This window comes from Ptychodera flava, chromosome 5 (genome assembly GCF_041260155.1).
Source record: "Ptychodera flava strain L36383 chromosome 5, AS_Pfla_20210202, whole genome shotgun sequence".
In the NCBI taxonomy this organism is placed as follows: Eukaryota; Metazoa; Hemichordata; class Enteropneusta; family Ptychoderidae; genus Ptychodera; species Ptychodera flava.
In genome coordinates, this window is record NC_091932.1 from 29,786,518 (window position 1) to 29,858,606 (window position 72,089).

At 38.8% G+C, this 72,089-nt stretch overlaps 8 protein-coding genes across 8 annotated transcripts in view; 3 read left to right on the forward strand and 5 right to left on the reverse strand.

Moving 5' to 3' along the window:
• LOC139133634 (cytochrome P450 1A1-like) overlaps positions 1–2,884 on the forward strand; it is a 122,002-nt gene extending 119,118 nt beyond the window's left edge. Inside the window, exons 10-11 of the mRNA XM_070700383.1 lie at positions 1,992–2,090; positions 2,586–2,884. Coding sequence (XP_070556484.1) covers positions 1,992–2,090; positions 2,586–2,884 — 398 coding nt within the window. The remainder of the gene's footprint in view (positions 1–1,991; positions 2,091–2,585) is intronic.
• Positions 2,885–6,932: 4,048 nt separating this feature from the next.
• LOC139133635 (uncharacterized protein F54H12.2-like) lies at positions 6,933–8,216 on the reverse strand. Its single transcript, XM_070700384.1, has one exon. The coding sequence runs from the start codon at positions 8,214–8,216 to the stop codon at positions 6,933–6,935; it is 1,284 nt and encodes a 427-aa protein (XP_070556485.1).
• Positions 8,217–9,438: 1,222 nt separating this feature from the next.
• LOC139133636 (uncharacterized) lies at positions 9,439–9,948 on the reverse strand. The gene has a single exon (XM_070700385.1). It carries the CDS (start codon positions 9,946–9,948, stop codon positions 9,439–9,441), a length of 510 nt encoding a protein of 169 aa, XP_070556486.1.
• An 8,081-nt stretch (positions 9,949–18,029) lies between these two features.
• Positions 18,030–19,028, reverse strand: LOC139133637 (uncharacterized). Its single transcript, XM_070700386.1, has one exon. The coding sequence runs from the start codon at positions 19,026–19,028 to the stop codon at positions 18,030–18,032; it is 999 nt and encodes a 332-aa protein (XP_070556487.1).
• Positions 19,029–19,035: 7 nt separating this feature from the next.
• Positions 19,036–20,412, reverse strand: LOC139133638 (uncharacterized). The gene has a single exon (XM_070700387.1). It carries the CDS (start codon positions 20,410–20,412, stop codon positions 19,036–19,038), a length of 1,377 nt encoding a protein of 458 aa, XP_070556488.1.
• Positions 20,412–25,703, reverse strand: LOC139133639 (uncharacterized). Its single transcript, XM_070700389.1, has 6 exons — positions 25,323–25,703; positions 25,135–25,212; positions 24,432–24,530; positions 23,826–23,903; positions 22,572–22,642; positions 20,412–22,303 (listed from the first exon to the last, which is right to left on the reverse strand). The coding sequence occupies exons 1-6, from the start codon at positions 25,701–25,703 to the stop codon at positions 20,509–20,511; spliced, it is 2,502 nt and encodes an 833-aa protein (XP_070556490.1). The 3' UTR covers positions 20,412–20,508.
• Positions 25,704–34,764: 9,061 nt separating this feature from the next.
• Positions 34,765–58,378, forward strand: LOC139133465 (cytochrome P450 2U1-like). Its single transcript, XM_070700074.1, has 10 exons — positions 34,765–34,889; positions 38,475–38,661; positions 39,542–39,715; positions 40,280–40,373; positions 40,820–40,981; positions 45,887–46,095; positions 46,627–46,746; positions 54,214–54,453; positions 56,517–56,615; positions 57,112–58,378. The coding sequence occupies exons 2-10, from the start codon at positions 38,496–38,498 to the stop codon at positions 57,384–57,386; spliced, it is 1,539 nt and encodes a 512-aa protein (XP_070556175.1). The 5' UTR covers positions 34,765–34,889; positions 38,475–38,495; the 3' UTR covers positions 57,387–58,378.
• A 6,785-nt stretch (positions 58,379–65,163) lies between these two features.
• LOC139133466 (cytochrome P450 1A1-like) overlaps positions 65,164–72,089 on the forward strand; it is a 7,989-nt gene continuing 1,063 nt past the window's right edge. Inside the window, exons 1-5 of the mRNA XM_070700075.1 lie at positions 65,164–65,505; positions 66,338–66,511; positions 67,136–67,229; positions 69,992–70,152; positions 71,932–72,089. The exon at positions 71,932–72,089 is cut by the window's right edge and continues 51 nt beyond it. Coding sequence (XP_070556176.1) covers positions 65,340–65,505; positions 66,338–66,511; positions 67,136–67,229; positions 69,992–70,106 — 549 coding nt within the window. The 5' untranslated portion in view covers positions 65,164–65,339 and the 3' untranslated portion in view covers positions 70,107–70,152; positions 71,932–72,089. The remainder of the gene's footprint in view (positions 65,506–66,337; positions 66,512–67,135; positions 67,230–69,991; positions 70,153–71,931) is intronic.

Below are 72,089 nucleotides of genomic sequence, written 5' to 3' on the forward strand. Positions count from 1 at the left end.
ACCATGATAGCAACATTCCAAATTTTTTCCCACACAGAGACTGAACAGGATGGACCAGTCACACCTCTCTTAATCCTACTGTTCTTAATGTTTATTTCCTCGATATATCTATCGCACGCTCTTAGCACCTTTTCCCAGATTCTAGAAACCTAATCGGACAAAATTGGTTGTTTCGGCCATCTTGATCACCCCTTTACAACTCTTTAATGGTTGGGTAGGTGACTTGGAAAGCAACATTGTAATTGAAAGTCTCATTAGCGAAACACAGGAAAACATGACACATGCAAGTAAAATAAGGGAATACAGCTGCACATATCGACGATTTAAATTATGTTTTGAGTCGTGTAGTTTAACGTTTTGTGCCATGGTCTGATGTGTGTAACTGTTCAGTGACTATTTAAGTGTAGTATATTTATGCTGTGCGCTTGTTGTGTGTCGGCTTTTGGTGTTAGAATTTAGCTCTTGATCACTTTTCATGCAGACAGTTAAGTTGCAAAATAGTGTGGACCTTTGAATTGTGATATCTGCACTGGTGCTTCCTTGCTTGGTTTGAACTTTAATTTGAACTATTTTTGTAAGGAATTGTCTGCTTAAATCAAAATGCCGTGAAAGATGGCTGTAACATGTGTGGTTATATAAGAAGTGATAGTGCTCACGGAGACCATAGCAGTGAGCAAGAATTTCCTAAATAATGCCACTGGGACGCTATTTTCATACTGACTGAAAATTTCTGTTGCCTTGCTCACACTAAACATTTATCAGTAGTCAACCAGAGATTGACCGAACACTTGCCGAAAGGCTTCGTGCTGCTTAATGTTTTAAAATGAGAAAAAATCAGCTCAATGCATTTGATACTATATTGGCTTACAGCAAATTGGTAAATGGTCCTGTGCCAAATTATTTAAATTGTGATATTTGAAACTTAGTAAACATTTCTAGCATCCTTTATCGATAACTTATTTTGTTATTCATGCTAAAAAGTATGAATTCATGGAATATATTCACTGCTTTGATAAAGTTTGTGTGCAATTTGTAATAGTAAGTGTACGAGCGTAAGTGCTAACTCTACAGCATGTGGAGGGGTCACAGTCCAAATCAAATTGTAATAACTTGGCTCGGTTATTGAACTCTCCGTTTCGAGAGTGGGGATTTGGTCGAGAGGTTCTATCTGTGGATTCTCCGCTAGGTGACTGGCTGTGGTTTATTGTGAGTTCGAATCTGATCGAAAACTCACCGTAATTTACCATTAGTAATGAACTGGGAAAGGCAGTTTTATTTTATATTACTGTTAATGATAAACAGAGAAACAATGTGAACTTGAACTGTGTGCAGTCTACTAACAAATAAAAATGTGTGTGCAACAGTTTTAGATTGTTGCCTGTCGTTGTCTGTACTCAGACATTTCAATATTATACTCTCATACCAGCCGGGATCGATACAACAACTCAAACCTTGAATTGGTGTGTGGCGTACTTGGTAAACTATCCCGATGTTCAGGCGAAAGTACACAAAGAAATAGATGATGTCATCGGAAAAGATCGGTTACCATTGTTGTCCGACAAGACTAAATTACCGTACTGCGAAGCTGTCATCCACGAAGTAATGAGAATCAGAACTATTGCACCGCTCAACCTACCACGTGAAACTACGGAGAACACTTTTATTGGTAGGTCTTTCACCTTCTTGTAAACAATCGAAGCAAGTACGTATATTGTATGCTAATTTTGAAGAGTAAATAGAAGGGTTTCTATTGACGTTTCGCCTATCGGGGGTTGTACATACTAATGAACTCTTGCTTTTCGTTTAGCAGGAGTGATTTCCTAAACTTTGGAAAGTGCAGTCATTTTCGTTTTTTACAAAAATTACCATTATTTCAGGCATATAGTATTTGATGAGAGGGGATAAAAATTAATTGAACAATTTGTCTGCATAGTTTCCCAGGACTATTTGATTTTCTAGATGCCTGAATACTGCCATATCCAATCCCATAGGTGGCTATAACATACCGAAAGGGACCCAAATATGGACAAACCTATGGAGTCTACACATGGATGAGAAATACTGGAAGGAGCCTGAGAAATTTTGCCCAGGTGTGTTGAATCGAAAATGTTTATTAAAATAGCAGTGTTTTTGACAAGGCCATTGTGAAGCAAATATGGATTGATAATAAGTACATTCTCCTGCCTACCAAATAAAAGATAGCAACATAAAAACAAGCTAATGTAGCACTTAAATGAACGTTTCTACCTTTAAGAAATATACACTGTTTTATAAAGTTTGACTGGATATGATACAAAATTACTGATGACAGCGACAGAAGGAGATGTTGCGATCAAACATAAGTTGAAGGTCAAAGTATACCGTATCTGAGGTCATAACCATTTGCATATACTAATTTGGTTAGGACAACATTCACTTATAACTTGTTCACTTGATAATAATATTAAATGGCATAACAATCATATGGTACCTTTAGTTCATTCTGTTCAGGGCAGACTATACCTTGACACACAAAATCATGAAAAACCACTGATATTAGTAAAGTGCGTAAAGAAGGTACACACATTTTTATGTTTTTCCTATAGAACGATTCTTAGACGACGAAGGCAATGTTCAGAAAAGACAAGAGAGCTACCTACCTTTTTCCGCTGGACGTCGTATGTGCCTAGGAGAGATTTTGGCAAGGAATAATTTGTTTCTGATACTCACCTGTTTGTTTCAGCAGTTTACTTTATCGCCGGTCAAAGGAAAAGGGAAGCCACGCCTGGACCCGACCTTTAAAAATCTTGCCACTAGATGTATCCCCTTTGAAGTTGTCGCCAATGAACGCATTCTGGGCAAGCGGATTCAAAGGCTTGAATTAGCTGGTTCTGAAACAACTTGATTCAGTAGATGATGGTCAACAAAATTATCCATCGCCGAACGAAATCGGAAATGATGAATGCGTGCATTCTGAATCAGTTGATTTCACACATGAAAAAAGCACGTAATGTCATTATTATTTTATTTGCAAATACATGTAAAACTGTAATCCTCCCTAGTGTATTTAATGTGGGGTAGCAGATATTAGTAGCCTTACAGACCAATCTGAATTTTTTCTCGTAAATCGCTATTTCTCCCATATTCTTTTCAAACTATGTTTCTAGTAGTCAATATCCTATGATAAAGCAGGCGATAACAGTTTATGCCAGCAAAATCAGATGCTGATTGAACATAGAAAGTAAAACTGAAGAGTAATTCCCTTTTCGCGGATTCGGACTCGTTTCTCTCACTCGCAATCGTAACACTGGGTCCACTACGTATCTGGAATGTCAATATTATGTCATGTGTATCATTAACAATTCTGATACATGCATTCATCTTCAAAAGTCAGCTGGATCAAATAGAGAGGCGATTCTATGCCAACACGAAAAGGAAACACTTGCGGCAGAGTGAAACCCCAAATCATCTGACTGACTTTGAATGACCAGTAGCTTAAAGAAATATTCATTACCGCGGAAAAATGACAAAACAGCTAGTGTCTAGCGACAACACGCGTAATAACTCTGCTAAAGCGTGGTCCTGCTTTCCAATAATGAAATGAGAGAGAGGATGGCCATTGTTCCAAATAATGAAATCAGAGAGAGGATGCCATTTTGTAGCAGGGTGATTGTGTACCTTGATTAGAAGTCTCGTAATTGCTCTGCTGCTAATAATTGCCACATTATGGGTTTTGCCGCCAATTTGTTTGTTTTTGTTTCTTTACTTGCATACTCGTTGGTCGTCTTATTGTCTCTTCCGACGTCTCTTTCGTCCGTATGTCGTTTGTCCCTTCGTTTATCTTTTTGTCTTTGTGTTCCTTGTTAACACATCCTCGGTTAGGGAGACTTTACCATGCCTACAACAGTGTTCGAAATTCGTGGAAAATATCAACCAGTCAACAGGACTGGTAACTTTAAAAAGTTGCCTGTCCTGCCAAAAACTTGCCAGTCCTGATATTATGCCTTGCAATGAAACGTAATCAAATACAATTAAGAGTTACCTATACTGTAATAGGCTATTACCTTGTCTGTAAAAGATGGTATGGAATCATCTTCCTCTGTCAATAACCTTTACTTGTAAACAAACCATAAATTGCAAGGTACATATACGCACAATACGTGAGTACTTTACTTTGTATTCACAATGCGTACTGTCATTTTCCATGTATAACAGAATACAATCATATATTTAAAGTCATGAGTCTGGGAGGAAACAGGTGCACAATGTACACAGTTTTGCATTAGCATGAGCGTTTCTGAACAGTTTTATAGACAGCTTATCAAATGTTGCAGTGTTCATTGATTGCAGTATCTTTTCCACTACCGAGTCACGTGGAGCAGCATTTTTTTTGCATCGAGGTATTGTTTGGCATATTTATGCCCCGCTGAAGTTTCATGTGTTTTAGGGCCCCGTGTTTGAGATTTGTAGAGACTCTACCGAATGAACTATTCGAGTATTTTTTGTACTTGTCAGCAAGTTTTAGGCAATGGGCGCCTACACAGTTCTGCATAATTTGCAGTACAACTTCTGCTCGCGAGCACTATCGTCGATAACTAACAGTAGTAATGGCTGTGGTATAGTCCACACATCTCGCGAGATTTGTGTCCTCTCGTGTAGCGCGAGAGTTGAGAACTGTCATGCTTCTAGTGAGTTATATGGAGGTCATGACCTTAGAAAAGACCCCCTATTATGCAAATGAAATTAGCTAGTCCCTCTCATTGGTCCGTTCAAATACCGCAAAGGATATTGGGATGGCCGTACCCTTTTCTGATTGGTTAACTGGTTAATATATGCAAAACAAGAGTATATAAGTAGCAAGAGGGCCAGCTGAGGGCCAATTCAGCTCAGGCGTTCATCCAAACAACAACAACAGCTCAACTATTCAAGCTATGGCTACTCCTATACTATCACCAAGACTACTGGAAGAGGGATGGCGCAAGTGTTATTCAGTGAAGGCTGAACGTCCGTATTACTTTAATGTAAAGACCAACACCAGCGTCTGGACAATGCCAACCCTCTCTGACCAAGATGAGAGGTTTGCTGATGTTCCTGGAAGGAAGAGCCCCGACTTGCCAGAGCCTACTCAGGAAGTGCCCATGCCTGATCAGACTCAGTCCAGTCAGTCATCAGTTGCTGCTTTGGTCCCTCAACCTTCCAAGCCTGGCGCAACTAGTCATGCAGGTGAGAGACAATTCAGATTTCTTCTGCGTGACACAGAGACGTCAGCTCGGATTGTGAGTGTGCAGATGTACAAGGGAAATGTGTACGTTGGAATACGTGAATTCTTCAAGAAACCCGACACTGGAGAACTGATACCAACAAAGAAGGGAATCAATTTGAATTTGATCAGTGGAATCGCTGAAATGTATCATGCAGAGTATTGATGATGCTGCTAAGACACTGACATGCAATTGACTTGGAACTCACAGACCCGTCTTTCGTCCTTTTTTCAGAGCCTTCTTCAGCGATATGCCAAATGACTTGGACAGGCAAGTGGCAAGGAGAGTGGCCAAATATGTCTACGCCAAGCTCATTCTGGACGAAGTCAATGCCATCATCAATCAAAACTGTGAGGGATGCAAGGAAGATTACCCATCTCAGAGAGACCATGAGTGCCTGTACTATGGCAATGCCCCTGCAGGTCAACGGGAAGCGATCATCAAATACTTTACTGATGCTGCCAAACGAGTCAACATGTTGGCTGTGCAGAAGTCTGTTCTCGCCATGGCTGAACTGTGTTACATCACCCTGGATCATAATGTTCCACTCGGATTACTTGATCTTGATGATCTCTTGGAGTTACTGTACTATCGCTGGAGTGAAGACCCTGAAGGATGTTATCAAGCTTTATCGGACAGTCTGTCTGTTTACGGAATGGTTTTATGCAATGACATGATTACCGCAGTTTGTTCAAAATTTGGTTCTGCAAGCAATTAATCTCTTCGATTTCCTTCACGTTCTAAATGATTTTTTTTCGGACATTTCAAGTTTGCCTAGGACACTGAGAGACACTTGCAATAAAAAAAAAGGTGTTGTGTTTCATGTTTTTTGGCCTTGTTAAATTTTGTTAACTTTGAGAAAATAAAATTTACTGTTATTGTTTAAAATGAAAATCTATAACTTGTCTGTCTATACTCTTTGTATGATTGTTTTGATGAATGAGTATGTTTAATTGCCCCCCCCCTCCCCCTTCCCCCCTTTATGGCCCCTCATCTCTGAGAAAAAAAAATCAGACGCAGATGCTTGGTATTTTCAATTGAACAAGTTTGAAAATTTATTGAACACCAACAGGAAAGCCAACACAAGAACTAGTAACAATGTAATGAATATGACTTCTAAGTCAAACGAGTCTGTAAAAAGTTAACATCATAAATGTCAAAATCAACACCAGTCAATTTTTCAATGAAATCATTCACGAGAAAGTCATTAAAAGTCAAGTCCTCAGTAAACTGCTTCACAATGTTCGACATGGACCATCCCCGGCAACGATGTAGCAGATAGTAAAGGACGTATTGTCCACACACTGAAGAAAGAGGTCCCTGGAGCCTTTGTCTGTTATAGATCCAGTCGAGGGAGTTCCTGTTGAGGAATGCCTTGAAAGGTGTCCTGTTGGGTGGACGTCCGTACGAATCGAAATATTCACCACGGTTGCTATCGGCAAAGTAGAAAGCCACCCAGTGTTTCCCTGGTTGGGTACTTGGGTCCACATTGGCCACAAAGGCAGCAGGATAGGACTTTAGTCTGGTCTTAGGCAGTCGGTCTGATGGTTTCACCCCGGCAAAAGATGATGCAGTGTATCGATCTGTACTCAAGATCTCTTTCAACTTTAACGTGTCCATCTTTCACTGGAGTCGATGAATCAACTTCAGTAATCAAAGAGGATGTTGCGGTCTCTGTCGATTTCAATGATGTTATCCAGTTCGCCATACACGAGTAAATTCACAGTATTTGGCAGGGCTTGTCTGAACTGCAGTTCGATGCCCAGGTTGCCTTCTTTGACCAGGTTCAAATGTCCTCCGTCGGCAGACAAGTCGGTGTGAGATCAAATGCAAACAGTGTGTATCCATTGTCGTTTCATAGCGATTGATGTTGATTCCTTCATCCCTGCCTATTTTATTCGTCCCGGTAAACAGGGAATAGTAGGCCATGATGAATGATTGACCACCTGCTTTGGTGAAGTCCAGTTTCAGGGGTTTGCTCGGAACTTGCTTTCCACTGACATTAAGGACCAGCGACGTCATGTCGTAATGTTTGAAGTTGAAAGGATTCTTCTTGTATGAACCGTTGAAGGCATCGTTGTCCACCAGACCCAAGACCACACGTTTAGGTAGCTGTCCCAGAAAGATGTGGTCTTTGTTGAAGGACATGGTGCCTCCAGGAATAGACAGAACCTTCATCACACAACGATGTATGGGATACTTGGACGGTCCCTGCTTTAAAGCTTCTGCATGGCCCAGCTGTACCGATGGACTGAGTTTTATTTTCCTGATCAGAAGTGTGGCTTCGGTGACTACAGCTTTGAAGCCTGGATTTTCTGCAGAGCTCACAAGGGAGAAGGCATTCTTGCTTCTATTGAGTTTGAGACGTAATTCGACACCATTCATTAGGTACTTGGGCTGAAAGAAGAGATCCGAATGGATGGGTCCTACCATATCAACAACTTGACTGCCAGACGTGAAGGCATATCGGTTTTTCAGTCCCTTGTTCACTTCTCCACCTTCTTTAGTGGGGTCCACTTCATCCATTTTCAAGTGATAGTCCTTGAAGAATAGGGCTGAACCGATATGGGTGTCTTTGGCCTCCTTACCATAATTCAACAAGGTCTCCAACATCGCTCGGTAGGGGTAAGTAGGGGAAGGGTTGGATATCATTTTGCCATTGAGGTGTACATCCACCTGGCTGAACAGTGAATGGAGCCACAAGTTGACGGGACCCACTGCTGCATCTGCACCAAGGTTAGTACCATCAACTTTTGTAATCTTGGCCTTGATCAGAAGGAGTGTTGAGGACAGATCGATGTAGTCTTCCCCTGAACCCGAAATCACAAATTCGATGGGTCCCGATTCCACAATGTGGGTCAGGGGATGCACTTCTTCCCATTGTCCCTCTTCCACACTGGTCTGCGTTGGAGGAACTGTGAACAAGTCAAGTTCACTCTTGGTACACTCGCAGGAGTGTTCGTGAAGAAATGCCATGTTAGTCAAAAATGTCAGGAGATCTTCTCTTTCGCTTGGCTTTGGAGGAAATGACTCTTCGTTTCGGAGCTTTACGTTTTATACCGCCGCCTTGGGGAACTGAGTATCTGGAACCCCTGCCTGTCATCAACTGTTTCCGGCTTCCACCAACCGTCGTTTTGCCGAGTGCTTGATGTTACGTCCACTGAGTGCATCACCTGCAATGTTGAGTCCCGTTTTCAGCATCTGTCTCCCTAGGACTTTCGCACCTTGTTTGAGCAGTGGTGTGGCTGCACGGAAGAGGCCTCCCAAAATACCGCCCAAGCCATATCCTCTCTGCATGGCTGCCCCCTGGAAAGATGCTCCATTTCCCACCTGATCCAAATAAAACTTCTTGTATGTGGCCGGGTTGCTTTCATAGATTTTACGTCTATATGGCATGGTTCAGGCTACAATAGTGTAGGGCGTCGTTTTCTGAAGGCTAGTGTCACGATCACTTTCCCACCTTGAAATGGCACTTTCTGACCCATGTCGTCTCTTATGTAGACTTCTACCGTATCAAATTCACGGTTTCTCAGGGGAAGAAAGTATGGCGTGTGGAAGGTGCGGTTGATCATCTGTCCATGGATCCCTTCCACATTTTCTATTCTCAACAGGGGTGCAAAGGTATCCCACCAACTGGTCGTCCACTAGGTCGCAATACACATACAGAGAAGAGAGGTTTCGAAGACTGAACATGAAAGGTGCATTGTTCTTCTGCCTCAAGATGGTATTGGGATGAAATCCCATGATTTCAGCCAGACCTGGTAGAAAGTAGAGGCTGGTACCGTCACTCACATCAGCGGTTACTTTTCTTGACACCGGGTCGAAAGTCAGCTGGACGTTGTCCGTAAACCTTGCTCTCTCAGAGTGGCCAGTATACTTCCAAAATCATCGTAATAACCTGCAGGTATTTTGACAAGTGTTTTTCTATGATCTTGAATTTCGTACGCCAATAAGTTTCTGCCCTCGACCACATTGTACCAAGAGAAAGGGTAGTGTATGTCCATCAAGGCCACTTCCCAGTTGCCCCGCAGAGAAATGTGTTTGGGTAATTTCACAGTGTAGCCTGTCACTGCATTGTCTGGGAAAACATCCATCGATGCATTGCTCGGTAGCGTCATGAAAAACGGATGTTCAGCCATGATGAAAGTGGGGGTCAGACTGTGACTGTCCAGACAGAGTCACCCCTCTTATAGTTTTGTCAGATCCCTGACCCAACTATTGAATTTGGATGGCCAACCATACCACTTGACCAGATATTCAGTCTTGCCCTTTCTCTTTCTTGTTTCGAGTATTTTTTCCACTCTGAAGACATCGTCCTCTTCTTGACAACTTTTTGTAGTTCTTGTTCATAGAAAGTACCTTCTAATTCCTCCTCATCAAAATCTTTCAGCTTGTAAAGAGGTGGTCGACTGGAGATCCTTCTCGACACAGTGAAGATTTCTTCTGTCCAATTTGGCAGATAACCTTTCTTGAACATACGTTTAGTTTTGCTGATTCTCACTTGTTCTCCCACACTGAATTTGAATTTCATCTTTGTCTGTTCAGTGTCACTGTACAGAGTATCCAACACCTCGTTTTCATTGGTCTTGTTGACAGACGCTGGTTTTCTCTTGATGCTGCGATGCCAAGTGTTGTTGTAAGATTGCATTAGCTGAGGAAGCACCGATAGGTAGCTTAGGGTGTTGTTTCTGGTAAAGTACTTCCACATTTTAGTTTTCAGCGTACGATTGAAACGCTCAACCACAGAAGCTTTCGTTTCATTTCCGGTGGTGAAAAATTTCCAGAAATTTCTGAAATAGATGGATCAGGAATTCTTTGCCTTGATCCATTTGCAGTTTTTCTGGTTTCGTCCAGTCTTCAAAATCTGTTCAAACGCTGCCACCAAAGTGGCCCCTCGTTTGTCTTTCAAGGGAATGGCCCAGGCATACTTGGACAAAATGTCAATGCAGGTGAGGATGTATCGGAACCCTGAATTGTATTTTGCTAGTGAACTGACATCAGCAAGATCGGCTTGCCACTGTTGATCCATTCCACCAACAATACTCTAGCCCTTGGAAACTTCCAGCTCACTGGTTTGTGTAATGTGTAAGTGTCCTGATGTTGCATCCATTCTCTCACTTTCTGACGGGTGGTCTTTATTCCCTTCTCTTTTGCAGCACGGTAAACAGCATCGATTCCTCCAAAACTTGCGGAATGACTTGGATCGTAATACACCTGGCTGAGGTGCTGATCCAAGTCCGTCAATTTGGTCACAGGTTTCATGTTTGATGACTATAGATCCAGAACAGCAAGCACAGAGGCACCTCACCCGTTTGAGGACATCGCCAAGGGATAGAGAAGGTGGACAACACTCCATGACAAATGTCTCCTTTGGAATGACTATCATCGAATTGTAGAGTGATGTTTTAAAAGTTGAGCCAATTCCCTGTCATGGATGATCGATGTCGTGGTCTTGCAGCGGTTGAAGTGACAGGACGTATCTCCCTCCTTATCTTTTTCTTTTTAGCGGGTGATTGTCCAGCAAACACTCCATGGTCACCTTCTTCATCATCACCTCTTGGCTGAAACAATCCTTTTGATTTTCGCTGAGACTGAATCCAGTTCCATCTTTCCTTGTTGCCAATCAGATCTTGTGGTACATTCATGTCAGACAGCACTCGGGCAAATTGTTGCCACCCTCTAGGAGTGAATGTTTTCCTCCGACGTAAAGTGTCGTTGATGAGGTCTACCATATGAGTTCCAGGTAAGGGATTACCATCATACGTTAATTCCCCTTTCTCATTCCAATCCACGGAATCATGCTGTCTCACTTTCTGAAGGAGCAAGTGTGCTTTTCGTCGGAGGGATTTTGGCACACTTTCCATCACATCTTGCTCCACACTATCCGAGGGCTTTGGCTTGTCTATGCCTTCCTCTTCTGTGTTCTTATCTAAGGGAGACCCTGAAGACGACACAGCGGTAGTGGTACCTGTTGAAGTTTCAGAGGGGAGGATGCTGATTTTAACAGGTTCCTTCCTTTTATCAATGTAGGCCCGGTACTGCTGAAGAGTCTGTTGGTACAGTTTTGCCTTTTCATCATCAGTGATGTCTGTTCTTTCCAAGATTTGTTGCATCTCCCTATCCAGAGAGGACAGCATCTTCGTCACGGGGTTTGTTGTTTGATTCTGCTGTAGTTGTATGGTATCTAGTAATTCCTGTGGCACAAGTGCCATCTTCTTGGCATGTTCCATGGGCATGGTGACAATTCACTTAAAGAGGAGACTTCCCAACACAGACAGCACAGGCCCCAGGACGGCTGAGAGAAATCCACCCTTTTGCACAAGTATCTTCTTCTTCTTTGATGTAGAAACCTTTTTATTTGACAGTGTGCGAAGATGATGTTTGTATTTGCTCAATTTCTTCTTTTGAGCAGATGACAAGTGGAACACTCCCCCGAAGAATGTTCAGGCAACATTCACAGAGGCAATGGATTAAATCGTTACTGGCTCCCTCGATGATCCCCCTCTGTTGCTTTGGATTGCCCCTGGCTAACACAGAGAGAAAATGAGCATGTTTTCTCATTCGCTGAGACATGATGAAATGATGGCATTTCATCTCATCATGTCTATTTTATGTTTTCCTGACGTACACAAAGGCAGTCTCTCCCGGAAAGATGTTCGTGCGCAGGCGAAGGACTTCCGGTGTGTTGGGTTTCAGGTCAATGAGGAGATAACCATAGGGTTCACGGGAGGCATCGGTGAAAGCTTCTTGGATGAAACGGGTGTGTCCTGGGTACATCTGTTTGGCTAAGTGAGTGATCTGTGATCCGTCTCTTGGATTTTTAAACAAGACCAGATAATGTGAATTCAGACTCATGGTTCGAGTCTCTCTGCCTTGATGAAACAGATTTTGTAAGATAAGCATGACAGAGAGATTACGATGATGAGAACCTTTGGTGAACAGATTGGTAATTCTCTTGTCATTTCCAGTTTCTGACATCAGATCATCAATAATCAATAAGTTGGATTGGTGAGGGGAAAATGTACTGTCCAACTCTTCAGGAATGCCTTCAACAAAATGAATGCCAGGGATAAGGGCAGCCAGTTCCGTATAGGCAGGTTGGTATTCTCCATAGCACCAGACAATACGCTCGGGAGATGGAAAAATCATAGTTTCCCGTTCCTTCAGCAATCGTTTGACAAATTCGGTTTTGCCAGATTGTGTGGGTCCACATATGAGAGCAGTGAACGGATGTTGTAGTCTTGCATCCATGATTGACTTGATTGATGTTGTTCAGACAGTAGACGAACAATTCGTATCAACTGGCACATCAGTTGATGAGTGTCAGATTGTCTGGCCAGTTTTAAAAATCTGTGTCTTTCAACTTTATCTTCAATATTATGCACTTGTGTGAGATGATTTGCCAGTCTTACGAGATGTTTTGCATGACAACCAGGGTAAGGACAGTTCTTTCGCATTCGTGGCATGGTATACCAAGTTGACCAACTTGATCTTCACTGTGATGGGACTTTTTGGTTGATTTCCTTTCAGTCAATCTCTCCACTCAGATCAATGCTTTCATAACATGAGACTGGCTTCCTTTTGAAAAGTTTATCATAGATGATGTATGGCAGCACACACAAATACAGGAAGAACATAGGATTGGAGAAATCTCGATTATTGATGATCAGCTTCAAGAGTGTTTGCAGAATGAGACCCATCACGCCAAATGAGTGTTAGGCTGAACAGTACAAACTTATACAGGAAAGCTTAAGGATGTTCTCATTTCTTGACAGAGGGAGGGCAATGCTTTCATAACATGAGACTGGCTTCCTTTTGAAAAGTTTATCATAGATGATGTATGGCAGCACACACAAATACAGGAAGAACATAGGATTGGAGAAATCTCGATTATTGATGATCAGCTTCAAGAGTGTTTGCAGAATGAGACCCATCACGCCAAATGAGTGTTAGGCTGAAACAGTACAAACTTATACAGGAAAGCTTAAGGATGTTCTCATTTCTTGACAGAGGGAGGGCAAAAAAAAAAGGCCCGAGGGGCAAGAGGGCCTCAAAGTGTTTGTAGGGGGGTGTTATACCCAAATGAAGTGTGATGTAACTCATTGACCAAGAGCAATCTTCTTCGCTGGCCCTCGGGGCAGTCGGGCCTACTTTTTGGCCTTTGGGTGAAGTCTTGTGAAGAGACGACACACACACATACAAACATACATACATGTTTACGCATTCAGCTAATGTTTATACACAAACATCAACAAATGAATTCAAACCAGCCTCTGAATTTTTTTTAAATTAACAAAGTTGATTTGCGTTTATTACATTCCTTGACAAAAAAAAAAAAGGTTTAACCATAATCGTTTTGTTTTTGTTTGTTGACATACAACATACAAAAAGACCTTCGAAAGATGAAAGTTGAAATCTACAGATAATTCTGTTAAAGGAAAAATTGAACAAACTGTTGGTCTGTCGTCTTCAATATTTAAAATTTAAAGGGGGGAAATAAAATTTAACTTCTTGTCTCTTTTCTTGCATTTACAAATTCTCCAAATATCAAATACATACATTCCAAGACTTTGAAAGTGAAAGTGAATGAATTATACAACTCTAACAGATAGAATAATCAGAATACCATTGCCACAAAACTGATCAGGAAGATTTCAATTTTGTTTTTTGCAATTTATCCAATTAAATTGTGAAAACAGCTTCACCAAAATTATTAACATACAACTTGATAACTTGAATTTGTTTTTTCTTTGAATGATATTATCAACAAAGCCTATTGAATTACAATTATAATTACCATGCCTTTTTTTTTTTATTTCTTACAAAGTATTGGAAACTGCTTGATTGGGTGGGAGAGGAAAATATGAAGAAAAGCATTTGCCAAACATTTGTTGGCATCCCTCAATTGATGTTTCTCATTTTTTTTTTTTTTTTTTTGGTGGGGGGAGGAGTGTTTCATGGACAAAGTACAGTTTTAATATCCATAGGGAAGGGTTTTGTAATTTTCAATTAATGCTCTCTTATCATAAACTAGGGCATATTTTTTACTTTCACTTTTTGTGACAACATCACATCCAACACGTCGGATTTTGGCGGGGTCATTCACTGTGATGGTTGATGATGGACAAGTGGTGACCAGACGAGTGATGGCATCAAAGTTGATGTTTAAACTGTTGCGGTAGTTTAAGGTGATCCCTCTGACTTTACAAAGAGTGCGGTTTCCCTTCCTGTCGGGTTGTGCTAGACAGAAGGCATAGTTTTTGGCTCCACCGGACACAAACTTCCCTTATGAAAATTTTAGCCTTCCCGACAAGATTTTCGGGAGCTCTCCAGAAAAGGTCCCGCAGTGGTCCAGGAGCTCTCCAGGACCATCTTTCCAGGAGAGCGTGGCATTGCTATTCAAATTAGGTTTGCTGGATCCCTCCCGGAAAGATTAATGTCTCTCTGCAGGACAGGTTAGCTGTCGCTCTGCTGGACGGTTATAGCTGCCGCTCTGCCGGGCTGGTTAGGTGTCGCTCTGCCGGGCGGGTTAGCTGTCGCTCTGCCGGGCAGGTTAGCTGCCGCTCTGCTGGGCAGATTAGCTGCTGCTCTGCCAGGCAGGCTAGCTACTGCTCTGCCAGGCAGGCTAGCTGCTGCTCTGCCATACAAAAATCAACCTACCTTCTGCAATCTGACTAACATTTACTCCAACAACCTGAAACTTATCACTGCTGCTGAAAATCAGCCATTACCAAGCCATCATCTCACAACCTACACCACTCTGCTGCCCCCCCCCCCAAAAAAAAAAAGAATGCAAGGGCTAAAAATGTGGTAGGAATAAAATTTAATCCACCATATTTTTAAAGCCAATCAACATGACCGATATAAAAAATGTTCAAGTGTCCGTAAAGTCTTAACTTCATATTGTCACTACGACGGATTATTCTGAAAGACTTGTACTTGTCTGTTACAGCTTTGGTTATTGCTTGACTTGTCATCTTGAAGTTGTCCTATGTGTAAGCTGGAAAAAATATAAAAAAGTTCAAGTCAGATATAAAGTTTATCAAACTTATGACAAAATTATGTATGCAAGTTAGAATCCTCGTTGGAGTTGAAAATTTTGACTCGTTCAACAGCCATCAAACATTGAAGACTGTGAAATTTGCATGTATTCATAAAATAAAGAAAATGTTCCCTCAACTTGGGAATGACAAAATGTGATTTATAGCACTAGTATAGTATCAATCTGTTCAACTTGCAATTTGCTTCAAACTAGGAAAGTAGTAGAATCATTGGCATAAAACAAAATTTAATTTGCAGATGATTTATCCCCTGCAGTAATTCCGTTCAAATTGTAGACTTCACCATGCAAAACTCGCTTGGTTTGAGTACGCTTCATTGCATACCTACATGAACTTTCTAAAGCCAAATTGAAACATAGTTAGAAAAAAGGTAGGTCTTTGTACTGAGCTTATATCTAAGTTGCTTATCAAAAGGTTGCAGCATTAAATGCAATAGAATATTGTATGCATATTTTGTGATGTACATGTAAGAGTTCATGTAGAACTTCAATGAATATTGTTATGAAATATTGTAAATTAATTACTGATTCCCCTTACAATATGCCAGCAAAATATCTACAGGTTACATATAAACAAATGTCAAAATACGTTAATAAAAATTTTAAAATAAACTTCAATTTTAAGGACACACGTTCAGAATGATCTTATAAGCAGACAGATGTATATTGATGTCATAGAGAAGTACGTTTTGGAATACATGTAGCAGGTACCAGACTCGGTCAAGAGTTTGAGAACTTAATTCGTATCCAACAATTCCTACATGTATTGTTCTTTCTTTGTTTATATCTGTCCTTTTATATCGTACATGAGGGAAATTTGTATACATGAGCAAAAGTTTTACCTTTGCCAATGCAAGAGAGAAGTATATTATTGTAGGTAATAGTATCGGCATGTACTCCATTTTTTGGTACACTGTACCACGGTCCCTCTATCGTTGTACACTCTACGTTCAACCTCACGAGTTATACCAATTTATTAGAATTCATACAATTGAACAGTATTACTCGAGAATTGCGCTGAACAAAAACAGTAAAAAACTACGTCTTCACGTCGCAGAGAAGGCAAATCGAAAATTTACTTACCGAAGTTTAAATGATCGCCTAGATTCACGGGGATGTTATGGTGATCATTGTTCAAATCGACGAGCCGATCGATCTCCACAAGCTGATCATGACGACGATGACTTTTTTACGCGTCGTAAACATTGCCTATAGGTTTTGCATACATAGTTAGCGTGTATGAAGTCGTCACGACGATGTCAAACAGCAAATTTACGCGAAATTTTGTCAAACTTATAGGGAAAAATCAGCGACAATTTACTCAGTAATTCAAAGGTCGTAACTGTCCAAAAATTGCCGCTGAGATTTGACCTTTGATTGTTTTACCAATCTGACCAATCATAACGAAGTCTTCACATGATCTATGATGTCATCATGCGTGATACTATTACTTCCGGTACAAAGTCCTCGCGATCGCTGCAGTGTAACTAGCATGAAGTACAGCGGACTTCAAAAGCGTTTAAAAAGTACACTGACGGAAAGTTCATTGAAAAAACCTAGAGCGTTCGATCGACTATCCAAGCAACAGTACATTGAGAGCTCCTGTGGCCGTGACTAAGTCAAGACACGATGTCAGAACAGAGCAGGAATATAGTGGCGAAACCCTACGTATAGCATTCCCATATGCCGCCGTGCTACAAGTTACAACTGTGTATCGTACAAAGGTACTACTACCGTAAATCTATAGTGTGCCTTTCGGTTTTACGGGACCCAAGTTTCAATGAAAATTGTATTCTTTGCGACAGAGTGAGATACGAAAACCAACGCATCAGTTCAACTGTGTAAACTTGTGTTCGCGTGTGTTTCTCTGGAGAGTTGGTTGAGGTTACACGTATTACGTGCACGGACATGCATCCATGGGTTGAGAACACATTACACAATAACAATAATGAAAATGGATTTACAAGATTTATTCCCTTGTCTTAAAAACTTCAAAAGTCGGCGATTTAGTAACTGCACTGATCAAAGTAAAAATGATGTTTTTGGAAATAATTGTCGATGAGATAATTTGTAAGGTCAAATATTGTCACAGACGTGATGTAAATCCTATAATAAAAGCAAGCAATGAAATGTTATTGTTATCAATTATTATTTCCTTCGTGGACTACGGCCGATTTTCTAGAGATTTTCGTTGCTGCCATGAATTTAATTTTGAATTTTCTTACGGATTAATTTATCATTGGCTCAAAAAGTAACCTGATGGGCAAAGAAAACATTTTCATAGGAATCTTTTGTGGCTGCCTATAGTGTACTCATGAAACAGCATTGTTAATCATCAGAATACGCAGTTTGTAGCTCGATCGCCTCAATCACATCATAGCAGCTGTTACTGTCTATTAATTATCACACTGTGAATGAACTATTAGCACTGCAAGCCCACGCTCACGTTCATACATCGCTTGGGCTTATGTCTACCATCTGCAAACTTCATATAATTTTATTTTTTTATATTTGTGATAGACAATACCGCAGCAAATATTAAGCTTTAATACTGATCGCCTCTGTGCAACTATGAACACATGTAAGTCGATCTGTCCTCTGCTACCTCCATGGTCTGATAGTCAAAATACATTAAGTGCAGAGATGCTGCTCCACTCCTATCATTTTCTGTCGCTCTACGGGACAGATTTGTTGTTAGATATATCTGATCAGCCACAATTATTAGGCCACTAATGTTCCTGCAGAGATGCTGCACCATTCAAGTAATTTGCTGCCGCTCTGCCGGACAGATTTGTAACAAAGTGATCTGCCCAGCTAGCGGGGCAGATTCTGCGGGCCAGAAATCTGCCCTGGAACTCTGCAGCTTTAGTCCCAGAACAGTCCTGTCGCTCTCCTGCAGCTTTCCTGCCGCTCTCCTGCCAGGACCTCATTTTTGTAAGGTTGGTAATGTAATTGCCTGGAGGTTCAAGTTCGCTGGTGAGATCACCTAAGTAGTCACCCAGAGGTGGTTCATACATGTCTGACTTGCTGACAAAGATGACAGAATCGGTATCAAAGTACAAGACACGCTCACCAATGGCTTCAAGAAGATCATACAACTTCAGGCGGGCATAGGCTGTGGTGAATGCTGCGATGACAACATTTGTATTAACGGCACCTTCGACAAATTCATCCCGAAGTGAATGTTGTACAGCGACCATGTTATCGTTGACAAAAGACAAGTTGTTGACGGTGTGTTGCTCACTTGTGAGTAACCGGAAGAGTTCTGCAGGTTCTTGGATGTACTGAAGCTGTGGAAAGTTGTTACGTTGAGCAAACTTGCCCCACATGGAATTCAGCATCAGTTTTGCCAATGCTCGCTGACCTGGATTTCGATGAATCTTAGTCTTGTCAAGTAGGATACCTTCTCTCTCATGGTACTCACGGATGTATCGGTCTTGGTCATCTTCCGTCTGACACCATGAAGGCCAACCACTGCTCTCTTGTTTCAACTTTAAGAAGGTATTGATGTAATCGGTGAACAGCCCACCTGTTTGAGACTCTCTGTTGTACTCTTCACTTTCTCGGTAGTGCCACACCTCAAACACTTTGACGACTTTGTACCCCTTCTCCACAGCTTTTGCTAACTCTGGCGTTGTCCAAGTTCCCACAAAGGATCGTTGGTCATCGCTATGTTCACACGGTGCCTGCTGTTTGGTATCCGCACAGCTTCTGCATAGGGGAAACATCAGTTTCTTATCCACTCTGAGGGGGCAGAACAGGAAAGTAAAGTTGCCGTGGTGGCAACACTCGACATCTGGCAACACCAAAGTACCACTGAACAGGCAGTATGATGTTCTTGGTGCGGACTTCCGGATGCTTGATGGGGTACTTACAGTACTTGTTGACATAAGGGTAGAGGCTTGTGAAATCGACATAGTGAATCTCTTCGTTACCCTCACACTCATGGTAAAGTCTCGTTGCATTGGTTCTACCACCATAGAAGGCATCCCGTGGATAAAGAGGCTCCTGTAGATCAAGTGACTTGATGAATTCTTGCAGGTCTTGGTTTTCGTGAATATCTCTCTTAAAGTCACATTCCCACATTTCGATCACATTGAAGCCATTGGTGCGTAGAAATCGCATCTTGTCGAGGGTACATTGGTAGAGATCACCCATGGTCTTCTCTAGTTTGGTGTTGACGATATCATCGTCTTCGTAACATCGCGGACAACCATGGTAGTAGCAACCGTGCATCTCATAAGCAGTGTTGTTTGCTTCATCATACCCATCTAGCCAATATCGATCAATTTTCTTCTCACCCCCGTGTATACATGTTGAATGTGTGACATTCTTCTTATATGCATGCCACTCCAACCACTGCAGTGCAATGACAGATTGATTTCGTCTGTAGATGTAGCCGTGATCTGGAATGATCCCGATGGTATCTTTCTCGAGAAAATTCCTGCGTAGAACAACATTGCAGGCTGATGCGATGGTCACACAATCCCTGAATGGATCCACACCATTCTGTTGTTTGAACATATCTTGAAATTTCAAACAACTCCTCCTTAAGATGTCTACATCGCTTCTACAGTAGTTCTCAAGTTCTTGTTTCAGGTTGAAAGGATGGTTTTTCGATCGCTCTTCTTCGTACCATCTCAGGAATTTTTCTCTCTGATGTTGTTTCATACCATCAGGACCGTAGTATTGTGCATCTGGGAGAGGTCCGATGTATTCTTGATTCTCCGCTGTGTTGAAGAAATGGGGAAAGTAACCTTTGTGCAGTTCAGCCAGTTCAAACATGTCGGGAAGTTGAGCCAACGCCACTGGGAGGAAATTGTAGGAGTCGATGAATTTGATATTTAAACTGGGGATGAAAATGCGGATGATTTTGGTTCCATTGATAATGACTTCAGGTTGAACATTATTCTCATGGCAGTACTGCAAAATGAACTGACCATCATATCCTTGAAGATTGTGTGCTATGAAAGTGCCGGGGGAGTTTTCTTCAGAAAGTGCCCAATCACAGAATTCTTGTTTAGTGTTAGGACCATGGAAAACTTGCTCTGAGCAAGACTCAGACTGGACGATGCAAAAATTCGGGACATGGACTCCACCATCTTGGTACATTCAAAGTCGAAGAAATAATACTTCATTTCTTCTTCACTATCTTCTTCATCATCTTCTTGGACTTCGAAGTCGAACACATCACCCTGATCATCACTGTTATCTACTGTGCCGGTCCTCTTCTTCTTTTTCTTGCCAATAGCTGGATAAAACACAAGTGGTCACTGTCTTCGTATTGTTTGCAGACTCTGCAGTATTTCTCACCACAACGATGTTTCTTCTTTTTACTTCTCTTTTCCCATTGATGGTTACACCACACAACTTGCAACGACGGATGACCTGACATACAGTGTTTACAGCATGACCACTTGTTGCATTGTGATTGTTGAAACACTGCTGACCAAGAAAGTAACGATGACAGTCTTTACAGTAGATTTTATCATCAGCAGGCGGACAGATGGAGGGAGTACGGCAATATTTGCAGAAAACTTCACAAACATGTTCATGCTTGTGTTCGTATGCTGTGTTGCAGTTGTGACAATAGTGGGCTTTCTTCAAAAATCCAGGCATCGAAGTCACTACATCATAGTGGTTGTCATGATGGTACAAGTATATGTTGTGTTCTGCAGTGTCACGTCCCTGATAAATAAGTGTACCAGATTTCTCATCAGAAATGACATGGATCCTGTATAATGGTACGGCAGCTTGCAACTTGTCCAGTTCTTCATTTCCACATGGCCCTGGTGGAATACCTGCCTGAGTGATGAGTTCAGCTGCACGTCTTGTCTGTGCCTGCCGTCCCCTTCGTACTGAGTCCCATTCAGGATCACTGTTGCGATTGATGTGAGCAATTGCCGTCACTATTGCCCTTGCACAGCACAGTTCATCGTTGTTAGCGATGCGGATGACACTCCTCATCAATCGGAGTCGACGGGCAATGTCGACAGGTCTCCTTCTCCAATCCTTTCTTGCCCCTCGAGGCATGTGTACATGAATGAAGTTGATGTAGATGTTTTCATCAAGAGTGAACTCTTCGTATGATTGCAGCACCCGTTCAATTTCACCCAATACCCTGTCGACTGTAAGCTCTTGCACAGGTGAGAAAGGTAACCAAATTTGATAGGGAAGTGATGGACTTTCCAGAGTAATTCGCACACGGTCTCTTTCAGGGATACCATTAGTCAGCCTGTCGAGGATGCTTCGAAAGACGTCTTGTAGTACTGACATGACTTGTATGAAACCACGAACTGGTTTAATATCATTGAATTTGATTTCATAATCATGCGCTAAAGCATTGAATTTTTGTACTTGACGTTCTCGGACGCGAGTGATTTGATAGTACTCAGCCCCGACGTCTTCATCTGCTGACGAGTCATCTGGTGGCATGTCATCTATTGACCCCTGACCAATTTGACTTATTGGATGTGATGGAGATGATGATGATGATGATGTAGTGGTGGTGGAACTTTGAGAGGAAGGAGGGCAACGGCTATTTGCAATAAGAATCTGCCATTTTGCATTGAATTCTTGGGTATTCATGGGGATGGGAGAATCCTTTGAATTTACACTATCATCAGTATTTAAGGGGGAATGGGGAGTATATTGATTGATTAGAGTTTTTAATTTGTCATTGAAACTTTGAGTGCCTAAATAATTACTGTCATAACTACTACAGCTACTACTACTACTACTACTACTATCGTGTGAAGAATCTGAGTTCAAATTGCTACAGCTGTTTTCTTCACTACTACTACTACTACTACTACTACTACTACTACTACTACTACTACTACTACTACTACTACCGCGTGACGGATCTGAGTTCACATTGCTGTGGCTGTTTTCTTCACTATCCCCAATTTCTTCACCCCAAGGAAAATCCCATGTACTCTTCACCATCATTACATTTTTTCTCAGCCTGATATATTGCTTCTTTGGTTGCTGTGCTCTTTGCCTAAAATGAAGGGACAAAAAAAAAAATGCTTCATTTACTCCCACAGAAATACCATAATGAAAATAATACTAATCATAACCTAGAAAAAAATAAATGTCATCATGATAAATCAAAATATATGTGTGTGCTTGCTTTTACTTTTTTGTGTCAAAGACAAATACATGTTGACCTCTTATCATATATGAAGTTAACTGAGTATTTGCTATGTATTACCTAAAAATAAAAAAAAAAAAATAAAAATAAAAATGTGGAAATATTGTACACTTACATAATTAATTCATTATGATGATCTTTTTCCCTTCCTTCATCATCATGATCACTCTCAGAGGCAGTGTTGTCCTGATAAGAATAAAATCAACAAATAAATATTTAAACAGTAAAACAACCCATATTCTTATTTTTAACACAGAGAAAAGTTTGGGAAAATATAAAAAAAAAATATTCCATTCAAAGGGGCGGGAGGGGGGTTGTGTTGTGTTTCATAAAACACTAAATATACAAGCTGAGTTCAATACAAAATACTGGCCAGAACTGTTGGCACTATACACTCTTGTATACTGTTCACTGCCTATATAAATCTGTATTATATATCTTCATATTCAGCACAGTAGCTCACAGACTGAAGAATTGTACATCTGTGTTTGTCAATTTTGCAAAGTCCTGCATCGATGCATCATTTACTTTACTGATTCAGAAGTGAATGCAAATTCATTAAAATTTTATAGTGGTAGAGGCTATACTTTGATTGCACAAATCAACAAAAAAAAATAATGTCACAAAGCTATAAACCTCCTCAGTACAATATGGCCGGATATCACGATTGCATTACATGACCCCTTCAAAGCACAAAATAAATCGCCAAATAATACACACTGTGTTTTTTTTTTCTTTCTTTAAAATGCATTCAGTTTGTCGATTAAACCTCCCTTTCTCCACAGCGCATAAAGCAATCATTTTCCCCTTCCGTAAATTGCTGGTTTATATCTCACGCCAATCTTTTCATTTAGTTTGATTGTTTGTTTACATGCGAGGGGGTTTCCCTAGATTTGTCAGCTCTCAGGTCAGACTCAAGCCGACGAACCAGCAGACAGCTTGCTTGTGCAGTTGGCAGTAGAACAATAGGTGGAATTTTCCTTTTCACGCACACGACCTCTGACCCTGACTGTCAATCAAATCAAAAATGCTACAATGTTCCTTTACCTTTCGATTACGGGTGCACGACTGAAGAACATGACCCAATTACTGCAAAAGGTTGTGGCGAGTAGAAAGGAAAGATCGTTGACCTTATTCAGTCGACTGCATTGATCACGCACACGGCCAGAAAGTGCATGCACCTTGCAAGTCACCTATTGTTTACATGTTCTGAGCAAGGCAATGGCTGTGGCCTCAGCGATTTTTAAATTTCATTCTTTCTCTCTTTAGTGAACAACTAATTTTTTTTTTCTTTTTGAACGGGGGAAATCTCAGCCAAATAGTACATCATAAGTCTCATGACAAATAGTACATCGTAAATATTACTCACATCACAGTTCCCGTACGGCCGATGAGACATGGGTTGCCGATTTTGAGTTGCTCTGTGGAGCTGTGAAGTCAGCCCATCCTGCAGAGAAAAGAACACAAAATATGTATTACACACTTATCGGGGGGGGGGGTGATCATTGATTTAGGTCATGTTTTCAATTACAGGTTTCAAAGTTCACTTTGACCTTTTTATCATTTATTTGTTTACATCCGTTTTTTTTTTCTTTGCTGCTCGGTACGGTTAGGGTGGCGGAGAGCAGTTAGCAGACTATACAACAAAGGGCGCGCAAACATTTTCACCCAGCACAAGCTCTGACTGTCAATCAAAAAAAAAAATTGTTACATTGTCCGTCGATTGCATTGATCACGCACCAAGCTAATGACACAAACTAGCACCGGCAGAAAGTTCATGCACCTTGCAGACATGTCACGTATTGTTTACATGTTTCGAAATTAGTTACTGCGGAGAAATTCCAACATCGGTAATGTTGACTTTGATTCCTGTTTTCCCTCTCCAATGAACAATATAATTTTTTTTTTTTTTCAAGTGGAAAAAAAAAATATCACAGAGCCAATGACAAATATTAAATCATAACTTATTACTTACAGGATCAGGATCACAATTTCGCGGCGATCCCGGTACCGGTTGTGTCTGTTCGCATTGAACGGGAGTTGTTTCTCGGGGGAGCTGCAAAGTCGACTCATTCTGCAGAGAAAGGGAAATAAAAAACACATAAAGACGTACATTCCCCGAGAAGTGATGATTTTATTTTTTACAACTGCCTACGGCTTTCAAACTCACTGTGAGTGTTTTATTGTTGTTGTTGTTTTGTTTTGTTTTGTTTTTTTCCCATACATTCTACTGCCCTGCGGCCGGCCGGTCGCCGGTTATTTATAGCAAAAGGTAAAAAAAATTCCATTTGACTCACACAGCAATCTGAGACTGTCAATCAAAAATTTGCTACACTGTTTCAACATCTTTTGATCACGACCCAAGTACATGACCTAATTACTCCAATAGGTCAGACCTGCCTGACACTACGCATAGGAAATCTTTGACTGTTGTGATCACGTAGCAAGTAACACAAACAGGTCATCGGCGTGAACTGTGACAGACAGGCACAGTCATGCACCACTGAGACATGTCATGAGCTGTGTACGTGCTATCCAACCTCTGAGCAACTGAGAATGTCATTTTTTCCCCTCTCGGGTGACTATCGCTAACTTGTTTTTGAAACGGATGGGGTACGGGGCGGCGGCGGGGGGGGGGGGGGCACGTACTTGCTTCAAATCAATATAAAGGTACTCACATTAAGATCGTCATTCTGTGGAGCATACAGGGGTTGACCATTGGCTGTACCATAGCATGGCTGCAAAGTTGACGCATTCTGTAGAGGTAAAAAAAAAAACAACACTCAGAAACGATATGAGATATACATACATATGATGGACGGTAAGAAAATTTAGAAAAAATTTTTAAAAAAAATGTATCACTTACGGTATAACCATAGTACTGGTCAGCCCATCCAAACACCTCATCCAACTCAGAATTGGTCAAACACAAATCATCCCACTCCTTATCATCCATGGTAAGGTTGATGGAGGAGCCCCACCAACGGAGAATGGATCCAACAGTGATCAGTGCTGCATCACCGAGGCTGACACACAGAAATGCGACAGTGGCCCTGGCATTGCCCTGCTTCTTATAGTCTTGCCTCATTTGCATAAACCAATCAGAGTGGGGTACGTTGACGTTGTATATTCTCACTGAGCCAGGGGGTCCTTGGGGTTCAGGAGGTTCCTCGGGGGGCCCATCTATGCATGGACCAACTCCCAAATTTATAGTCCACAGGTCTCGCGAGACTTTGAACTCTCGCATTTTGCGAGATGTGTGGACTATCCAACGGCCATAACTACTACTAACCAATATTTAAATATAATTTTCCATGACTGAACAATTGTTCTCCTACGTTTCGTGGCATCATACTCCCTGTTTGTCCGTAAGGTTTTCTCCGGTGTTCTTCGTTTAGTCGAGAGAGTTGGTAGGCCTAGATAAGAGCGGATCATAATTCCTCAAAACGTACTTCCGCGCAATTACGTGTTATTGTCGATTGCTACAGTACTTTGAAACTCATGCAAAATCTACTTTGATTGGTTAATTTTCAAGGTCATGCGCCATTTTGTACAATCGGCTTGTTTCTTACTTGCAATACATGAACTGAGGAAGGGGACAAAGATACCGTTGGTGGCGCTATCCAGGACGGCCAGTATCACATAACGGTCTATGAAGTATAATCGGCCAAAGTTAATTGTCGACCCCACGCTGAATTCAACCTGTCCGACGGACTGGTAACTTTTTTATTTTACCAGTCCGGTGGAAAAATAGCCAGTCTCGGACTGCCGGACAGGCGTTATTTCGAACACTGTTTACAAGCGTAATTTAGCCTTGTAGATCGAACGATCAGAAATTATTACCATTTACATGCTTGATATTCTGAAACCAGGCCGAGTGCAACCAATTTGTGTAGCTCAATGCAGTATTTTAACCGTAAGTGCATCGTAAAGTTACGACAAAACACCATTTATAAGAATTTAATAATGTGTCAATACAGAAACACATAATCAAGCTAACTAATAAAAATCATCAAATACAAAATATACGATAAGAGACAGGTCAAGAAGTTGTGAAGAACTTGAGAAAAGGTAACTTTCTGTATTGAGTTTTCACCGGATGTATTATTACTGAAACTTACTAATTAAAATATGCAAATCGTGAATATCTGACGTAAATCACCTATTCTTGTTTCACGCTAGACGTTTTACATTATTCTTGGATTCCACCATTAGATATTAGACGCGAGTTGGTCGAAAGGAAAACTATTCTCCAAATCACCAATTGCTTGGAAATATTTCAACAACACCACCACTTTAAAACTGCATTCGTATAAAGTTGGCCAAGAAGTATAGAACTTATGGGGAAAGTATATATATCTTGCATACAAAATAAAATAATTTTGGAACCTAAAAGTTTAAAAATGCTAGTCGGCATTCTGACCGATGCACTCCTTAAATCAAATAGTCCAGCCCTGAAGCGATATTGAAACCAAAGTGATCAGATATTAAAAGAGTAAATACTGTGCTGGGCCTTCTGCCAGTTATCATTTATTTGTTATGGCTACACGCAGCCAATGTTTGCAGCGTTTGTCCCTTTGACATCTTTTGACGTGAATTAAAAGTATGAAAAAGCGGTAGAAACATAATCTGCAAACAAGTGTCTTCAAGGTGTTAAATTCATATGAAAATTTGAAATATTTTAAAATTTTGTCGGCTGTAACGGTTTTCTGTTTTAATTTACTTTCAAACAAATGTGCCGCAATGTGTCATGTTCAACGTGTCATCACAGCCTGACCTTGTGTCATGATAAATGTAATTGTTGACAACTGATCTTTATTATGAACTAGAATTCATATTTCAACACCATTAATTCAAAATGCAAGTAATATGTTTTGTTCTTCAACATATGAGCCTGCTTTCCAGAGTAAATATAATGAAAAACAAAAAACAGCTATTTCCTATAATCGACATATATACAGATAACAGAGAGTTTGCTCAATTTAAGATACCATTGCAACAATAAATCTGTACATTTGAATACAATAGATTGGGCGTCATTGCAACTGTACTGATCTCATGTTCGAAATTTACAAAGTTTGACCTCATCAATTTTCTGAATGGAATTCTGAAAAATAAATAGCAGTAAAAAGAATTTTGTAATCTATTGAAGATTACAAGAATGTATACAAGTAAAACTGTCCTTTAAACCGGAGTGATTAAAAAATGATTATCTTTCTGCCTAATCTATAATAATCTCATATTATTATCAATAGAATTTCTTCCTTATGTCAGTTATGTACTCAGTTTTGCAATCATTATAATGTGTTTCCAGCTTTTTAATCTGTAAAATAAATGTTCTTGCCCTTCTACTTAATCAGTGTGAAATTTTGTCGGCACAGTTTGTTATGTCTGTTACGATTGTTCTTCACAACATGAGTTACGTTTTTGTCAACGATACAGTATAGCTAAAGGAAGTTGAATCAAATGACTTTTGTGACTGTAGTGTGATCTGTACTTTGATATGTCTGGTTGTTACAAAGGCCATTCATATTCCCGTGAACTCTGCTTTTATTACGTAATTCCTACACTTGTTACCTTTCGCCTAGTGACCAATAAGTCAATAAATAATCAACAAGACCATAAAATGATCATGATATTGGCGTAGCAGCATAAGAACGTGTAATCACGCGTTGTAACCACATTGACAGACGAAATGTACTTGTTTCAACAGAGAAAAAAAAACGTAAGAGTTGTAATTTTATTCTATTTTTTATAATACATTATTTGTTTGATCGTTGATGATGATTCCGTTTAATGATATAGGCACGACGTAATGTTTACTTTCTTGCAGGAATACAAACATGAAATAGTTATTCAATAAATTACTTGTTTGACCAAACAGAATTCAGCTGAAATAGATGTATAACGACCACACTGTAAAAATAGTGGACGCCAGACGCGTCTTTACGTGTTCAAAATGTACAAATAGTGTCGGTGTTCAAAAATGAACGGCTAGCGTTCATATTGTTTACACTAGTGTTCAGATTATTAATAATGATGTTCTAAAGCTGAACACGAAGTGTTAAGAATCATCTCCTTCAAGTGTTCAAAATCTCAGCATCACAGAAATTTTGCAATACTGTGAAACAATTAACAATCTTTTGTGTTTTTTACTTTACAATGGCTATATTAAATTTACTACTGCCTCGCTGTCCTTCAAACGTACACGGATCTTGGTGTAACGAATTTCACACTATGTGGAAAATATTTCCGGTCTACAATTGGTGAAAGTATGTTTTTTTTAAAAAAAAAGGAAGTATACACAATAATTTATTACGGGTTTTAATTTTGAAAATTTGAATAGAAAATCAGAAAACCAACATGAACGTTTTAATTTTAACATCGGCGTGCAAGAGGCGTTCTACTTCTAAACACTTGGTGTTCAAGTTTGGTGCCTTTTCCTATCCCATGATGCATCAAAACGGAAGTTGCGACATTTTTCTTGAAAGCGCACCCTGAAGTTGTGATCGTGCGGAAGCAAGACCAGAAAGGGTAAGTTTTCTCTCCAAAATAGTAAAAGGTATTAGATTTTGAAACATCTGTATTATTATCCTTTAAAACTTATTGTATTGTACTTTGAGATAGCTTAACTACGTGAAGAAACCTTTTTTCTTACTGTGGATGGTATACCAACAACTAGCTGTGAATACGCAGTGGTACTTTTGGCCATGGCCTATCGATCGATCTCACTCGGGTCAAGGGTCATCGCAACACAACTGTAGCGATAACCCTTGACCTGTGCGCGATCGATACGCCTTGCATAGTACCGCTGCGTTATCACAGCTAACTCATGTCTTTTAGTAGGCACAATCGCATATAAAACATCAATTAAACATCGTAGAGTATACAATGTATTGTTTCAGCATATGAGAGTTTGGCTTTTTTATTTTATTCAGTTGATGACAAGAAGAAGCAAATATTTTGTAACAGTATTGAAAAGAGGCACTGTATATGAAAGTCTCCCCTTTTCCTTAACCTAATCAGCCCCTTGTCTTTCATTTAAAGTCTCATCTCGCCATATTACCTATTGTTGCATTATTTTCAGGATGTAAAAAGTTGGATTTAACTGAAAATCGAAGAGTTGTTACAGAAGCTGGTGGTACAGATAATGAAAAAGACGGGTGTACAGGTAGCTGTTTGGAAACAAGCTTGAGAACCTCAGTTCATCTCTAATGTAGATTTAAACTTCCAAGGGTCAGTAACTGAATTTTGATAAGTTTCTGTATTTTTGTTCTGAATTAATCTAAGCTTTGGTAGCATGCTATGATCAACTAAATGTTGCCGGAGAATAAGCTTTCAGAGACGTGTAACACCCTTATCAGATGCAAGGGTGGAATGAAAGCGACAGAAAATTCAGAGTATAAATGTCCACTCTGAATTACTGAATTTTCTGAAATTTTCACTCAGAATTTTCTGCTTCAATTTTTCATTCCCCCTTGCATCTGATGAAGGAGACTTCGTGTCTTTCAAAGCTTATACCCCAGTAACATTTAGTTGACCATAGCCTGCTACTAAACCTTAGATTATTTTGTATTGTAGCTCAACACGTCTATTGTTCTTAGCAACTGGTTTATAGCTTTGCTGTTAGCTAAATAGGTGGATGTGTAGCATTGTCCTCAAATTTGTACATCCCAAGGTTTTTCTTCAAAACAGCCTGTACGAATCCACTAATATTTGGATTACAGGTCCCAAGGGATTACCCTAATTAGATATGTTCAAATTATGATGAAATATGGAAATTTATATTTTTGAGGCTAATTTTGCTTTGAGGGGGGGGCAACAATCTTCTCTTTTACTGACGTCTTCAATATTTGGTAATTACAAACCTATCGGCTATTTACGCTCGTCGACATATTTTATGGAGAAGAACTGACTTGACAGCGATACAGTTAGCGGAAGACTTCGATGAGCGAGCCATTTGCACACGAGGCTGTAGCAGACGACAGCTTTCACGAAATGTCATCAACAGATGGCCACCAGAGCTGTTTCGCAACATTTTCCTCAGATGACCTGGAGAATTGTGTGGCTGACCAACAAAACAAAATTGCCATATCGGTAATATACATGTTAACGTGTTTGATATCCTCATCAATGAACGGAACTTCATTTTTCTCTGCGGAACGATACAAATGAAACAAGTGCAATCGGGCGCTGGTTTTTGATAGTATAAACCTACCACAATAAAATGCAATTTTCTAAAGATATTGGAGGGACGTGAGAAAAATAATCCCACACCCCAATGGTTTGGATGGAATGTCTCACACGAGTTGGGGAATTCTGTCTCACACTCGCCTTCGGCTCGTGTGAGACAGAACTCCCCAACTCGTGTGAGACATTCCATCCCAACCCGTTGGGGTGTGGGATTCTATTATTCTCACCGGTGAGAATTTGTTCTCACACTTGATTCTCGCCAAGGAGTGCATTTCTCACCAATCTCCAGTGGAGATTTAAATTTTCTCACCGACAGCGGTGAGAATAAGAACAGATTCTCACTGATTGCGTGAAAGTGTCATTTTCTCGCTCAAGTCTCGCAATTCTTCCTATAGAGTCTGTATCGCGTCGTGTTGAAGTGGTGTGTCTGGTTTTTAGCTCATGTGTTCACACACGTGAGCTAATGTTGCAGCGATGTCTGTCTGTCTGTCTGTCTGTCTGTCTGTCTGTCGTTCTGTTTGTCTGTCTGTCTGTCTGTCTGTGTGCTCGATATCTCAAAAACGGCTCGTCAGATCAGAATCGAAGCTGATACATAGATTCAGTTTGCAAATGGCAAGAACTTATTAGTTTTTGGTGGGTGTGGCTTGTTCATTTGCATAATTAATGATTTCAGAAAAAAAAACGTATATATATTGAGAACGACTGCACACAATTTAATGAGATTTGCTACAAGTGTTGATCACACCACTGACACCAAGATATATCAGCCGTGAAAGACATTCAGGGGTGACATAAAAGATAATTGCTAATTTGCATGTTTGTTGAACTTTTCTAATAGGGATATATCTGAATTGACTCGATGAAAATTGACGAAACTTGGTATGTACATTTAAGATACTATGATAAAACATTATTGAAAGTAATTAAACATTTTTACTTCAGCCAATTTCGAATTTGCATATTTAATAAACTTTCCTAATTAGGGATATTTATCTGAATTGAATCGACCAAAGTTGATGAAACTTGCTACATGCATTAAAGATACTATGATTCAACATAATTAAAAGCCTTTAACAGTTTTACCTCAACAAAGTCCTAATTTGCATATTCATGGGAACATTTAAGTTAATTCCTAATTTGCATAATTAATGCACTTTCCTAATTAGGGATATATACTTGGATTTACTTGATCAAAGTTGGCAAAACATGCTATGTACATTGATGATTATACTAGGTTATAACAACATTGAAGTCATTTCGCATTGTCATGTCATATTTTCATGTCAGATGAAACTTGCTATGTACATTAAAGATACAATGATGTAACGTTATTGAAAGTAATTAAATAGTTTAACTGGAGCCAATTCCTTATCTGCATATTTAATGAACTTTCCTAATTAGGGATATGTATCTGAATATACTTGATCAAAGTTGGCTAAACATGCTATGTACTTGGATGATTATACTAGGTTATAACAATATTGAAAGTCATTACGCATTTTCACGTCAGCTTATTTACAATTTGCTTATCTAAAGAGCTTTTACAGTTTTGCATATATAGCTTGAAGGACTTGACCGAAGGTAATTACACTTGCTATTTAAAGTGGTGACACAATTGCAGCAGTTACAGAAATTAAATTATTTTTATTTCAGCTAATTACATATTTGAATACTTTATGACCTTTAGCATTAAACTGTTGTGAATATTGTTCGTTATGTTGATCGAATTTACACATAACTGTAATATATAATGAAACACGTGAGCATTTTCAGCTCATATCTGGTTTTTTTACAACTTGCTCCATGCAGCGGGTTGATTTACCACCTTCCAGGTTGCGTCTTGTGCCGCGCTGTTTCAGTGGTGCCGCTGGCACTTCAATTCGTTCAACTGCAAACTGCTGCATAGCTTCACGCCAAAGGCCGTGTTATAAAGCGCCTGTGTGTGCGGTTGTCCTAGATTTCGGTCGAACCCCTATTTCTTTGTTTAAGGTGTCTACATACAAAACAGACACTTTAAGATTTTATGTGTTTTTCACTTGAAGAAGTCCCAAACCAAAATAAAGTATATATTTTCTGAAAGCCCTGATTGAGGGAAATCCGACCGTGCACAGTGCACAGTTATTATTTGCATATACGTTGTTGCTGTTTTTCCTGGCTTTAGAAAAATCACAATTAGGATTTGAAACAATATTTACCTTTTTAATACTATGAAGGACTCAGCAAATGGTCTGATAAATGTTCCACACACTAGTTTCCGGAAACCGAACCAAATACCAGCAATATATATTGCAAATATTCTATTCCTCCTCTGAAATCTACAAAGAGAAAAGAATAATAATTGTCATAAATAGGGGACAGCATTGCTACCTTGTTTGCAGGCAATCCTGGTATACAGTTTCTGTATGGTGTACCGTTATGTACAATGCAAAACAAGCAGAATAAGTTCAAGAATCATCTGGGAATGTCAATGGCTTAGACACAGAATATAAATCATAAATACTTGTTTTGGCCATATTTGAAGTTCTTTGCAAATACTATTGCCGCTTATAAAAGTGTAAATAAATATTAAGTAATAGATGTACATAAATACATAAATATTTACCTCTCAATGGTGAAAGTTTATTGATTTTGTAACTTTGAAGATTTTTGAAGAACGAAATAAAACTATACAATCGAAATTCATCTAAATTGACAATTGAAGCTCAGACTGCTTTTACTCTCTTAACGTGTTGCGGAAAAACATCTTCTTTGAAGTGTTATTTACAGAGTCTACCATCCAACACGTCAGCGATGTGTCCCTTTGTGGTTTGCTTCACTTTACCCCGGGTATGCCAGTTTCTCAATCATGTCACTTCCTGGAGTAAAGAATAAAAATATTACATCTGGGGATACATCAACAGGTGAAATATTAGTGCATGTTGCTTTCTTTTACTAAATTCTCATAGAGAAAAGAGAAAAGTATCAGAAACTGCAGATTTCATAATGCTTTGTATTAAACTTTGTCAACAGACTTTCAATTGGAGTACATCAACATATGTCTGACATATATCTCTGATATATTAAAGTACTGCGCCTGAAGGGAGCGCCGAAAAATAGTTAATATCCGGATATCTCTGATATATATGACTGATATATGAAAGTCATGCGGCTGAAGGCTGTGCTTAAAAATATGTCTAATATTTTAAAATAACGCGCCCGAAGGATGCTTCGAAAAATATAAAACATACATTACATATATCTCTGATATATATGTCTGGTATATTGAATTCACCTGACCGAAGGTCACGTTGTAAAATATGTCTGATTATTAAATCCGAAGGGCACGCCAAAATGCGACTGAATGATAAAAGTTGTGGCTGGCGCGATGCATTCTAGGCAAGTATGAGCCCGTAACAAAAATTCAAAACGCACCGACGCCCTCCCCCCATCATTCGGCATTTCAAAAAACATGGAGATCCCCATCACCAAAGTCAAAAAGAGGGTCACACCCCAATGAATCCACCGCCCCCAGGCCGAAGAAACTGACCAGTTCCTTAGTCGAACTAACATATGAATATGATATCCGTCGAGTTGGGTTTCACTTTGCTCAATCTGATTAAAATCATGTAGAGTACGGCGACGTCTATACTTACGCGCTATTTTTTGGCTGTCGCCTCTCACTAGGCGATTAATCAGATTGCTCTTTTGCTCTACCCTTTATCTGCAAAGTGTCCACTTCTCATTTTGAATATTCGATGAAAAAAGTTCAATTTTGCACAATTTGCACATCTAATTGTAAAATCTGTGAAAACATTTCTGTATCGTAGCGACACGTGAGTCAAGGGATCATGAACTGTCAACATATTTTCACAATAAATGCAGAACGGGTCGAAATGAAATGTAAGTCAACAGCTCGCTATTTGCTGGCTGTGGAACGCAGCTATCTGTGGCGAGGCAGGCTGCATTCTTTGGGGGTCATCAATCTCTCAACCCCGGACAATGCGGCGGGGTTTACCCTTTGATGACCCGCATAGATGCAGCCGACCCCATTACAGAAGACTGCGTTTCCACAGCTAGCTATTTGTATTCAAGTGACCAGCTGACAAGCAGTACTAAGGTACATAACCTGGATCAGCAAATAAGGTCAAAGCGTTCGACCTATGTATTCAAATAGCTGTACAACCCAGTTTTACCAAGACAGCTTGCTTTACTGTTCTGTCATCTTTACAGGCGAATCAGGTGTCTTTTTCGGTTGGAAAACGTAAGTATTTGTATTAACAGAAGGAGTAGTTCAGTGAATTGGAGTAATGGCTGTATAATTGTTGTTTCCACGTTTATACTGCTGGTTTTACGATTACTTGGGCAAACTGCTTGTGTAATTGACCAACGGGAAAATCGGTCATCGTGGTCACTACTCACTGAAACAGACAATATCTTACGACGTCGATTTCATTTCATATGCCTCATTCTAAGCTTGCATTGCTGGGAATTTACCGTAGATGGTTGTCCTTGTACCTCTCAAGCATCTGTGCGCGTAATCTGCTGTGCGCGAAATACCCTCAAACTTGTCTAAGACTGCATTTCACAAGTATTGAAGGGTGTGTGGAGAAATCACATTTGAAATCGTAACTCATTTTAGATTCCCACTCATTAACCTTAAATACATTTCAAATACCCCCTATATGATCAAAAATATCTAAATCTCCAAATATCGTATTGCCGAACATTTATTAAGCCAATAAATTAACCTAATTTTTTTCTTTGTTTTAAGTATTTTTGCTCATCATGTCAATGCAGCCTTTTGCTTTTTCGAATGCTGTAATATTCAGTATATTACCATGCCCAGGCTGTCGCATTTTGATTGGTCGATCTGAACCACGTGACTGACCACAAATACACAGTAATGGTTCGTTTACATGCCCGTGAATATGAATAATAAGATTAACAACTCAAAGTATCGTAACTTTACAGCTCAAACGTAAATCATAATCAATCACAAAATAAAATGGAGCACTTGTAGGTCAAGTTGAGATACTTTTTTCTGAAAACATCTCCGGATTTGCCAATTTTTTACAGCGCGCGTGACATTTTGTCGCGTATTGCTCAGTTCTGGGGCCCAGTTGTCGTTCGCTCCGGAAATTTTCGCAAATTTTGACGGTTTTCTTCGGTTAGTTGATAATATAATGGAAATAACAGACTCCGCTCTGACCATTAACGTTTATTTATGGGCGCGGGCTCGAGGAAAGCCAAATTAACGGGCTCGGCAAGCCTCGCCCGTTAATTTTTGGCTTTGCTCTCGCCCTTGCCCATAAATAAACGTTAATGGTCAGCGCGTCGCCCGTTATTTCTAAAGTATTTGGCAGCCGGCATACAAGTTATGTAGACTTATGTTGGAAGCTGCATTTCGGTTAACCATAAATTGTAGTTTCAGTATATTGCAATAACACTACTACATATTCATACTCAGGCTGTGTTAATAACCTTATAGCATTTCAACATGATTAGAAAATTAAGTATACAAATAAATGTTGACACACAGAAAAAAAATGCTGAGAAAAACCATCAAGATTAATATAAATGATCATTCATATAATGTCTACTCTATATGAACAATTACATATTACCGTGAAAACCTTTATATACAAACCATGAGTTCACCTTCTCGAACACAGCATGTTCCAGATGTTTACAATAGGGTTAAATTCAGTGTGAGATGGACGCATCGCATGTACAAAACAAACGATCAGCTTTGGTATAAAACACTAATGAATTATAGTAAACCCAGTATGGAGCAACTGGCTTAATCTACAATGTAGCAATTTTTACAGTAATTTCAGTTGAGAGCTAAACCAAGAAAATGTGTTTTTATTAAGTTTCACTTGGAAAACTTTACAGCTCTTCAACTCTCAGCTTAAATTGTAGAAACAATCACATTGTAGATCGAGTGTAATAAACTGTTCATTTCTCAGTCTAGACAGAGCTGTCCCATGCTAGTTTTGTGTAATCAATCAATGAGTCGATGACTTTGAACTATGTTGTGATACCCAAAGTAATCGTTTGTAAATCAAATGTGTGACACCGAATCGAACTGAAACTAACTGTGTGTTTCATTTGTGACATGTGAAAGGGGCACTATATATCTATTGTGTGTGTCACCATGTTCTTAGTTTCCTCCCTAAAAACAAGTTTTTGGCTTATTAACAGTTGGTATTATATACAGTCAGCTCCAGCCTTGGTTGTAATTCAGTTGTTAAAATTACAATATACAACTTATTATTCGAAGTGAATAATTGATGTTTCAATACATACTATGAGAAGTAGAACAACAAATCTTAAAGTAGAAAAAATATAAACAGTTGCAGTTTCTGTCCTCTGTTACACGGTCCATTGGTTGTTTTTCCCATTAAAATTCAATAGCACAGATTTTTCCATAATACATGTCATCAAAGAATTCTATAAAATGAATCCCGAATTTCTTTAATTATTATTATTAATATTGAAGCCATTGGATAACATAGTTGTTTTTATTGAATTGTCATTGGATGACATAGTTGTTTTTATTTAATTGACTTTGAAAATGTGAAAAACAAGGAACAAAAATATTTTCAGATCCTCGCATACCTAGCGGGAACCATTCAAATCACCCTTTACTATTCCAGAAACGTTCCATCTCCTGAAGTCCTCCAGCCCCTACCGAGTATTTGTGAATGTAGCTTAAACGGGATATGAAATATTTTCCCACGAGATAACGTCAAGACCACGCCTCGGAAAACAACGCTTTCCTCTACTGCATACTTTGTTGAATTTAAGCAATTACAGTTCATGGATTAAGGAGTTGCTCGTGTCATACCACCCGTGCGCATTTGCATACATGATCTTCGCAAAATTAAGGTCATTCTGTAGAATAGATCACGAGCACTCTCTGTTGATCTGAATAAAGAGTCAGCGAAACTGTAATTTGTTTCTGTGATAGCGATATCTTATTTCTTGTGAGGCTATTATTGCTTTTAAATCACGATGTTAGCTCTCTATCGGCAGCAAAAACAGAAATACGAAGCCCTGTGTATGTCAACTGTGTATGCAAATTATTGTACGCCGATACGCAGTCAATAAAGAACAGCAGATCACCCATGTCGATGAAGATACTGTGCTATAACGTTTGTCTACCACCAACGCTTCACTCTACCCTTTTACCCTTGTATGTCAACACAATTAAGGGCGGCGATTGTACAGACACGTGGATCATAATTGTTGCAAAATAAAAAAAATTGTGTGTTGTAAATTTCATGTCTGTAATCTAAAATTTCATGTTTGTCTTCTAAAAATATATTTTAATGTTCATAAAACCATGATTTTTTTCTGAAATTTTATGTTTTTGTGCTAAAATTGTGTTTATGTTCATAATACCAATCTCATGCTTGTGTTCATTAAAGGTCATTCGTGTTCATTGAACAATTGCATAAGTCATCATGATACCGTCATACCCCTTATTACATTGCACTTCCTTCAGAATACGTGAAAGTACAGTGTATTTTACAGGAATGCGATGGCGTTAGGCAGCCCCCAAGGTGACTCCACTGCTCTTAGTGAGGCGAAGTGATACACATAAGTTGATATGAGATATACTAATTATAGACACGCTCGTTCTTGTGAATACGTACGTCCAAAGATCTTGAGATATGCAAAGTGTAGACCCACAAGTTCTTGCTGTACAGGCTAGTCGAATACACTCTTTTATAAAAACCAATTTTTGTGTCGAAGCCACCTTCCCCTGCGAATTTCACCGACTGGGTCTCCAGCGACGGGGCAAGCAAGAGTGATGCAATTCTTATGTGCATTTTCACAGACTATTGAGCTAGCTGTCAGAATGGTTTATGTAACAGCGGGAACGATCCAGACCTTTCTCAGAAGTCCAATCAATGTTTTTATGGTCCTTGTAGCCTTCATACTGATAGCTGCATTATGGAGTATGCGTAGACCTGCTGGTCTTCCCCCAGGCCCAAGAGGATTGCCGTTCATTGGAAGCATAGGCGGTAGGTTTAATCGTATGGTCTTCCTTTACGAAATTCAACAGGCAAATGTAATTCATGTAAAGCAGAAGACAGATTAGAGCCTCCGTACAAACAGATCCTATTTGGGCTATAGAACTACAGCCGAGGTCACGTATTAAAACGAACTTTGTCCTACTGTGTCTCAACTATAAAAATACTAGACAATCCAGTATAATAAATGAGTTAGTGTGTATGCAAAGAAGGTCATTAAAACTCGTGCATCTTCAACCACCATATGACTAAACGTTCTGTCATTTTGACCAACTGCTACTTTTAGTGAGTGAAAATAGAAAACAAATAAGCATATCTTTCTGGTTACTTGCCAATTTTGCAACCTGTTTTGTTTATCATGGTTTTTCAATCTAATTTAAATTTCTACAACTATTAGTCCAAGTATTAACAGATGTAGAATATTAATTATTTGAACATATAATGGTCGATTACTGGATTTGATAAATTTTGCGGAGCCTGCTTTTGCAAAAATTGTGTTCATTATGTCAAGTTAGAGTTTGGATCGTAGGGAATCCATTAACGGCGAGAAGCATAGAAACTCTGGGTGTAATACTGACATTTACAAATGATTAACAGACATTACAGATTTCAAAATCTCTCTATTAACAAAAAGAGTCGATAAATTACAATAAGCCGGTCCACACCTGCAAAGGATGTCGTGTTCAAATTCTTAGTTTCTCTGGGCTAGTTCTACCCAGGTTTTGGTTAGGTTTTACCGATTATATGTTGTTGTCCGATGACATGTTTATAAATAAGGCTGGAAACTCGCCTAACTCACTTCATCAAAATGAAAACCATAAAAACACCAAAAGGAAAACATCGTCAATTTTTATCATCAATTTCGTTTCAGATTTAGCCTTAAATCCTGTATGGACAATATCAGACTTCGCTAAGACATACGGTGATATTTATACCCTTAAAATCGGAATGCAGTACATTGTTGTGCTGAATAACATCAAGCTTGTGCGAGAAGCGCTCGTGGAAAAACAGGACCAATTTGCTGGAAGACCCTGGATATATAGCAGTGAGCTAAGAATTAGTTATTCTGTGACAGGGCTAACCTCAACTGATAAATAAATAAGCAACATAATTTTTGCATTATAATTTGGCAGCTCGAATCGTATGACACGAAGAGCACGACTTAACCGGCAAACGCAATGTTATAGCTCTGCCCCAAATATTTTATATAACACAACTGGTATCGATTTGATAAGGCACCTTGCAAAAGCTTCGTCACACTGCAAACTCCTTTTGAAAGTAGTGAACTGGAAGATACTTAATTCCCAAGCGAGTACGCATTATAATTGGCTTAAAGTAGATGGAATGCTCTTTATTGTTGCCAAAACACTCAACATTTTGTTACTAGAGTAACTTTGACTTCATATATATGAAAGTGGAGGGGTCGTTTTGCTATCAAAATGACATCAACATCTCCATCGTGTAAGCCATAAAACTCATCCGGCCTATCGTTTCTATCAATAATTAAACTTTAATGAACATGTAATTTATCCCAAAAATTTGACTACACAAAAATATTATTGGAAGTGTAAATGGTCAATGTTTTTATCATTGTGTAAATATTTTACAGTGGACCTATTGAGCGAGGGAGGACAAAGTATTTCAAATGGTTATTTCACTAAGAAGTGGAAGGTTTTGCGTAAAATTGGATACCAAGCCGTCAGGTAAGCGCTAATGAAAAAAGTATAGCTAAGGTCGCCAGTAAGATCGTTACCTGTATGCAAATATTTTTACTTTCGACACTTGAAGTATTGTTCGTTATTGAACAGGTCATGAAAGAGTAAAGTTGGACCCCTTTTGCTCGCATGTGATTTCAGCATTAACATTCTGTTTTTTGAAATTACTGATCCTTACATTTTTCATTTAGTTTTGTGTTTCATCAATAGTTTTTACCCACTATTCGTCACATCATATATTTGCCATTGGAAGCTCATCAGTTCGCAAATAATACCTCCAGGCTTTGTACTATGATGTGTTAGTGTCTTTGTGCAGAAATTTAAATCGGCTTTTCACTGAAAAGATCATTTCTCATGCAGAGGAAACAAATTTCAAACTTCAAAACAGGCATATCAGATTAAATGTATATGAGTGCAGCTTTTGTATGTTTTAGGAATTATGCCAGCGGATACACATTGGAAAGAATTGTGACAAAAGAGGCGTTTCCTCGTCTAAAGAAAGCCGTTGTTGACAAGGAGGGGGAACCGTTCTATCCAGAATCAATATTGATGTTGTTTGTTTCTCATGTGATGTCAAATATTTGCTTCGGTCACAAGTAAGTTCGCTTGCCTTTTTAAAGCACTCATCCATGAAAAAATGACCAAGTCAGATGTAGTCTCTGAAAGTTGTTGATTAAAAGCCAACAATTTGATGTTTTGTCGATAAAGTCATATAGTGAAAATTGCAAAATCCTTTGCATATCTATATGTTGCATATCTATCGTACTCGAGGCCACATACTTCACAGATATAATAATTATTCAGTTAGATTTTCACAATGGGATTTCAACCTAGAAGGAACATTGTTAATTATGCATTTTACGATAAAGTTATACAATGTTGTATCCTCAATGCACTATAAAATAACCATATATGTCGAGTAGCTTAGCTCGTAGCTGATCTGAGCTACTCATAGAAACCTCGAAATTTCGTGGAACATTTAGGCAAGAACCTGATTTCCAATAACCTGATTTCCAATACCACTGGCGACATAAGTCGTGTCATTTGTCTGTGAAAAATGTATGCCGGATAAATTTGCAAACTCTTTTAATGAAAGCTTGCAGAAACTTTGGAACAAGAAATATAAGGCTAACGTTTGTTAGCATTTCTTTTTGTTGGATATTTTGTTGAGATAAAACCTTTTAACATATTGATAATCACTATTTATCATACATGATATGCCCGTATCGCCATTCTCCTATTGTTAAGACGGTACTGATATGAACCCGTATTTTAACTAGTTAAAATACGAATTATATTTTTAACTGTAACCAAACTACTTACAGCTACGCATACGCGTGACCTTCGCTGCTATATTCATACACATGTAAAACAGCAGAGCGAATAAGACTTGTGAGACACTCCGAAACGTCATTGTGATTATGGTCAAAATTTTGTTGTTGGCAGTCATTTCATAGGCATTGCACTTGGATACAAGTATGGTTATACCAAAAACATACAAACGAACGCATTGAAAATTTGTATGGTTATGGTAATGGTCATCACTCGGCTACTTGGATGCCCATGTCACCAATATAAGATGTTTATGATACAATATGGCGCAAATACAGCAAAGTTTGGACAGTATTTTCCAACGCTATACGTGTAGCTAACGTCCTTGTGCACACTTTGCAGTACTTTTCATTATTGACATAAAAAAGGAAAGAATAACAGTATGATAATTTAGTTTGTGTATTACCAGTAAGAACATGTCAGTTTCATGCATTCAAGTAGATTTTTGTTCAACCCTGGTGGTATTATCCCTCTACTATCCTCAGCATTCAGGCATTTACGCGTAGCTGTTTCAATAGTTGAAAGTCAACTTTGCTTTGTTTATATCTCTGCTCACTGCTGATTAACAAATATTCTTCTCTTGGATATTGCTTTAAATTTCTAAACCTAATTTTTCATCATTTCGTTGAAAACAGACCACGAGCTTGCGAGGGTTCGAGTTCTCGCAGAGGCTATTGGAGAAATGAAACCAATTTTAGCCCTAGGATATCTTATTTTAGATATATTTTAAGGTATGACTCGGGTTCCTTTGTAAATTTTAGCGATTTTGTGATTATTTCATATTCTGAACCCCTGAAATATGATCTTTTTATTAGAGAAAACTGTGAGGTAACATTGTACTGGAAAATGTCTTAAATTTTAGTGAAAACACGGCCTTCTAACCACTGCGGCGAGTTATTATTTTCTTTTTGTTTTTAACGGTCCGGATTACTGTCAGCGTTATCGTTATACCTTGAGGAGATTATGTAAATTTTTACGCACCATGTTGCGCATGCGCGCACGTCTTCATAAGAGACGCTATCCAACATGCTGATGACTGCCGGCAGTATAAGGTACCGTTCAGTTTTTACGGCGGGGGGGGCCGGCAAAATCCAGGGGGGGGGTCATCAAAATTTTGGAATCCGCAAAGGGGGGGTCATCGCTTTTTCACTGGTAGAAAGGGGGGGTCACCACATTTTCAAAAACATAATACCAACAATAAAGTTCACTTTATGCCATGGCCATGATCGACCCTCTATACCGGCGGGCCGCCTTCGGCGGCCCACTACAATAAATATACATTATGTATTACCCATGACCCTCTTAACGGGCAGACGCCTTTGGCGGCCCACTCCAATAAGGTTACTTCTTGCAATGGCCATGATCGACCCTCTTTACCGGCATGCCGCCTTGCGGCGGCCCACTCCAATAAACTGACTTTATGTAATACCCCACGGCAATCTTAATGGCCGTGCGCCTTCAGCGGCCCTGTCCAGTAAAGTCTACTTTATGCAATAGCCATGATCGACCCTCTTACCGGCGGCCACCTTTAGTGGCCCACTAGAATAAAGTTGACTTTACGTAATGGCCCATGACCCTATTAACTGGAGGGCTGCCTTTGGCGAACCACTCCAATAAAGTTCACTTTATACAATGTCCATGGACATGAGTTGTCTATGGAAATGAAGTTAAAAATTGCCTTACAGTCATCCTAATTAACAGACGTTTCAATGGATGTGGCTGAGAAGTTTGTGCACTGGCACCTCTGCTACACGAATAAAGTGCGCCGCGTACCGGAGTTCAAATCCAAACCATGCGGGTAAATTTGACCTATGGGTTTTAGTTATTTTTAAGCGGGGGGGGGGGGGTCATCAATTTTTTAGTCTGACAAAGGGGGGGTCATCTTTTTTCACGAAAAATGCAGGGGGGTCTATATTTTTTTGAACACCGGCGACAAGATTTTGCCGCCCCCCCCCAGTCGTAAAAACTGAACGCTCCCTAAGCAGTGTAGAAAACGCAAACGGGGGCCGAAGAAGCAAAATGGAAAGCTGATGGACGCGATGTTGTGTGTTGGCCGCTACAGCTAACACACAGCATCGTACACAGGGCTAGCGAGAGAGTTGCCGACATCGACGGTTATTTACGAAAAGTGAATAAAAGACTGGCATTTTTGGAAGCGATCGAGTAGCTGAGGTAGGCTACGACTTGGGCCCAAGAACGCTGAATTTCGACAGTAATTTGGCTTTTTACGTCAAGTCCCAAAATGGATTTGAAGTCACCGACCCTAAGTACGGGTCTTTGCAGGGTTGTGGTGAGCGAGGCGATTAGCTGTAGCGGAACACATAGCATCGTACGCCGGGCTATAGATTACACTGCCGTCCAAAGAGAATCTATTAGCTAATCTTCACTGGAAAATATGGTTCTATAACAGCAGCCCATATCTTGGACTGTCTTGGACTTAGTTTGTCCATGGATGTAGGAAGCATGGTTTGTCCAATTTGTCAATCCGACACTGTTATGTCGGTCTAGAGCACAGCAACGTACGCGAAACGTCGCTTCACGATCGTTGCCTGTCAATTTCTATCTGTGGTCAAGAGAGTGTCGCTGGGTGTCGCGATATGTCGCCGTTTCAATTTTACAATGAGTGAATCTGTCGAGTATCGCCTCAGTCGTTTATTTTAAGTCATGAAGAATCGCTTTTACGTGTAACTGAAGTTGATTTTGGTTTCATACCCGAGGCCATAATAGTACATGTCACAGTGGAAAGCGAAATAGCGCACGAAAACCCGGTCATTTTTTATGGTGAGCAAAAGGACTGCAGCAGATCACATGTGAAAACCACAAAAACAAGTGCGACTTTCCCGCATTCCTTGAACTTCTCAACTACAGAATTTTTTAGAGCATCGAGAGTTGGTCGTCTCATCTCCGAAAGCAAGCAAGCAAGCAAGTGACGTCTTGTTACTATAGGCACAAAAATCGGCACTAAAATGAACTGGGCAACCATTTCACACTTGGTACGTGCATAAATTACGGGCTGTGAGACCGGAAGTCGAGCGCTAGCGAGAGAGCGAGCGCGCGTCGTCGGCAGAACGCAGACCTGTAAACCATTCCGGCTGTATGATTTTTTAAACTTTTCTCGTCTTGTAACCAGACTCTAACCGTTACCAAACAGTGTACAGTTAATATAATTATAAGCTAGATACGTATTTGACAAACAGATTATGCCCTGAATTATCTCTCTAGTGTTTATCGTGTAAATAGTACCCACCGCTTACGCTGACCAGCCTCACGTTTCTACGCACAATTTTCATCATTTTTAGGCGAACTAATGTTTAGGACTTGTCAGAAATTCTCTAACCTGATGCCCAATATTTAACCTAGACCCAGATCGAATAATTTTTTTTGAAACGCACAAAATCCGACTTTTTTCTGCGATTTTGTGTGAAAAATGGGACGTTTACACAAATCGTCGATTTTCTCAGTTCCGATTTTTGCTATGTATGCGCACCTTCAAATGAGTGTAAGTCGGCGACGCGTGGGCCGATTTCCCGAATCTTCGCATGCTAACACTTCATGAATAGACCTGAAAAACCGTGTCTTAGATTTTTGATAAACCCCCCTGAAGTGACGATAACTTGACAAACGTGAACAAAAGCCGATAATTTATGCGAAAATCCGACAGTTCACACTTCGAAGGCTCACTGTGGCAGAAACAAAGCGAATTTCAAAATCCAAAACACGGTTTTTCCCCCTGTATATCCAGCTGTCTAGTGCCGTTAACAGATCACTTAGGGGTGCTGCCAATTCTTACTTATACTCTTTTAAGTGAAAAAATTCAAAATCACATGTTTTTGACTTAAACAAACATACCAATGCATGTTTTGACAACTAAACAAAATTTTTACCTTCTTCAAATATAGACCTATTAGAAAATGTACCACATGTTGGTGTGAGACCCTGTTTTCTATGTGAAACTTTTGATTGAAAATATGTGTCAACCAAACTGAGTCACTACCTTAAAGCTTATTCAAGAATATTCTCTAGAGGTTTCATATAATCTTCGAGATATTATTCTTGAAATTGATTCATCCCTTTGAAGTGCCGTGACATTCTTTTGACACTTTATCATTGGAGAACAGTGGCATGTCCAACGTCTTCGTCATCTAGACATTTATCACGTCTTGTTTCAGCTATGACCTAGATGACACTGAATTCAAAAACATCATGCAGCTCACTAAAGACGCGAATGATGTTTTTGGAAATGGCACGCTGGCTGACTTTGAGCCAATATTTAAGTATATACCAACTAAAGCAATACGTCAGATGAAGCAAGTTTCAAATTCTTGGTTAACATTTATCCAGTCAAAGATCGACGATCATAGGATGAATATGCAAGAAGGTATAGTATAAATAACTAAACGGTAGAAATATCGAAATAATCGTATAGTCAGGAATCATATGTGACATGTATGAGAAATGTCGAATTAGCTGGAGTTTCTGTTGTACTAATATGCTCTCTTTCGTACAAAGAGAGTGGCTATGTTTAAATTTCATGAAAGTTCTGAACTCTTTTCGATGAAGTTAATAGGTTCCGCTGTCTCTAAGCTTTCTCCCTGCATAATTTTATCTCATTAATGTTTCCGTTGACGTCTTCGTTTTGTCGTATAAAAATTAAATCTAACTTTTTACTCTGCATTGATAACAATAGTTTTTTTATTTTAGCAAAAAATACAAAAACAATCATCATCATTATCATCAGCATTATCACAGTAATTATGCTCCTCCTCTTCATGATTATCTTTTATGATGAACACTGTTTTCAGATTTGCTCAGTTAGTCAATCTGTTACTCAAATAATTATTCTCAGAACACAGAATGATAATGTTCGTTGTCAGTGACTAATGGCCAATTCAACTTTCTTCTTTGACAGGTGGCGTTTCTGATGTTGTTCATGATGTTTTGAAGTCCCAAACAGAATTGAAAGATAAAGACCAGGCCGATGAGTTGACAGACGTTCATGTACGACAAATAGTAGCTGATATCTTCGGAGGTAAGTCATTCCTACTATTGTTTGATGATAGATGAAACTCCCGTAGACTATAGTGATTGTCTTCCATACTTTGAAAACAATACACAACTCATGTACGATCTTGCTCGCTTAAAATCATATAGAATTATACGGCATCCGCATACACTGGTTTCCGGTCACAATACTCGTTTCTGTGATATCATATTTAATCTCTCCAGCCCCGCGCCCACACAAAAATTGACCAATTTGGGATTATGGCTTATCAACCAATTTCATTGTTCCTGCTGTTTTTCCTTAAATGTTTGGTTAGTCCTAGTACTTAACACCTTTCGGGAAACTTGTACCAGGTTGGTCTAAAGGGCTCTTCCGATAATTTTTTATGACCCCTCGTGCTGGTGAGGTGTTAAACTTCTTTTTAACAGTAGTATAGTCTCAGCTATACACAAGTGATCAGTATTACAACTGCATAGCATCGGTTGAGACACCATGGAAGGTTTCGCGCTTGGCTGTAAGGTAGAAGCTCTTGACGATGGTAACTGGTGGTCCAAAGGCATTGTGAAGGAAGTGATTCAAAACGAAGGGACATGCACGTATCTAGTTGGGTTTGATGGCTGGTCGGCAAAAAAATTCAACTGGACTCCTCGAACAACAGAAACACAAAACTCAAAAGCTATCTAGAAGCGACAAAACTCGCACTTCTAGAGATACCCTTTCAAACAAGGAAACAGAACATGTCGCGTGCTCAAAGAATCGCGATAAACAAGCTTGCAAACAATAGGCTAATTACAATAAAACCCTTCGACAAGGGTACGAGGCATCGTCATGTAAACACAAAGATTACGTACACGAATGCGAAAGATAATTACGCAACACCCAGTATTATACACAACTAGACAATGACGACACAGAACAAACAGTAAACAAAGTACACGAACTATTAAACAAAATGTACGAGAAAAAACACATCGACCATGATACTTATAAGTATCTTGATCCAAAAAACATAAAAATCCGTACCCTGCAGTGGTACTTACTACCTAAAATTCACAAACCGCCGCCCAAAAACTCAATGTTTGCAGGGAGACCAATCATTAGCGGCTGCTCTAGTCCTTCTAACAGAATCTCAGAATTCTTGGATTACTTCATAAAACCATTGGTCCAGCAACAACCAACGTATTTAAAAGATACAACATACTTCATACAAGAAATTGAAAAACACAAATGTCCCCCAACATGCATTTCTTGTAACACTCGACGTAGTATCTATGTACACAAACACAATTCACGACGAAGCGATTCGGCTAGTCAGTGAAACATTAAACTCACAAACCTCGATTCAAACAAATTATGGTATCAAAAAACCACCAACGGAAGACTTAATAGAAATGCTTTCACTAATTCTAAAACACAACAGTTTTGAATTTAACAAGCAATACTTCCGTCAAACCCGCGGTTGCAGCATGGGATCGAATGCGTCTCCAGAAATTGCTGACATTGCTTTTCATGAACTTGAAAAGAGAATAATCGTAAACAACAGCAACAACATTCATTTCTGGAAAAGATTCAGAGATGATGTCTTTGCAATCTTTCTGGGAACACAAACCGAACTCACTAACTTCATTCAAAAATCAACACAATGCACCCAACGTTTAAGTTTTCATACGAAAACTCAACACAAGATTCCTAGATGTAGTAGTTTTCAAAGGTGCAAGATACCACAAAGAAAACATCCTCGACATCAAAACACATACTAAACCAACAGACACATTCCAATTTCTACATAGAGAATCGTGTCACCCGACAGCAACATTTAATGGCTTTATCAAAGGTGAAATCCTTCGATACGCTCGCACTTGTAACAACAATGACGACTTTACTAAAAAAAGTCGCTTTCTTTAGAAACAAACTACTCGACAGAGAATACAAAAACAACGAAATCACGAATATAACAGATAAAATAAACCACAGTATTCGTAACACACTAACAAACTGTACAATTACACGTAAGGAAACAGCAAACAAACTCATCTTCAGTACAACTTACAGCCCCTACATAAAAACAAAAGATCTTAAGGAAATTCTTTTGAAACATTGGGTGGTTACCGTATAACTGGAACAGCCGATCGTTTGCTGAGACGATCAAAAGGTGTCAAGTGCGCCTCCGATTAAAGTAGTAAAGTAAACTATGCATAACTAATAGACGGGGCCCAGAACGTTGTTTCAGGCCCAAACGACACTCTGAGCCCCGTCAAGTTCTGTGTGGCGCAGGGCTGTCATGAATCAAACTCAGTTGACATCAAACAACGTTAATAAAATATCATTGTAAAAATTCTATGCAAAAATCATGCAAAGTTCTAAGTTCACTGAATGTCTAGAGATCATTTATGTCCAAGATTCATAATCAGTAATCAGTCCTTTGTCGAGTATGTATTCTCAGGCAGTTCCTTCACGTCATCTTTTGGGTTGCTACCTTTCCATGGGATGCAATGGCGGTTTTCATGGTGACCATCAGAGTAAGTAATTAGTGACTATTCTCAAGGCCTGGTAAACATTATCATTCTCGTTGTCATCACCATTACTTCTGATAGTATCAAGTACGGGATTCTCATCAACATTATCGCGGTCGACAATCTCTTTGTGTCCATTATAGTGTTATTCATATCTGTTGGGTCAATTTCAGTCAGTACTGGTATTTTCAATGCCATCATCGGGAAATCCACTGGAAGAACGTTGGAATCCGTGTATGGTTTAATTCGATTAACATGTACAATTTTTTGTTTACGTGTAGAGGTTCAGAGGTTGCTAAGACATAGTTCACAGGTGTCACTTTCTCAATGACAAAGTAAGGTCAATGCCATGGATGTAGCAACTTGGCTGATAATCCTCGCATATCTCCTATGTCATAGTCAATGTCCTTTAGTGCGCTTGTCTTACTATGTCTTCTGCTTTTGCTGCATTAACTGAATATTATCATCGTGGACAAGTGGTTGAATCTCATTTTTTCGTTACACCACTGTTTCACTATGGTCTTTCTGGTCGGTGAACATTGTCCTCAGTTTAGTAAGGATCATATCAGTCAGCAGTCTTGATTCTTGTTGGTACAATGTATAGAAAGGCTACTCCTTAGTCGATTCTTGTTTATATGACAAGTACGAAAACGATGCCATCGGCAAACAGAGATCACAGTCAGTCTGATTGTGACAAACATAGATAAGATATTCAATAGTGTTTTATTGAATTTTCAACAAGGTCATCAGTGTGTGGAGGATGGGAAGTCATACTACTCTTCTTAGAGTGAACTTTTTCACGCGGCTTTTTAACCAAAGGGTACAGGTAGGGCTATATTTTCAAAAACAAACAGTCGAGCGACAACATTCGCAGTTGTCTTTTCAATGGTTAAAAACTACGGCCAATGTTTTTAGATACACCAAATACACAATAATAAAGTGGTTACCTCGTTCTGTATTCAAACGCTGTCCTAATACGTTAACAGCGACACAATCAAAGGGACCGTAGACAGGTAGAGGCTGCTACTGTGCAACTGGTAGATTCTTTAGAGTTTATTTTGAAGCACAGTCAACACATGACTTATGACTTCGATACATTCCCTACAACAAAATCGTTCTTGTATCTTACTGTACGTCTTGTGGAACCCTAGATGACCTTAGGCAATTTCATCATAGCACCACGTCATCACTTCGTTCTGCAGGGCATGAGGAATGACAAGCTTTTTTTGCATGTCGCCTCACTGTCAATAACATATTGGTCAGCATGTAAAACAACTTTCCGTGCTGTCTTTATCTCGGCGAGAAGTTCATCATCGGTAAAATATGATATAAGAACTAGTTATGGCATTGTTGCCATTCTCTAAACCGGTCTAATTGAAGTCAAATGTTGTCTGTCACTGCATATAATAAAGTCTCTCTTCTCTTCATCATCATTGTCCGGTCGTCTGGAAAGTCCATCTGCATTTCCATGCTCTTTTCCCTGGGCAGTGCTGAATTTCAAAGTCACACTCTTGGAGGTCAGCGACCAGCAGGCGAGTCGACCTGTAGGCTCCTGAACGGTCATTAGTCATTTCAATGGGTTGTGGTCGGTAATAACAGTAAAGCATCTACAATACAGGTATGGACGGAAATGCTTAATCTACCAAATTATGGCTAGAGATTCTAGATTGTTGAATAGTGTTTCTCAACTCATTGATAGTACGATGCTAATCGAAGGAAACTCCATAAGTGAAGAATATCATTCAGATGTTGATAGTTCCGTACTGCATAAATTTTCTAAAGGTTCGTTCTAAACCTATCTTGTGTTACAATATGCCCTAAAAACTTGATTTCAGTCTTATAGAAGTGACATTTCCCACATTTCAATTTCTGTCCGCATCTTGAAATCGTTTAAAGATCTCGCGCAAACGATGGAGGTGTTCATCAAATATGTTTTGAAAACATCACAACGTCATCCCGATAAATCAGGCATATTTCCCGTTTGGCGTCTAGCAAGTAATAATTCTATCAAGCATTGAAAGGTCCTTGGCACGTTACACAAACCAAAGGGCATGATGTTTGATTCACAGAGTCTTTTGTATGAAACAAAGGTGGCCATATCTCTATCTTCTGGCACAACTTCGATTTGCAAACATCCTGATGCTAAGTTCATTGTCGAAAATTAATAGGCTTGCCAAAGGGCGTAACAGTGGGTAAATATCCTACTTTGTGATATTATTCATTTTATGGAAGTTCACACAAATAGGCTGGGTCCCATCCTTCTTTTACATGAGCGTAATGGGTTCAGACCGCGGGCTGGTCGATTGTCGGATTATGTCATTTGCTGACATGCATTGAATATGTTCTCATATGTATATGTATGTGTTTTTTTAGATTTTCTGCAGTATCAATACGATGTTGTCTTTCCCAAGTCTTTGTAATGTTCTGCAAATATGGTATCATATTCCATTAACAGCTCATCAAGCTGTCCCATCGGCTTGGCAGACAAATCTGTCTTGCAAAGATTCACATGGCTCCTCGAATTACCCTCGGGCAAAAATTCATCCGGGAAGATTGCCAGTAATTCCCCAAGGTTGCTACCTTTGGTTGTCATTGCATCACATCTTTCAGAACTGAATTTCACTGGATTATCATCATTATCACATGTGCCAACATCGCTAGCATCCAAATTCGATACACATGCAAAAATGTCGTCAGTAACTTCAAATACACCGAGATTCGTATGTCTATTTATCTTCACAGGCTTATCTCTTGGGTTTACGACTCGTACTGTCATACATCAATTGTTTACAATAACGAGGGCCATTGCAAAGCCGATAGCCAACTGGCAGGACTCTACAAGGCACAGTTTCGATTGTCTGTATCAGTTGTCTGCCATGAAAGTTGTCTGCGAACTGCCAGATTTTCTGAAGTCTCTAAGGAGGTTATAGAATAGTTTTACGGAGTTCCTTTCACTGACGGGCTTATCAGACATATCATCTGCATACATCAGATGGTTAACAAAAATACCACCGATGTTGCAACCAACCTTAGAATTAATCAATCTATGGCTCAGATGGTCCATATACACATTGAAAAAATTTTAGGACAAGACACCACCCTGCTTCACACCGTTTTTAACAGTAAAATGTGTTGAAATACAGGAGCCCCATCGAATAGAGAGTTTCTGCGTTCTAGACCAGGTTAAAAGGTATCTCACATAACAAATAGGAACATTAGGGTTGATCAGCTTCTTGAATAATGACCAGCGATTCACACGATCGAAAGCTTTAGAAGCATGCATACAAGTAACGATAACATTTCTACCATGACTTCTAATAGCACAAAAAAGCTTACATTTTGAGGCTTTACTTTATTGCACCTTTCAAATAAATATCAAAATATCTGTGTGAACAGGCTTCGTTCATACACTATACGGACAAGTCAACATCACGCGCGACATCACTGCAAGTCCCCAATGAACCCCAAGAAGAATGATACCTCAATTTAAAAATCGTCTTACAAGAGGAACCTTTTAAGTTGCAATATACTAGTATAATTGTTACCTATCAAAAACTGTCCTCTGCTTTAAATTTCTCCTTATTTCGATCGCGCACTATCGTCATCTTACGTCAAAGAGAGGGGCCGCCATTTTGTTTGGTTACACTGAGATTTGCCATGTTAACAGTCGTCACGGGTGCGACATTGCTGTCATGCCACGCGTTCCCTACCTGTTCAGGGCTGGACCATGCCACAAGAATGGCAGAATGTTTGCTAGAGCTTGTCTAAAAATACAAAAACTTCAATAGAAAAACCATAGGAAAGCATCACAAAAACTCAACAAACAAAGACAATATAACAGTTTCTCTGTGTGAAGGCCTTCACATCCCAAACCACAGTTTTGATAATGATAATGTCAGATCACTGGATCTGTTGAATCATCCAGTACCTATTTAAGCTGACCTATCACACCTTTGTTTTGGCTAAAGATTCAAACTCATGGGGTTGATTTCCCTTCTCGTTTCAATACACTTCAAGTTAGTTCTTTATCAGTTTTCATGAAGGCAGTTCAGTTGCAAAATAGTATGGACCTTTGATTTGTGATATCTGTACTGGTGCTTCCTTGATTGGTTTGAAATTTAATTTGAACTATTTTTGTATGGAATTGTCTGCTTGATCAAACTGCTGCCTTTTGTTAAAGATGGCTGTAGTATTATGTGGATATATAAGGAGTTATAGTGCTCATGGAGATCATAGCAGTGAACATGAATGCCACTGGGACGCTATTTTCATACTAACTGAAAATTTATGTTGCCTTTCCCACACTAAACATTTATCAGTAGTCAAGTAGACATTGACCGAACACCTGCAAAAAGGCTTTGTGCCACTTAACGCCTTAAAATAAAATAAAAAATTTGCTTTACGCAACTGATCTATTTTAGCTTACACCAAATTGGTAAGTGGTCCGTGCCAAATTATTTAAACTGTGATATTTGAAACTTAGTAAACATTTCTAGCATGCTTCATCGATAACTTATTTTGTTATTCGTGCTAAATAGTATGAATTCATGCAATGTATTCAGTGCTTTGATAAAGTTTGTGTGAATATGTGATAGTGAGTTTACGAGCGTAAGTGCTAACTATACAGCATGTGAAAAGGTCACAGTCCCAAAAATTATAATAGCTTGGCTCGGTTATTGAACCACTCTGTTTCGAGAATGGGGATTTTGCCGAGCAGATCTGTCTATGGCTTCTCCGCAGGATGACTGGCTGTCGTATGTTGTAAGTTCGAATCTGATAGAAAACTTACCGTATTTACCATTAGTAAGGAAATGGGAAAGGCATTGTTATTTTTCATTACTTTTCATGATTAACAAAGAAATAATTTGAATTTGAACTGTTGTGCAGTCTACTGACAAACAAACACCCGTTTGCAGCAGATGCAGATTGTTGTCTGTACTTGTCTGTACTCAGACATTTCAATATTATACTCTCATACCAGGCGGGATCGATACAACAATTCAAACCATGATTTGGTGTGTGGCGTACTTGGTAAACTATCCTGATGTTCAGGCAAAAGTACACAAAGAAATAGATGATATCATCGAAAGAGATCGGTTACCACTGTTATCCGACAAGGCTAAATTACCGTACTGTGAAGCTGTCATTCTGGAAGTAATGAGAATCAGAACTATCATACCGCTTAACCTACCACATGAAACAACGGAGAATACTGTTATCGGTGGGTCATCTTTTCACCTTCTTGTGAACATTCGAAGCAAGAACATATATGGTATATCAGTGTTGGAAACTGGCCAAAATATTTGCCAGACATCAGGACTGGTAACTTTCAAAACTTGCCTGTCCTGCCAGAAAGTTGCCTGTCCTGATTTTGTTACAAATCCATTCATTCAAAAAACACAAAACCATTATGTACTTCAAACTGTAAACAACTTTATTTTCAACATGAGTATTAACTATGATCTTACAAACAAATGTTATGAATTCCACTGTTTGAAATGAATTCTAATCCGGACTTGAATACAAAATTTCTACAATAACAATGCTGATAACACTCTGATTAATTAATTAGTTAATTCAAACACACTTTGCCCATATCGCTCAAAGAGTTAAAAGGTTTCACGATAGCGGTTTTAACAACGGGGAAACATTTTTTTTAATTGTCTCCATTTTATGCCACTTTATCGTATAAAACCAAGATGCAATCTGTCATCGAATTGGTACTACAATCAACCAAACTGAAAAGATTGCTGAGCAATACAGAAAACATCATCTGGCAAAGAAAATCAAAAACTGAGAGAGCTGCCATATAAGTAATCAAAGTTGGCGGCATGAATTAAATAAACCAATACTCTCCTCAGACCAAACCGATTTCAAAGGCCGTTTACAGCAAATATTGTCAACGAAACCATGAAACCTCGGAATGGCTAAACACAGAGAAACAACTTGAAGATTTATTACTCGAAGCAGCCCTTCACAACATGCTTTTCAAACGCCGGAAAGCAGGCACCAATATTGACCCGAAAGCTATTACAAAGTCCACGAAAAATTGACACAAAACTAAAAGTTCGGATAATCGATTTAAATGCCTAAAACAAACTAATCATTGACAGATTAGTACAACATTTACTGTTAACATAACGAGCACTAGCAACGCTCAAAATATGCCCTAAAACAAAAATCCTTATAAGCGTCCAGAAACTCCGGTCGATGCTGGGTCATGTTAATTATAATATGACTCCACACACCGGATCGCTCACTATAGAGTCAATCAACAGTAGCTAACTCTCTCAATAACGAATCTGGTTTCTCCTCCTGGAGGACGAAGATGACTTCATCACACAACCAAACGGATGGGATACAAAACAAGAGAGCGACTGATGAAGGAACCCCATTTTTGGTTCCGAAACACCGTTAAGACGAATCACTCAATCAACAATGCGGTTTACCGGGGACCCAAATCACATGACTAGGGTCAAGCCACTATCGATTCACCGGTGTCTGGCCATGTATTCCACACAAAATAAATGCAATGATCCTTTTATTCACCATATCGTAATACTAAACAATCTTGGTAGAGCCGATGTGTGGAGTTGCCCTCATTTTCCTTTATATCCATTATATCTTTATATCTTTCCTTTATATCTTTATTATTTCTAGCACTGGCTGATATCGCGCAAATCTCGCTTTAGTGTGAGATTTACTAGTATGAGCGACTTCCTGTTTACCCGTGTTTACATGTCTCGCTTGCATTGCATTCCGGCGTCACACAGTTGCACAGTTTCAGTAGCATAAGCGCGTCGAAGTCCGACATATTGGTATACTACATTTCGTTTAAAACAACATCTAGAAGCAGCTGATCATGATCGATGAGATTACTGGGTATGCCGTATGGGCTACTATCGAGAGCCCGACACACGGACGTGGAAGTACAATTTTCCTCCTGTCCGACTGAAAAGTTACCCGTCTCGGACGGGAGGACGGGCGTAGTTTCCAACGCTGGGTATATTAATTTGGAAGAGTAAATAGAACTGTTTCTATTGACTTTTCGTCTATCGGGAGTTCTACATACAAATGAGGTCTTGCTTTCAGTTTAAAAGCAGGAGTAGTTTCTTAAACTTTGAAAGTTGCAATCATTTTCATTTATAAGAAGAATTACCATTATTTCAGGCATTTAGTATTTGATGAGAGGGGATATACATTTTTTGAACAATTTGTCTGCATAGTTTCCCAGGAATATTTGATTTTCTAGAGGCCTGAATACTGCCATTTCCAATCCCATAGGTGGCTATAATATACCAAAAGGGACCCAAATATGGACAAACCTATGGAATCTGCACATGGATGAAGAATACTGGAAGGAGCCTGAGAAATTTTGCCCAGGTGTGTTGAATGAAAACTTTCTAAATAGCAGTGTTTTGACAAGGTCATTGTGTAGCAAATGTGGATTAATAATAAGTGTGTTCTTCTGGCTCCCAAATAAAAAAAAGCAACATAAAAACAAATAATATAGCACTTAAATGAACGTTTCTAGCTTTTAGAAATATAAACTGTTTTATAAAGTTTGACTGGATATGATACAAAATTACTGATGACAGCGACAAAGGGAGATGTTGCAATCCAACATGTTTAAGGTCAAAGTATACCGTATCTGAGGTCATAATCATTTGCATATGTTAATGTGGTTAGGACAATATTCACTTATAACTTGTTCACTTTATAATAACATTCAATGGCATAACAATCATATGGTACCATTTGGTTCAGGGCAAACTATACTATGACTATACTGTGACACAAAAAATCATGAGAAATCACTGATATGTAGAAGTATAGTCCGTAAAGAAAGGCACAGACATTTTTCTTTTTCTTCCTACAGAACGATTCTTAGACGACGAAGGCAATGCTCAGAAAAGACAAGAGAGTTACCTCCCTTTTTCCGCTGGACGACGTATGTGCATAGGAGAGATGTTGGCAAGGAATGATATGTTTCTAATATTCACCTGTTTGTTTCAGCAGTTTACTTTATCGCCGGTCAAGGGAAAAGGGAAGCCACGCCTGGATCCGACCTTTAAAAATCTTGCCACCAGATGTATCCCCTATGAAGTTGTCGCCGACGAACGCATTTCTGGGCAAGCGCAATTGAAGGCTTGAATTGGCGTGTTCTGAGACAACTTGATTCAGTAGATGATGGTCTACAAAATTATCCACCGCCGAACGAAATTGGACTCACTTTGAATCACGGGTATCTTAAAGATATATTCATTACCGCGGAAAATGACAAACAGCTCGTCTTTAGCGACAACACACGTAATCACTCTGCTATAGAGTGGTCCTGCTCTTCAAATAATGAAATAAGAGAGAGGATTGCCCTTGTTTCAAATAATGAAATAAGACAGAAGATGGCCATTGTGTTGCAGGGTGATTGTGTACCTTGATTAGAAGTCTCGTAATTGCTCTGCTGCGAATATTTGCACATTATAGGTTTTGCAGCCAATTTATTTGTATTTGTTTCTGTGATTGCATACTCGTTGTTCGTCTTATTGTCTCTTTTGACGTATCTTTCGTTCGTATGTCGTTTGTCCCTTCGTTTATCTGTTTGTCTTTGTGTTACTTGTTAGCATATGCTCAGTTAGGGAGACTGTACCATGCTAACGTGCGTCGCTTAGCCGTGTAGATCGAACGATGAGAAATTATTACCATTTAGATGCTTGATTTTCTGAAACCAGGCCGAGTGCAACTAATTTGTGTAGCTCAATGCAGTACTTTAACTGTAATTACATCGAAAAGTTACAACAAAACAGCCATTTATAAGAGTTTAATAATGTGTCAGAACAGAAACACATAATCAAGCTAACTAACAAAAATCACCAAACACAAAATATACAACAAGAGACATGGAGTGAAGCTTGTCAAGAACTAGAGAAAAGGTAACTTTCAGTATTGAGTTTTCACCGGATGTATTATTACTTGAAACTTTCTAATTAAAATATGCAAATCGTGAATATCTGACGTAAATCACCTATTCTTGTTTCACGCTAGACGTTTTTACATTATTCTTGGAATTAAGGGATTCACCATTAGATATTAGACGCTGTGATCCATCTCTCAGAACAAGTGAACTACACGTGTTTCTGGTGACCTGATCAACTGCATCTGACACCCATTAACCGTAAACCCTTTTTCTTTCAAAGTTTTCAGACAAACGCTCACATTTTGCCCAGTCCTCTTAGCCAATGCTAGTAAAACACAAAAGATTATGTTTCCGACAGAACAAATACACTTGTCATAGGGTGTTACAAAAACTCAAACAATCCAGTCTCTTTGCTTGTTATTCAAGCCTTTGAAGTCTTTCAAATGAAGTCGACATATCATCAGTATTAAGAATTGTGTTAAAGTCTGCAGAGCTAATCAGGTTATTAGTTCTTCGTGGAGGATAAACTTTCCATGGACGGCTGTCAACACAAACGCTTGTCTGTGGAGGCATTTGGGTTAATTGCTTGTTTAGAACTGCTTTAGGAACATATTTATTTATACAACGTCTGGTCTGTATCGTGTCGTGTTGAACTAGTGTGTCCGGTTCTTTTAACAACTTGCTCCATGCAGCGGGCTGATGTACCACCTTTCAGGTTGCGTCTTGTGCCCCGCTGTTGCAGAGGTGCCGCTGACAATTCAATCATTCAACTGTGAAACTGCTGTACGGCTTAACGCCAAAGGCCGTTTATAAGGCGCCTGTGTGTGTGGTTTTCCTAGATTTTGGTCAGACCCATATTTCTTTGTTTAAGGTGACAACATACAAAACAGACACTTTAAGATTTTTATTTGTTTCTCACTTGAAGAAGTCCCAAACCAAAATCAAGTATATACTTTCTGAAAGCCCTGATATAGCGAAATCCGACCGTGCACAGTGCACAGTTATTATTTGCATAATAGTCATATGACAAACGTTTTGCTGAACCTCCAAAAAACCGTTTTTTCTGCTTTTAGACAAAACACTTAGGATTTCAAACCATAGCTACTTTTTTCGTACATTTCTGTTAAGGACTCGGCAAATGGTCTGAGAAATACTCCGCACACTGGTTTTCTGAAACCGAACCAAAACCTACAAATATTCCATTCCTCCTCTGAAATCTACAAAAGAGAAAAGTATTATAGTTGCCATAAATAGGGACAGCATTGTTACCTTGTTTGCAGGTAATCCCGGTATACAGTTTCTGTACGGCGTACAGTTATGTACTATGTAAAACATGCAGAATAAGTTCAGGAATCATTTGGGAATATCAATGGCTTAGACACAGAATATAAATCATAAATACTTGTTTTTGTCATATTTAAAGTTTCTTTACAAGTAATTTTGCAACTTATAAAAGTGTAAATAAATATTAAGTAAATAAGTAAATAAACACATAAACCCTTGCTCTCAGTGGTTTAAAGTCTCTCTTACAAACTGTTAAATCAAGGTTACACCAGAGCAAGACTTGTCTCTACATTCCAACGCTTTTTTGGCAGGTATCGCAAGCTGGTGGATAAATACAATATCTCTCTTCGACAAATGATCACTGATGGCATCGGTGACATGGGGCCTTAGTTAGTGACCACTACCTATCTAACTTACAGATTAATATATGGCGGGTGCCACATGTGGGGCAGGATGCGCTTACTATTTTCGAAACACCTGACATCACTTCTTGGTCTTTTGGCCAGAGGTCTATATATCTTTCTTTCATGAATTTGACTTTGTTTGTGTACCGTCTATTTACTGTCTGTTCTGTGTTGTTTTGTGTCTATGTTTACAACTATTGTCTTACAAATTCTGACCTAGTGTTATTGGATTATGGATTGGTATGATTGCGATTATTCATCTAGAATGACAAATGAAGCTCAGACTGCTTTTACTCTCTTAATTTGATGCGGAAAAGCCATCTTCATTGAAGTGTTAGTTGTAGAGTCTACCATCCAACACGTCAGCGATGTGTCCCTTGATGGCTTGCTTCACTTTACTTTTTTCTTAATCATGTCACTTCATGGAGTAAAGTATAGAAATATTACATTGGGGATACATCAACAAGTCACAGTAAACGAGGTTACCCACAAATCCCCCTCGACTTGTGCACTTGAACATTTTTGCCAAAGGCTAATTCAATTTTATCAAAGTCTGAACAACATGACACTAAGAACTTAATTTCAAGATTATATCTTAATAAGATGTTCCAAAATTATTGACTTCGTTTACAATTCAAGACTAAATTGAATAAAAAGCTGATGTTTTTAAGCGCTAAAACTTGTATGCTTGTCCAGGAAATGTTACACGTATCAGCAACTGAGATGATGTCATCGTCCCACCTGTTATACATGCAAATTTTCTTTGCCATGAGCATTCAAGAAAATTAATAACCCTTTTTGTCCAACACAGATAAAACTTATTCCCTTAATTTGCTTGAAAATATTGTGTATGGCTTTCAAAAATACCTGTTGGCAAAATTACAGAAGTGCTAGCTCCTCTACGGAAAAGGGATTGATCTTTCTATTATTAACAGTGGGAATTAAGAAAATTATGGTTATCAAAAAAATTGATGTCAGAATTATAAAGTATGGACCGAGCTGTACTATGTATAGCGTGATCTCTGTATGTACGGATCATGGAGAATTGTTGGTAAGGTCACTTACTGTGATGTGTGGTTGACACACACACACACGGACAGACATAGGTACGACATTAGCTCATGTTTGTGAACACGTGAGCTAAAATGCATCATACTACCTGCATTGTTCACTGTACTCTTAGACAACTCATTTGTTTACTTGGATATGAAAAAAGTGTTTCTAATGAGGCAAAAGTGTCAAGGTCCTCATCCTATGTTTAATATAAAAAACGCTCACCTTCGAATTGTTTTCGTGTAAACGACTTTCCCAAATATTATTAACAACGACGAACAATTGTTGCTTTATATGACCGTCCTAGGGGATCGCGTCTATGTCTAATTTAACTTAATCCGACCGCTTCATCAAATAAGCTACATTTCTTCATCATTAAACTTGTAATATTAAAGGGAACAGCCCTAAATTACTGACGATATAAAACAACAACTTGCGCATCGAGTTTACTCAAAATTTACCTCCTGCACAGCGCCTTTCGTTAGAGACAATAGAAGAATGCTTCCATGCGTAAATAGGAAACGTTGCATTGTTTCCTCTTAGTGGAACTAACATCTGAATTATGTTTGCCGTCGAGTCGGGTTTTACTTTGCTCTACCCTTTACCTGCAAAACGTTAACTTCTCATCTTGAATATTAGATGACAAAGTTCAATTTTGCATAATTAGCACACCTAATTATAAAATCTGTGGAAAACATATCTTGGCGAAAACGTAAGTCAAGGGATCATGAACTATAAAACATTTTCACAAGAAATATAAAAAGGAGTGAAATGAAATGCAAGTCAATAGCTCGCTATTTGTTAGCTGTGGAAAGGGAGTTCTCATGGTGGGGAGGCTGTGCCTTTGCGGACCATCAAAAGGTCAACCCCGCACATTCGCGGCGGGGGTTGACCTTTTGATAACACGCATTGACGCAGCATACCTCGACACAGAAAGCTGAGTTTCCACAGCAAGCTTTTCGTATTCATGTGGCAAGTAATACAAAGGTACATAGCTAACCTGGGTCACCTAATAAGGTCACTGCGTTAGACGTTCGTATTCAAATAGCTTTACAACCCAATTTTACCGAGACAACTTGCTTCACTATTCTGTCACCTGTAAAGGCGAATGAGGTGTCTTGATCGGTCGGGAACGTAAGTATTTGTATTAACAGAAGGAGTAGTGCAGTAAATCGGGGTAATCGCCGTATGTAAATTGATGTAGTTAAACGGTTATAGGTCTACCGCTGGCTTTGCAATTATTTGAACGAACTGCCTGTGTAATGGATCAACAGGAAGATTGGCCATCGTGGTAATTGCTTTCTGCAACAGACAATGTCATATGACGTAGCGTTAATTTCAGTTCTTATGATTCATTTTACCTAGCGTAGCTGGGGAATTTACCGTTCTTGGTTGTCCTTCTACCTCGCAAGGAAACTGAGCTCGTAATCTGCTGTGCGCGAAATGCACTAGACCCTATCTAAGGCTGCATACACAAATGCAAATACTGATAGAAGGAGAAATCACAGTTGAAATCTAAACTCATTTTAGATCCCCACTCATTACCCTTAGCATATTCTCATTATCCTCAAATAACCCTCTATATGATCAAAAATATCTAAATTCCCCAATATTTTATATTGCCGAACATTTATAAAGCCAACGAATGGCCAATTTTTTGTATTTTTGCTCATCTTGTCAACTGCAACCTTTTGTTTTTTTCGTATGTTGTAATTCAGTATTCGGCAGCCGCCATATACAGGTTATGTAGATTTTTGTTTGAAGTTGCATTTCGGTCAACCATAAATTTGAGTGTCAGTATTGCAGCAACACACATTCATACTAATGCTACGTTAATAGCCTCAAAGCATTTCAACGTGATTAAAAAAGATTTAGTATACAAATTAATGTTGAAACACAGAAAATTGTTGCCTAGAAAAACCATCAGGTTTAATATAAATGATAAATCACATGTCTACTCTATATTGACAACTACATGTTCTCAAAGAATATTTTACTCACAAACCATGCTAAAATGCCAATGTATTCACCATGTCGAACACAGCTTGTAAAAGATGTTTACAAGGGGGTTAAATTCAGTATGATATGGATACAAAGCATGTACAAAACAAACAATTAGCTTGGGCATCACACTTTGATGAATTATAATAAACCCAGTATGGGGCAACTCACTTTATCTGCAACGTAGCTGGATTTGTTTAAAGTTTCAGAAGAAAGCTAAAACAAGAAAAGATGATTTTTGTGGTTAGTTTCAGCTGAGGAAATCTATAAAGCTCTTCAACTCTCAGCTGAAATTGTAAAAACAAATAGTAGATCAAGTGTAATCAACTGTTCATTTCTCAGTCTAGACAGAGCTGCCCCATGCTAGTTTACGGCAATGAATCAATGACTTTCAACTGTGTTGTAAAATCCAAACAAATCGTTTGTTTTGTAAATGCGATGTGTCAGTCTCATACACTGATTTGTGACACCGAACTGAAACCCAATGTATTTTTCATTGGTGACATGTGGAAGGGACACTATATATCTATTGTGTGTCACCAGTTTCTTATTTTACATTTCCTCCCTAAAACAAGTATTTGGATTTTCAACAGTTGATATATGGCTATATACATGTCAGCTCTAGCTTTGTTATAATTCACTTGTCAAAATTACAATATACAGCTTGTGTTTATATTGAAAATGAATAATTATGTTTAAATACATACTATGAGAAGTAGAACAAGAAAATCTTAAAGTAGAAAAATATAAATAGTTGCACTTTCTGTCCTCTGTTATACGGTTTATTTGTTTTTTTCCTATTAAAATTCAATAGTATGGATTTTCCAACATAAATGTCATTAAATCATTCTGTAAATGATTCCAGGATTTCATTTATTATTACTAACAATGGATCCATTGGATGACATAATCGTTTTATTGAATTACCTACCAAACTGTGGACTTTGAAAATGTGAAAAACAAGGCCCCAAAATAGTTTCGGATCCTCCCACACCCAGTGGGAACCATTCAAATCCCCCTTTTCTGCCCCAGAAACTTTCAACCCCCTTAAAGTCCTACAGCCCCTGCTGAGTATTTGTGAATGCAAAGGGAGCAATCTATTTTTATATGACATTTTCTTGTCAGATGGTAACGTCAAGTCCAGCTGGCCATGGAAAACAACGCCAGTAAACAGTTATTACTTTTATTTCCTCTACCGCATACTTTGTCGAATTTAAAGGGACATTAGCTGTAACTGTTGACTAATTTTTCATTCAATGTATCAACTACAGAATTTTACTATAATCCGATCATCATGACAATGCCCGGTGTCTTGTTTGCCAACACAGCCTGTATATGTGAAATGACCATTGTTATTGTTGATTAATGTATTCTAGTCCGGACCTAAATACAAAATTTAAACAATAACAATGCAGATTATACGCATATAAGGTATATTTATGAGCTAAATATTAGGAATTTCTCCATGGTTAAGGGATTCACACCAGAAACTGCAGATCATACACAGAAACAAACAAAATAAAAAATGACCAAAAGTTACAGCTAATGGATCTTTAAGTAATTACAGGTCATGGAAGGACGCAGTTGCCCACGTCATACCACCCGTGCGCATTTGCATAAATGATCTCTGCAAAATTGAAGTCATTCTGCAGATTTACGAGCACTCTCTGTTGTTCTGAATTGAGAGTCGGCGAAACTGAAATTTCCTATTTATTGTGAGGCTATTATTGCTTCTAAATCCCGATATAAGCTCTCCGACGGCAACAAAAATAAAAATGCGAAGCCCTAAGTATGTCAAGCCAAGTGTTGCAAAATAAGAAAAAATTATGTGTTCTAAATTTCATGTCTGTAATCTAAAATTTCATGTTTGTGTTATAAAAATATACTTTACGTTCATAAAACCATGACTGTTTTCTAATATGTCATGTTATGTACTAAAATTGTGTTTATGTTCATGAAATCGTTTCTTATATGCGTACATCTCATGCTTGTGTTCATTCATTGTTCATTCGTGTTCATTGAACAATTGCATACGTCATCATGATACCGTCATACCCCTTATTACATTACAATTTCCGTCAGAATACATGAAAGTACAGTGTATTTTACAGGAATGCAATGGCGCCAGGCAGTCCCCAAGATGACCCCAACTGCTCTTAGTGAGGCGACGTAAAACACATAAGTCTACATGAGATATGCTAATTATAGACACACTCGCTCTTATGAAACACATAAGTCCAAAGATCGTAAGCATTATATGCAAATTGTAGACCCACTAGTTCTTGTCCTACAGGACAGTCGAATACATGTTACCTCCTTTATCAAAATCAGTCTTTGTGTCAAAGCCGCCTTCCCCTGCGAATTTCACCTACTGGGTCTCCAGCGACGGGGCAAGCCAGAGTAATCCCATTCTTCTGTGCGTTTTCAGAGACTATTGAGCTAGCTGTCAGAATGGTTTATGTAACAGCGGGAACGATCCAGACCTTTCTCAGCACTCCAATCAATATTTTTATTGGCCTGGTAGCCTTCATACTGATAGCTGCGTTATGGACTATGCGTAGACCTGCTGGTCTTCCCCCAGGCCCAAGAGGTTTACCGTTCATTGGAAGCATAGGCGGTAAGTAAAATCGTATGGTCTTGCTTTACAAAATGCAAACAGCGAGTGTAATTCATGTAAAACAGAAGAAACATTAGAGCCTCCCTAAAAACAGATCCTATTTGGGTTGTAGAATCACAGAGGTCATGTATTAAAACGAACTTTGTACTTCATGTCTCAACTAGCAAAATACTAGACAACCCAGGATAATGAGTAAGTGCCTATTCAAAGACAAAGGAGGTCCCATGCATCGTCAACAAAAGGTTTGAGCAAACGTTCCGATACTTTGACCAGCTAATAGTGAGTGAAGATAGAAAGCAAATGCATATATTTAACATTGTACTTGCCAGTTTCCCAACATTTTTCGTTTCATGTAATTTTTAATAAAGCTCCCTGGGTCTTCAATCTAATTTAAAGTCTACAACTATAATTCAAAGTATTGACAGATACAGAGAATATTAATGATTAGAACATGTAATGGTCAATCACTGGATTTAATATATTTTTGGAGCATGCTTCTGCATAAATTATGTAAATTATGTCAAGTAAGAGCTTGGATTATTCGGAAATTATTGACGGCGAGAAGCAAAGAAACTCTGGGTATAACACTGGATTTCATAATCTGTCTACTTACAAAAAGACTCGATAGATAGAAAGCCGGTCCACATCTGCGAAGGATTTCGTGTTCACTTGCTTAATTTAATTGGGTTAGTTCTACCCAGCATTTGGTTACGTTTTACCGATCATATGCTCATTTCCAATGGAAGCTCACCTAACTTCCTTCATCAAAATGAAAGAGATAAAAACACTTAACTGAAAACATTGTTAACTTTTGTCATTTATTTCGTTTCAGATCTAGCCCAAAATCCTGTACGGACACTTCTAGACTTCGCTAAGACATACGGTGATATTTATACCCTTAAAATCGGAATGCAGCACATTGTTGTGCTGCATGGCCTCGAGCTTGTGCGAGGAGCACTTGTGGAAAAACAGGATGAATTTGCAGGAAGACCCTGGACATATAGCCGTGAGTTAAAAACTAGTTATTCTGTGACAGGGTTAACCTGAATTCATAGATGCACTATAATTCTTGCATTATTATATGGCTGCTCGAATTGTATGACACGAAGAGCATGACTTCACCGGTAAATGCAACGTTATAGCTCTGCCCTAAACCTTAATAATAACACAATTGGTATCGATTTGATAAGGTACCTTGTTAGCAGTAGTCACACTACAAACACCTTTGGAAAGTAGTGAGCTGGGAGATGCCTAGTCAAGTACATATTATTAGTACTCATTGTAATCATGAAAGCATCCTTACGTATACACATGCAGTCTTTTAGCGAGAGGAACTGTGCATGTTGGCTTAAAGTAGATAGAATGTTCGTTATTTTTGCCGAAACATCCCATGTTAATTGTAACTGGAGTACAATTTACTTTATATATATGGAAGTGGAGGCGGTCGTTTTGCTATTAACAAAAATAAAATCAACATCGCGATCGTTTAAGCATAAAACTCATCCAACTTATCGTTTCTAATGATTTAACTTTAATTAACACATATTTTATCCTAAATTTTTTTACTACACCAAAAGATCAATGGAAGGGTTATGTTTAATGTTTTTATCACTGTGTATATATTTTATAGTGGACGTAGTGAGCGAGGGAGGACAAAATATTTCAAATGGCTCTTTCACTAAGAAGTGGAAGGCTTTGCGTAAAATTGGATACCAAGCCGTCAGGTAAGCTCTATCGAAAATAGGCAGGCTAGCTAACAGGTGGTAGACCGTTACTTGTATGCAAACATTTTTATGTTCAACACTTGAAGTATTGTTCGTTATTGAATAGATCATGAAAGAGAAAAGGTTGTCCCCTTTCTGGTCGCGTATTATTTCAGCATGAAAATCATTCTAGTTTGAAATTTCTGATCCTTGCTTAGTTCTTTCATTGTCTGTAATTTATTCGTCTTGGTTTATAGGGTAAAGAATTATATTTTTATGGTACTTTGGGAAGATTGTCACCGTTCAACATTGATTTCAGGGAAGCTTTACTAATAAGGCTAATTAGCCCATAATTGTAAAAGTGTTATTGATAATACAGTACCCACAACGTTGATACAAGTTTACTATCCAAACGGATGTTTCTGCGACTTGTGAAACACGGCATTTATGTTAAAGGACTTGCCGTAGACTTTATTTATTTATTTATTTATTAAATGATCTACTGAAAAGTGTCGTACACGATAAAATTACAACCTAGATTAAGTTGATTTAATTAGGTAAATTTCTAGGGCTCCCCATAATTTTTTATTCTCACTTGACTAACACTTGCTCACAGGATCATATTTCACATCGTCAAGTTGAGAGTAAATTATAGGAATAAGGTTGGGATGAAAGTCTGACAAATTTTGGAATCAATCAGAATTGAACCACTATTTAAACGCCCTGTATTGTTAAAAACAGAAAGCAAGGATGGAATAATTTGTTCACCACAAAGCGATCAAGTATATAATGCTATTTCATGAATCCATTGAGTTCAACTAATCATTCTTTGGTGGATGACGATTTTATTTCTCCTGCATAGGATACAAATTTCAAAAACAGGCATATCAAATTACATGTATTTAATTAACAACAGCTAGTTTGGTCATGTCGGTGCGTCCGTCCGTCCGTTCACGCAGATATCTCAGAGACGCCTGGAGCGATTTCGTTCAAACTTGGTACAAGGATAGTACCCTACCTCATACAGATGCACGTTGATTTGTTTCACAATGCGATAAAATTTAGCCGTGTTAGAGGACTTTTTAGTCTCACATGTATAAGGCCAAGAAAAATTAAAAATTTAGTTTCTCATCATATATCATATTGCAAAAAGGATGCAGTGACACAGTTTTTAGTCCCACAGATAAAGTCCAGGGGGCTTATAGATTGGGTCATGTCCGTCCGTGAGTCCATCCGTGAGTCCATCCGTTCACGCAGATATCTCAGACACTTTGACAAAATGTCACATGACCTTGGTGACCTTTGACCTCAAATATACATATTTGTCCATAACTCAGTAACCACAAGTGCTACACCCTTCATATTTGGTATGATGGGACACCTTATGACGCCACATATTGTTCCTCATTAATTATGTGCATATCTAATTTTGAGCGAGCCAATAGAGCTAGAGGTCTGATTTTTGGTATATAGGGATAACTTAGCAATACAATTTCTTTGACAAAATGTCACGTGACCTCAATGACCTTTGACCTCAAATATACATATTTGTCCATAACCCAGTAACCACAAGTGCTATACCCTTCATGTTTGGTATGATGGGACACCTTATGACGTCACATATTGTTCCTCATTAATTATGCGAATATCTAATTTTGAGTGAGCCAATAGAGCTAGAGGTCTGATTTTTGGTATATATGGATAACTTAGCAATACAATTTTTTTGACAAAATGTCACATGACCTTGGTGACCTTTGACCTCAAATATACATATTTGTGCATAACTCAGTAACCACAAGTGCTACATCCTCCATACTTGATATAATGGGACACATTATGATGCCAAATATTGTTCCTCATTAATTATGCGCATATCAATTTTGAGCGAGCCAATAGAGCTAGAGGTCTGATTTTTGGTATATAGGGATAACTTAGCAATACAATTTTTTTGACAAAATGCCATGTGACCTTGGTGACCTTTGACCTCAAATATACATATTTGTCATAACTCAGTAACCATAAGTGCTATACCCTTCATATTTGGTATGATAGGATACCTTATGACCGGCCACTTATTATGCCTCATTAATTATGTGCATATCAAATTCTGAGCGAGCCAATAGAGATAGATGTATGATTTTGGTATATAGGGATAGACTATAGGATAGAAATTTTTTGACAAAATGTCATGTCACTCGATAACCTTTTACCTAAAATACACGATTATGTCAATAAATAAGTAACCACAAGTGCTATGTCCTTTATATTAAGTAGGATGGGAGACCTTATGACAACACATGCTTTTACCTCGTGAATTATGCCCATATATAATTGTGGGCAAGCAAATAGAGCTGGAGGTCTGAACTTTGGCATATATGGATTAATTAGCAATACAATTTTTTTTCAACATGTCACGTCACCTTGATGACCTTTGACCTTCATTATGCGTATATATGCATAACTCAGTTACCACAAGTTCTTTACGCTTCAATTTTGATAGGATAATAGACCTTAAGATGTCACATCTTGTGCCTCATTTATTATGCACATATGTATTTCTTGGTTGGCAAATACAGCTAGAGGTCTGATCTTTTTTCCCGATTTAGAAACATAACTTAGCATGCCTCTTGTGTCAAATTTGGACAATGACATAGACCTATGTGTCCATAGATCTGAACATATACACTCCAGTGATACTTCTTAATGACCACGTTTCCCTGCCCATCAAGACTATACTCCTAGTACAAGTGGGACTATGTCATTGTCAATGACTTGTTTTTTAGGAATTTCGCTAGCGGATACACATTGGAAACAAATTGTACAAAGGGGGCCTTTCCTCGTCTAAAGAAAGCTGTTGTTGACAAGAATGGAGAACCGTTCTATCCAGACCAATACTGAAGTTGTGTGTTTGTAATGTGATGACAAATCTTTGCTTCGGTCACAGGTAAGTTCACTTGCCTATTTAAATACACTCATCCATGAAAAAACGACCAAATTAGTGTCGGATGTATTTTCATAAAGTTGTTGTTTGAAAGCCAGCAGTTTGATGTTTTGTAAAATTCATAAAGTGAAAATTGAAAAAAAAACTTGTATGTCGATATCTTTCTTATGTATCGAAACGAAGCCATGTACTTCATAGCTACAAATAATTATCCAATTTGATTTTCAAACATAGGATTTCAACCTACAAGGAACAATGTCAACAATGCATTTACTATAAAGTTTATACAATGTTGCATCCTCAATGTACTATAAATTATTCCAATATCTAGGGTAGCTTAGCTCAAAGCTGATCTGAACTTCTCAGAGAAACCTCAAAAATTTCGTGACCCATTTAAGCAAGAACCGGATTTCCAATAACATGGGCGACATTTTTCTAGTATTTGTCTGTGAGAAGAGGTATCCCGGGTTAGTTTGCTAACTCTTCAAATGAAAGCTTGCACAATCTTTAGGACAGGGGAAAATAAGGCTAACGTTTGTTACAAATTCATTTGGGTGGACATTTGTTGAGTAAAACCTTTGAACATATCAATTATCAATGCATATGTGCCATCGAGGGTAAATATTTTCGCGCTAACATCGACTGATTAACAAGACATTTCCAGGACCACGGGATTAAGACCAGGGTATGTTGGAGGCTCTGAATATACATTTGCACAGAATTTCAGCGCACACTAGATCGCGCCCCATCCCGGCGTTGGATATTACAAGAAAATTTATTGTGGTGATGGATATGGTCCCCACTCGGCCAATTGGAAGCCCCTGTCACGAATGTAACATGTTTATGATACGGTATGGGCAAATACCGCGACGTTTGCTGACGGGCACGATTTTCCAACGCTATACGTGGCGTTTACGTCCTTGTGCACACTTTGCAGTACCAAACATTATTGGCATAAAAAGGAGGAATGCCAGTATAATAATTTAGTATGTGCATTATTGGTAAGAACATGTCAGTTTGAGTATGTCTCGGCATACCGTTCTGTGCATACAAGCAGAATTTTATTTAACCCCGGTCACCGCGGTATTTGTCTTGTACTATCCTCTGCATTCAGGCATTTATTAGTAGACCTTTCAATGGTTTAAAGTCAACTTTGCTTTGTTTATGTCACTGCTCACCGCTGATTAATAAATGTTCTTCCCTTGGATATTGCTTGAAATTTCTAAACCTTATTTTTCATCATCGCGTTGAAAACAGATCACAAGCTCACGAGGGCTCGAGTACTCTGAGGGGAGGTTGAAGACAATAAGTTTTTTAAAAACTCTCGAGTGTTTGGTTTCTCAACTCAACAATCGGCAATAATTCTGATTACAAGAGAATGCATTGTTCTTGCTAAAACAGCAAAGCGTTACAAATCAAATACGTATGTTTGAAAGTTTTTCTTCGTGTAATCAAGACCATAGAGACACTTAATTCTACTGATGTTTAATGTAAGTCTTGCAAACACGAAAGTCTCAGACTGTTAGATTCTATTGGAGGAATGAAACCTATTTAAGTACTAGGATATCTTATTCTAAAGTTAATTCTAAAGCCTTCTCAAGAATATTCTCTAACGGTTTTATAGATATCCTCCTGGTTAGTATTGTAGCGCCATTATAACTTGAAATTGACAGGGACTCATCTCCTTGAAGTGCCATGACATTCTTTTGACATTTATCATTGGGAGAACAGTGGCATGTCCCTCGTCTTCGTCATCTAGACATTTATCACGTCTTGTTTCAGCTATGACTTTGATGACACTGAATTCAAAAACACCATGCAAAACATGAACGATTTGGATGATGTCTTTGCAAATGGCACGCTAGCTGACATAGAGCCAATATTTAAGTATATACCAACCAAAGCCATCCGTCAGATGAAGAAAGTTTCCAATACTTGGT

Coding starts and splice junctions, on each gene's coding strand:
- LOC139133638 (XM_070700387.1), bottom strand. CDS start 20,412: ATGTACCAAGATGGTGGAGTCCATGTCCCGAATTTTTGCATCGTCCAG.
- LOC139133636 (XM_070700385.1), bottom strand. CDS start 9,948: ATGTGGAAGTACTTTACCAGAAACAACACCCTAAGCTACCTATCGGTG.
- LOC139133639 (XM_070700389.1), bottom strand. CDS start 25,703: ATGCGAGAGTTCAAAGTCTCGCGAGACCTGTGGACTATAAATTTGGGA. Junction 25,213..25,322: donor ACCAGTACTATGGTTATACC/GTAAGTGATACA, acceptor TTACCTCTACAG/AATGCGTCAACTTTGCAGCC. Junction 22,643..23,825: donor GGCCGTACGGGAACTGTGAT/GTGAGTAATATT, acceptor TATTCTTATCAG/GACAACACTGCCTCTGAGAG.
- LOC139133465 (XM_070700074.1), top strand. CDS start 38,496: ATGGTTTATGTAACAGCGGGAACGATCCAGACCTTTCTCAGAAGTCCA. Junction 38,662..39,541: donor GTTCATTGGAAGCATAGGCG/GTAGGTTTAATC, acceptor ATTTCGTTTCAG/ATTTAGCCTTAAATCCTGTA. Junction 46,096..46,626: donor TAGGATGAATATGCAAGAAG/GTATAGTATAAA, acceptor CTTCTTTGACAG/GTGGCGTTTCTGATGTTGTT.
- LOC139133637 (XM_070700386.1), bottom strand. CDS start 19,028: ATGTTTCCCCTATGCAGAAGCTGTGCGGATACCAAACAGCAGGCACCG.
- LOC139133635 (XM_070700384.1), bottom strand. CDS start 8,216: ATGGCATTTCTTCACGAACACTCCTGCGAGTGTACCAAGAGTGAACTT.